Source organism: Ziziphus jujuba, chromosome 5, assembly GCF_031755915.1.
Source record: "Ziziphus jujuba cultivar Dongzao chromosome 5, ASM3175591v1".
Lineage (NCBI taxonomy): Eukaryota > Viridiplantae > Streptophyta > Magnoliopsida > Rosales > Rhamnaceae > Ziziphus > Ziziphus jujuba.
This window is the reverse complement of record NC_083383.1, coordinates 11316220-11378864: the sequence shown is the minus strand read 5'-3', so window position 1 is coordinate 11378864 and position 62645 is coordinate 11316220. Positions and strand designations below refer to the sequence as shown.

Genomic DNA, 62645 nt, shown 5'->3' with positions numbered 1-62645 from the left:
AAGAAACAAAATTGTCCATATATATATATATATATATATTTCTTATGATACATACCTAATTATAAAACCTTCTTTTTTATAGTGACCAAATTATCAAAATGGGTTAGGTTTTAAATCCTCCAATTCAATTATTATTTTTCTGTCAAGATTGTAATAATATTTTAATTTAAAGAAGTGCATATTGTGAGAAGGCCTGAGTGGCATGCCACCCTTACTCGTCTATAATCTGGTTTAAGAATTTGTGTGCTTTTGGAATAGGAGGTTTTTTTCTTTTGGTACTCAAAGTAATGATTAATACATCAACTGGTATGTTTTATTTAGCTTATCAACGTTAAATTTTTAACTATTAATATATTTCTATATCGGTATAATATTGGTCAATAATTATCAGTAATGACTAATAAGGTAGATATACATTGTAATTAATGATTGATTAAAACATTAAATTTCCTTCGCTAAACAATTAGTTCGAAAGGAATTAAAAGTAGAGAAAATGATGATGAATAATATTTATTTTTACGTGTATAATATGAATTGGTAGGAGAGTTAGTAGGCGTCAGCGGTGACATCGAGCGAGAGAGTAAAGGTGTCAACTTGTGCAGAGTGCAGACATGCACGGTCTTCAGTACGACACGCATTCAGCCCGTCATATCTTCGTTTCAAAAACAATCACCATCTCTGGCCGTGCCATCTTTTGTGACAATTTAATAAATTTAAAGAATACATTTTGGCCAATTTAGTAATTTGGAAATTTATATACCACTATTTGTATTTTTTTTTCTTTTTATACCATAGAATTTACAATAATGTACCGTTGAATTTAAAATATTAATATAACAAATAAATATTTAAATAACTTAATTAATTAGAAAATAATTAAATATGGTCATACAGTTTATCATATTATTTAATTAAACAAGTTTTAGAAATAATAAATTTGATAACTCATATTATAAACATATAGATGAAATTACATGTGCCATCTGATTGATCAAAATATATTTTAAAAATATATGTGATATTATTTGATTGATTAATATATTAATACAATATAAAAATTTATTAGTGAATTTTTTTTAAAAAAAATAAATATCATTAAATATAAACTCATATATACATTTAAAAAATATATTTATAGACCGAATAATATTTATAATAATATCTTTTACCATGTAATATCAATGTCAATGTATATGTTGTCTACACACCAGTACTAAAAAACACTTATTTTGAATCCACTTTTACTATACAAAAAACAGATAAATAAATTAAATAAAAATTGAATGTATATGGTTATCCGTAGGAGTTATATTTCAGAATGTTTTTTTTTTTAGGGATTGTTTTTTTGTGGCACGGCATTGAGGAACAAAAATGGCGTAATAGTAAAAACCACGCGAAGACTGAAGAAGCATCCAATACCGAAACTATCAGAATCGAATGTCCAACTGTCATACGTAGTCAAACGACCAATTACTAACTACCAAAGCTGTACGACATCAACTACAATCCCATTCTCCTTTTTAATACCATTTCCACAACAAAACCAACCAGATGATTCCGTCCTCTTCATGAGCATGACTCCTCTGACGTGGACCTTACAGAAACAAAAAAGAAAAAAAGAAAAAAATACTAGTGGCTCAAGATTAAAATCACACTGTTCATAACCTTGAAGTGGGGTCCACGTGGGCCCAGGACACCCAAATAAGAAAACATGTGGCTCGATTAGCTCTGTGTTTTCCCGGAAGCATGCCGCTAAAAATTTGCAATTGCAGGGTGTAAAATAATTCTGATTTTATTTTATTTTTAATTTTTTAATTGTATATGATTTCGATAAATAATAGGGGTGGGTAGGTTGGTCGGACACACCGTGTAAGAAGCGCGTATTTCTTTTTACTTTTTGCTGTATGTATATGTAGTGTACGTTTTATTTCAAATGCAAAGTGTATGTTTTTTTTTTCTTTCTGAAATATCTATTTCTGGTACTTGCCAGTGCCACCGCTTCTTTTCTCACTAAACAAACAAAACTCTCACCCCCTCCGCCTCCCCCACCTATACCACCACCACCATCTTCCTAGTTTTGCCTCTCATTCTTTGGGTTTTCTTTCTTTCTCGCTGATCTGATTTTGATACAGATTTTTGGGTATGCGATCGTTTTCCGTCGGAAACGAGAGCTTTAATATCAGTTTACAGTTTCCATTTGACAATCTGGCGAAGTTCAGCGCCCATAGGTACGGTTTTTCTCACTAAAATTTTGGTGAATTTTTTTTTTGTTTTTTAATATGCAATGGTTAATTTTTGGTATAAATATTCCGAGGCAGAAGATTCGGTTTCTGCCAAATTCTTTTTTACTCTTAAATTGTTGTTTCAGGTTTAATCTTTCTTTGTTTGGAATTACAAGGTTTAGGAAAAAAAACTTGTATTGGGACTTGTGGGTCGGAAATGGGTTCTCTAAATATATATTAATATGGGTTTCCCTTGTTTGGTAGGTAAAGTTTCATGCTTGGCTTTATTGGGAAATTGGGATTTTTTTCTTTTCAACATGATTGTTCAAACTTGATAGAAATCTTGGACTTCTTGAAAAGGCCATGTTTTACTATTAACTTATAATGATCCTTTTATGTTGGTTTTTGATAGGGGAACTTTTCAAGAAACGTATTTCTACCGAGGGAAACTCGTGAAGATACAACTCTGGCCGACAACATAGAGACATCTTCTGAAGCCGGAGAAGGCCTTTGTTTGGTTTTCGGTCCTCGAAAGTGTTTCGATTGTCCTCGTTTACTCATTTGGTGCCTTCCTATTGATTACGGCTAACTTTTGAACCCAAAAATATTTCCAATGTGATCTACTTGCAAAGAATTTCTGTCTTAAAGGCTCAATATTAGACAATTTCAGATGTGAGCATTGATCAAATAATTTATTCAGAGTCTCTCAATTTATGGACCATTAGAGATGTGAGCATCTGTAAAATAATATCTGTACCAAGAGCAAGAAGACAAAGGCAAGACAAACCTTTAGCTGTGTTTTGAATCTCTTAATTTGTATTTGAGGATTTTTTTAATTAAAGATGGCAAGACTCAATTGCTTCTCTGGAATTTTTGGCTCCAAGAAGAAAAATAAGGTGAGAATGAAGTTAGTTTTAGGTTGTAATGGTTTTGCTGATTGGTGTTTATTGTATCATGATATTCTGACTCTTTTGTTTTATTGCTTCATCAGGTAAATGAGGAATGTTCAAAAACTGTAGAAATGAACAAGGCACTAAGCACCTTGCAAATTAGGCTGCAACGACCTGTGAAGCCTTACGAGGAGTTAAAGTCGACAAGTTTTGGTGTTTCAATGCCGTTTGGAGTTGAGAAGAATTCTGCCTGCAACGTCAAGGTGGTAAACCATGATAGCCCTGTGTGTTACGATGCAGTAGAGGTTGCATATGAAGGGGAAGATGAGAACGACGAGAACTCCTTAATCAAGAGGAACTTTTCTGATTTTGATCTCAAAGTCCATGAAGCCAACTCGAGTGGAGAGTTTCCTTCAAAGAAGGTGGAATTCTCCCATTCATTTGATATCGAGGTGACTGAAAAATTTGAAAAAATAGCAGAGGATGATGGTGGAAAGGATGTTGATTTGATGCAAAGTGGGCATGTTAGTGATCCTGGTATTGGAAAGGCTGAATTCTGGGCCTCACCTAATCTTAAGCGTTCATGCTCCAACTTGGAGACAAGTGATGTAATTAAAATGATAGCTGACCAGTTGCCACCTCCGAAGTCTCACTCTTTTGAAGAATTGCAGGAATTAGCTGAGAGAATGAGGAAGGATGTTAATCGTGGCAGCCCTGTGTCTGTCATGACCCATCACAGTGCCGATAAAGTGATACTTAAGAAACGTTCTTCAAGCCAAGTTCTCCCTTCTAGAAGCAAAAGATTATGGTGGAAGTTGTTCCTTTGGAGCCATAGGAATCTGCATAGACAATCGATTCCAAAACAAAGGAAGCTTTCTACGAGTGCTGTTTTGAACCAGCAAGGCGGGTACACATCAGATACTCTTGAACCGGACAGGGCCATGCATTTTAGCAAGATTGAGTCACCTCAATCATTTACTGCAGAATCCTTTAATAAAGATCACAAAGATAATGAAACCGATAATCAGAGCTGGGGTGGTTTTCATAATGGCATGTCTGGATTATGGCCTCAGAACCAGTGGCTTGCTTTCTCAACAGAATCATCACCTTTTTCTAGAGTTGAAGAGTGGGTCAAACACCTTGATACACAGCCTTCACTCCTAATTCAAGATGATGGCAATGATGGGGGAATTGACTTCCCTCCCTCTCATGAGACTGGTAGTTCACCAGCGAGATGCACAACCCCATCAACTCGACGTCCAGATGTCAATCTTTCAGAGGAGATATTATATGCCAATACCATCATACAGTCACTAAATTCTTCCTCAACCATAGCGCACATTTCTGGTATTGGCTTGAAAGCTGTCCCAAGCATGTCTTGCTACTCCAGTCTTCGATCTGTCAACCTGTCAAGCAACTTCATAGGTACTTTTTTTTTTTTTTCCCCAGCAAATAAAGAAAATGCTTAATGAACAGAACATATCAATTGTTACTAACTGAGCTTCTTCCTGGTGGTTTTTTCTTACTGCAGTTCACATAACTCCGGGTTCTCTGCCTAAAGGCCTACACTCACTCAACTTGTCAAGAAACAAGATCAGCAGCATTGAAGGTCTCAGAGATCTGACCCACTTGCGAGTACTTGATCTCAGTTACAACCGGATATCTAGAATTGGACATGGTAAATTCAAATTCTTCTTTATTTTACCATTATCTTTGTTTCTAGGAGAATTACTTTCCCCTAATTTTATGATTACTGTTTCAGGATTGTCTAATTGTCAACTAATTAAGGAGCTCTACCTTGCGGGGAATAAAATTAGTGATGTTGAGGGGCTACATAGGCTATTGAAGCTAACAGTTTTGGACCTAAGCTTCAACAAGATAACGACAACCAAGGCGCTTGGCCAACTGGTTGCCAATTATAACTCTTTGCAGGCTCTGAATCTACTGGGTAATCCAGTTCAGAGCAATGTGAGTGAAGATCAACTACGCAAGGCAGTTTATAGTATCCTTCCAAAGTTAGTCTACTTGAACAAGCAGCCCATCAAACCGCAAAGAGCACGGGAGGTACTCAACGATAGTGTTGCAAGAGCTGCACTAGGGAACAACGGATATAGTTCCCATAGGAGGGCAAAGAAGATTAGTCAGGTAGGTTCATCATCCACGAGTGCACACAGGAGCAGTGCCAGTGTTAGGCGGAAAAGCAGACACAGGTCAAAGAGCTGAGGTCATCACTACGTGCTCAAATAAAAACGTCGTCTACTCTTCCCTTGCCATCCCGCTAGATCCTTCGCTATGTCTTGGGAGTGACATAATAAGTTTACCTTTTGTGTGTTTTTTCAATATACCTTTTAATTGCGTTTGCAGGGTGAAACGATTTATGGTTTCTGTTTATGTAATTGAGTTTTGTTTGTCATTGTGTTGTAGCGCTCCAAAGTTTTCGCGTTGTTTGCTTTATTTTCTGTGAAGCAAGCTTCAAGAAATAACAGTTGGAACAAAATCCAATGCATTACGTTGGACAAATTATATGCCTGTAGAAATTTCGATTTACTATTATCCATGTCATATTTGTATAAGGAAAGTGATGAAGTTGCGCTGCAAGCTTTTGATGCAAGAAAGAGCTTTCAATACATGCCATTTCCTTTTTTCCCCTTTTATAGTTCGGTAGTCGGTAATTTTTGGGAACCTAAAGCCATGGGAAACAGGAAACTAGTTAAAAACAGAGGAAAAAATAAAAATGAACTAACCAAGCCATTCGATAGCATTTACAAAATGATACACAAAAAGTGTGGAGAGTACAGCTAGCTCTTCCATGGATGCACAACGCACGTAGTATTGACCCTGTGGAGCACCATGGAATTCGCGAGGTCTCGCTCCTCTTCGAGAAGCTTCTCCATGAAATCGGTTAAGCGGAACCACATCTCGCCATCTCTGCGGCGGCGATAGGTTTCGAAGATCAAAGGATGGCGTTTGATGGAGTGGGCGACATTGCGGCCTCGGAGGAATCCGAGCTCGTTGTGGAGCTTTGTGGCGTCGTCGAGCCGGAGAGCATGTTGGGGTTGCTTGGAAAGGAATTCTATGGACTTGGTGAGGAATTTGAAGAAAGAATCGCGCTCGACGAGGCGTTCAAGGGTTGGGATTTGAGTGGATTCGGACTGAACGAGCTCTGCTCTAGGTCTGGGGCTCTTCTTCTTCTTGTTGGATCTGTCAGGGTTGGGTTGTTTGGGGAAGTTGGTGGAGAATGGGAAGGTAAGGAAGGGAAGGCAGGGTATGGAGGAGCTAGGGTTTAGGGCTAGAGACGATCTCATGGAGTGGTCCTGGAGAAGACGAAGCTCCAAGCCATGGATTTGTGGGCTTAAACGGTCTACATGGTTGGATTTTGATTTTGGGGGTTTGGGTAACATTGATAATTGGCCGTTGGGCGCCAAAATGTGGAATTTTTATGAGCTTTCTAAAAATTGGTGATTTTCATGTTGTTACATTGAAAAAACAAAATAAAATAAAAAGGATTCAAATATATTTCCTATATGAATAGCTTGGTTAGGGGGAGGGGGTGGGGCTCAAATTCTTATCTTTTTGTTCCCCATTTGAAGGTCTTGTGAGACAACTCTGAAACATAGTACAAACTCTACTGGGCCATTTGAAGGTTTGGAATGGAAAGTTTCTTTTTGTAAGCAAATAAGCTTTGTCAAAGTACGGAGGTATCAAGGGCAATTGGACATTCCATTAATGATAGAATTTGTCACTGTTTTCTTTCTTTTTTTCACTGCAAATTTATTCCACGTTATATGTGCCAGACATATAGCTAATCATTAAGCTACAAAACCCTCAGGCTCCTAGGACCCCAGCCTAAGTTTCAAACCCTGTCTTTTACTCCTTCAATTTCCCAACAAAGTGTTCAATCAAGAATAAAGGACAAGCCAAGAACAATAAAAGAAAACCAAAGACCCAGGCTCTGAGATGAGCTATAAAGCTAATAGTATCATATACATATATGTAGATAAGCAAACTTATCTTTACCCCACCAGATAGAAAACAAAGGCATGCTTTTTTCCGCGACAGAGGTAACATTGTCTAGCTTTCAATAATTTAAATGAATATTACAAATTCTAAATTGAATTAAAACTTTGACAATGTATGCCTCAAAAAGGCTGATTCCAGAAAGGAGAATTAATCTGGCAGAACAAGCAAATTTGGAAAAAAGAAGATATATATATATTTTTTTTACCCTATCACATAAATGCAATTCTAAGGATTTTCATATACTACAGCAAACAGCACTTGCTTATTTTGTAATTATCTTCACAATCTTAATCATGTGGTTGTATAAGTTATAATGAGACACAACATGGAAAATTTAAAAATCTAATCCTATACTTGCTCTTCGCCTCGATTGCATAATTACATGCCCCATGAACGCCTTACGGCTCCATAGGAGTTGAGATCAGTTTTACCAATCTTGACTTTGTTTCTTTGGTTTCTTCGGTTTCTTCATCTGTTCAAAATTTTTGATTCCCCCTTTATATGGCGGAGCTTTATGATGATTAATGGACATCAGTAAATGAATATGAATACTTTGAAAATAACTTCTCAGGCTATTCTTTGGAAGCTCACAATTAGTTTGGCTGTCTTTTAAAGAAAGGCTTCTGGCAGATAAGGAGTCGCTCATCACTGGTACTCTCGATTTCGACAACACGTGCATCCCACTTCAGCCGTGTTGTTAGAGTTCTTGCCGATTCTATTAGAGGAGCTCTGTCATGGATTATAACCCACCCCTGTAACAGTTATCATGTCAGTATATTCCACATAATGGACCAAAAAAACCATCCAACGAAGCAGCTATTTAATGGAAATACATTCTTCAAAGAAGGAAAATCTTTTGATTAGCTCTTTCCATAATTTCCTTTGAGTAACTAGAATTTAGAATTTCATTCCTCTTCCCCTTTTCTTGTCGAGGATTTAATTTTTGTATTTGTACTAATTAGAAGGTTTTTATTATCTACGGCCAAATGCTAGCGGTAACATCAGCTGGAAATAAAATTGCTCCATGAAGGAATTATTGTTTTTCTTTGGGCCTCGAAACTACCATTGAAATTTTCTACCTCTTTGAGCTATCAAAGCTCCGATGCATCAAAAAGCAGGCATATAATTTATATGACACAACTAAGGAGTATATGATGAGATGGTTCTCCAAGAAAAAGCTTTCGATTTTTAATCTTTTAAATCTGAATAAATCTCATTCTCTCTGAAGCATGATTGTAAATATTACTACTCTGATGAATATAAATTTACATTCATTTCAATCTTGTCACACAAAAAGCCATCATGTCCAACAAAGAATCGACTCCATGAACACAAAAATGTTACGTTTCACATTGAAAACCATAGCAAATGACAATATTAGGTCTAAGTTTGCATAGCAACTAAAACATAGCAGTTGATGAATGTTTTAATTGATTAACATGCTCCACCACAAGCCAATGAATCTTAAATTTCAAGATAATTCAATGCATGATAATCATTGATGAAGAAAAGAACTAAAGAATATAATTTAATTCTGTTACCTCAGGACGAAGTAAGCGATCAATCTCAGAGAACAGGTCGAGCATGGTACATCTACGCTGCTGACCATATTCAAGAGAAAGAAGTCCTTCTGCGTGTACCAAATCATATGTTCTGGGATATGTTGGAAAGGCCTCACACCTAAACAAGAAAATGAAATGATACAACTAAATAACATAAAAATCAATAATGGAACTAGCATTTGTCATTTACATTTGTAGAAAGTTCAAGATGGCAAAATTTAGCAGCCAATAACTAGAAACTATGCCCAGATCATAAACTCTTTAGTTTAACTAATAAACAATGCCAGGTTTTCAGCAAACAAAAACCCTTAATATGGTTCTATTATGTTACAGCTAATAATATCAAATGCAAATGAATACCGAGTTTCAATTGTGGAGCCTAAAAATTACATAATGTAGAATTACTATGACTATTTCCTAGTTTAAATCACTCAATTCTTATTTACTAACAATTTCCTAAAATGACTCCAGAGTTCCCAATAATTTCAATCCTGGATAATACCAAGGCCTCCACTTGGGCTGCCCCGTAGTCTTATATGCTGATATATTGGCTGGTCTCATGGAAATCGCTTGGAGATTAACCATGGACAACTTCCTATTCTACTTGGAAACTCAGCTTAATTCAGCAACGAAGAAGCTTATAGTCATTCTGACAGTATAACATTTCCTCTTCTGTTCAATGGAAGGGAGGACAAAACAGAGAGGAGAAAGATGAGGCTTCTACTGATCACATAAAAGTGCATATAGTTTAAGGAAAATAATTTGCTTCCATTACAGCATCATTTTTAAACTAAACTGACTCAGTTTTGATGGCCAACAGCCAGAGTTCACCAGCCAAATTAGTTAAGCTGACAGTCATCACTGATATCTATTTCAGAGAGGGTAATTTTTGGCCCAAGTCAAGCAAGCATACTAGTAACGAAATGGCGTTGCAGAAGAACAAACTGCAAGGGTTAAGTGTGGGAAAAGGTAGCATTACCAATCATGCAAAACACCAACATAGCCTCTGTCAAGGATCATGGAAAGATAGTTGGGCCCACTAGTTGGGACAACATTCATGACCCACACAGACTTCCCTGCTTCCAGTAGAGCAGAATTAAAACCACCAAAACGAGCATTCATGTCCAGCACATTTCTAAGCATGTTATAAGGTGGTGAAGGATCCTCATCACCAGGCCTCTTTGGATGATCTGAGAATATCAAGGGTGATAGAAGAGACCAATAATTACGAACTGTCATCTTCGAAGTTTCAGCATCTTCAGCAAATTCTTCCTGGTGCAAACCTGACAAAACAGTTAACTATTAGCACATACAAGCCAGATGGTTTTCACCAAAATGAATTAATTATTACACAAGAAAGTGAAATTCATCCTCAGTGCTAGTATGACGCAATTGCCTTTCCTTGTCTAATATGGTATTCACAGCACAGTAGATTGTAGAAAGTAAGAATTACCATATACGGCAAGTTCATTCTTGTTCAAGTTTGCTCTAGAAGGCCAGGTTCTCCTCTTTTCAATGGGAATCCATCTGCGGCTCTGTGTTCCTCCAATGCAGGCCTGGAGTGATCTATAGTATGGAGTTTCAACATCATGACCTTTACTACATAAAGAAGGGCCGGTACCAGGCTTCCTAAAAAACAAGCAGGTTTTTCTACAATCAGGACAAGTTATTGTATACATGGGCTTATATTATCCAATAAATTGTATGTTTGTGACACCATGGACACATTGAGTATATTTTTTAAAATAAGTTTGAGAAACACCATGTTAACCACCGTACCGTGAACTGTAACAGCTTTTTTTGCTCGTTTTTTTCCATACAACTGTGTCATCTTGTTGTGACAACATCTCCCAGCAGAGATTTTCTGCAAAATCACGAACAAAGTTCCACCTTTTTTGATTATCTTTGTCACGATGAAATGTCTGTGCATTGGTAACTGGTGATGTCCATACAAAATATCCACCAGGCTTCAAAACTCTATCAGCTTCAATCAGGAGAATACCATCTGCGACACAATACATATATACTGTTATAAACCAGGAATGGCCCAAATTCAACTTATATTCATAAAAACAGTAACAATGCTCTTAAATGCAATTAACACATTCTAAGATAAGTAAAATCAAATGTTTTGGCACTAATAATGCTTCTTATTATATGGTTTGTACCAGAGACTGTACAAGGCTCCTAGCAATTAACCAAAACAGCATTTGATTGGAAGTTGATCTCCATAAATGCAAGAAGTAATGGGATTCAATCTAAGACGCAATGGCAGAGGACAAAATTGAGAAGGAAGACTAATATCAGTGTAGAAACAACAAAAGAAGAAAGAAAAGGAAAAGGAAAGACAACCTTATCAAAGTAAAACTATGAAGGAAGAACATTTGGCATTGCAGATATATATTTGCACATCTATTTATATAGGTTCCTGATGAAAAACTATGTTCAAGATCAACCTTTGACTCAGAAGATAAACTTATACATGTATTTGCGGATGTAAAACAAGAGGAATTGATTTGTCATTATTAACTTTGGCATGTACCTTGTCTGTCCCAATCGATGCCACATCGTGCACAATGCAACATATCAAACGAGAGAGATGGATATGGTAACTGTTTTGAAGGCAGAGAACTGATCATTGCAGGAAGACCCCTTTCAAGCGTTAGCTGAACTTGACTGCCTGAAGCCTCATAATTTGCAATGCATATAGTTAAGATATCTTTGGAAAAGAGATGAGCTCCAAAGCTACCATAACCACAACCTATATCCAAAATGGTTCTTACCTGAAAATTTTGGGCCAACATGTACACGATCATTTCAGAGAAGCCAGAAGCATTAAAGGGGAACAAATTGGCATATCGGAAAGTAAGAAATTGTTCTTTCCCACATAAAATATGTTCTTGTATGCAATATTAAAAAAATGTATTTACTTATGTGTATCTTCACATATTTGCTATTTCTTTTATAGAAATAATAACAATTATAATAAGATGTATTAGTTGTCAACCAGATGCCAACTGCAATATGCTTAATAATAGCAAAGCAACTTGTCAAGCATTCAATGGGGAAACACAATAGCACAACAGAAGTTGCATTCCTTATACTCTACAGCACAATATATCATACGCTTGAAGCAGTTCGAACTTCAGACTTAGTGAAGTCCCAAAATTTTCAGCGAAGATGACTACTGATATATTCTTGAAGAATTGGCTCTAACTACCTAATTTAGATTTATTACATTAAATTGAAACGCTTGTCGTCTTTCTTTTTTTTTGGGGTCCCAAAAAAACACCTGTTGTCTGAAATGGAGGTATGCTGGGACCCCACTTGAACAACATCACAAGTTCACGGAAATAAATGGACCAACCAGGCCCAACACACAAGAAAAATAAGCGAAAAATGCCCAACAGGGAGAGGCAAGCAAAAAATGGGGAAAAAATGTAGATTTTTCAAAAGGAAATATTTTGGTACAAAAGCTTTTGAAATTAACGTTAAATCCACTTACCCCAGATTCGATGAAGTTGGATTCATTTCTTAGACCTATCATTTCTGCAATTTGATGTGAGTAGTCTTCAACACCATCAATCATAAGAGAGGCTGAACGGAAGGAAATTTGCTCTTCATCCAACATCATCATCCTATAAGCACACAAATAAATTAAAGAAAAGATCAAGATTTCTCGATCTAAAAAAGTTGGTTGATAAGAAAACTGCTCACCTCTTAGTCATACTTCCAGAGGAAAGCACCTCTTGTGCTGTAATTTTAACATTTGCCACCCAGATTACATCCTTCCCAGTAGGCCACCTAAGAGGAATTTTGTAATTTACAGGTGGAAGAACTAAACAATTTTGCCTCATACCGTGCATACAATGCCGGTCATACGCATTGCCATCAGAAAAACCTAAGGCCGCATTCTCAGAGAGATTAAAGCAGGGAACATAATTTTCAAACTCTTCAGTACAAAACTCCAAATCTTTAAGCCTTGAAGAACCAAGAGAAATCTCTCCAATATCCCACAGGTCAGAAACAAGTTGCTCTTGGAGTCTCCTATAACCAAGGAATATGTGACCTCTAGAAGACGTTGAAATGGATATTGTCCACCAAAAAGATCCAGTAAGTGCAAGAATTACAATCAAAACTAAACTGAACTTCAGGAGTAGCATTGTCAATTTGTGCCGACCTCTAGGATTACCAGCAATGTATGGATCTGATACAAAGCCATTTCCATTAATCCCATATTTGGAAGGAGGATTATCTGGGAAAGACATGCGAAAAGAAGACCTCATGGCAAAAGAGCTGTCATCAGAGGAACCTCTCCTATCCAAATCTTCTCTTTCTGTTCTATCATTCATGTGAGAATCGCTAAAATCATTGCTACCACCAGAGATCCGTAGCCCAGATATCCCTCGCTGTGAAGGCCGGGACATTCTTTTTAAATTAGATGCCCCACAAGAAGCAACTGTTTTCATAAAGAAACAAAACCCAGAAAGTTTAATCAGACTTGGAATGAAAAACATTGGAATGATTTATTTTCTGCAAAACATACATACCAATCAAAATTTTCACCCATACACAACGAGGAGTACAAAAACAGAAAAACCCATAAATGTTCACTCTTTTTATTTGTTTATTTATTTATTGTTCTGGGTTTGAAGAATGTTCTTCACTTGAATACCAAGAAAGAGGCAATTCATAAGAATACTTCTCCACTCAAGGAAGTTGAAACATAAGATACAGCGAAACGAATATAGTTCTTACCCAGCTAAACTAAAAGAGAAAAAAGAAAAAAGAAAAAAAGGAATTTAAATTAAACGGTACCTCCGGAGCATGATCACTTTGAAACATACGAAACTAGATCCGTGAACAGGGCACGGACGGACCATATGAAGAAGTTATTTTTCAGTCAACAAAGATAGAAAAGAATTAAACTTTCTTACATAATAACTTGGAAAGAGTAAAGACAAAACCCAGAAAAGGAAATTAAAGGGCAATTAAGATTCAGAGAAAATAAAAGGAAAGTAAACCAGAAAGATTTCGAGATACGGAAATCATTTAGATCAGTTCGAATCACTTCTCTACTCTTCAGTAAGAAAAAAGGGAGCTCGTTTCTATTCAAATTGATTTCCATTCGGTTTCTCATACAAGAATCCAAAAAGGGAACCAGAAAATTAACCAGAACGTCCAGAACCCATTTAGATCAATCCAATGGGTTGCAACTAAATGATGCATACCCTATAGAAATCACATAAAACCTAGCCCCTCCCAAAAAAAAAAAAAAAGGTGCAACTAGTTGCAGAGGCAAACATTACCTCTTTAGGGGCACAGAGAAGAAAGATGCAGATAGAGGGCAAAGGAACAGAGCTAAGAATCCCAGAAAACCAGCGTGAATTCAAAGTGGGTTTTGGTCTTGATTACTCCACTAGCTCCTCTATTGTCTTCTTCTAGCTCAGAATCCAATCTCTCCTTTCTTCTCTCTTTTCACCTTGCCATATGTTTAGCTCACGGGGAGAGAGTGAAAAAGAGCGAGAGAGACAGACAGAGAGAGACAGAGAGAAAGAGTGAGAGGGAATAGCTGATTTTGTACTGATCCAATCACGACACGGCTCGTGAAAACTAAGAATTATCTATTTTCATATTTTTTATATTTATCTGTACACCATATTGCTCTTAATTTAATATTTTTAAGATGTGAAAGGGCCCAAAAAAAATTAAATAATAAATAAATTACGATACATATATGTATACACCACCATAGAATATCATAAATATAAACTAAAAAACTAATCTTGCACAATAAATTGCCACTTCCCAGATGCATAATTATTAAATAAAACGCTATTATTCAGAGGTAACACTTGGATACCAAATTGTAACTTTTTGACTTATATATTTTATATCAAATATTTAATCAAACAGCCCCCAACCCCTTTTTTTTTTTTTTTTTTGGTGCGTAGTACCAACCCCATTAGAGATCTATCTTTGAGAAAGAGAGAGAAAACAGAATATTTTCCCATCGAATGAGACCCTCCTCCCCACTATTCAGAATTCAAAGACTCAGACTTTAAACATCCTCAATCATAAAAAATCTCTTTAGAACCACCTTTGAATGTACAAAAAAAAATACAAATATATATACAGTGGCCTTTTTCTGGGATCAGCCCCGCACTGAATCTTAAAAAATTAAAGAAAAAAATAAAAATTTTATTTAATAAATCGATTTAATGAATGGAGTTTCTCCTTGTATGTTTAAAATATCAAATAACGAAAAAGAAAAAATAAAATACTTCGCTGACATGTTGGAAAATGGTGGTAGATCTGAAAGATAACAGACAATGTGACACCGAAATTTATACAATTGTTTTTTATGGATCCGCTTATTTGATTTGTGCCTGATTTGCCGGTTACATTACAATTTACATTCATAAATACACACACATATACATACATTCATATAATAATATATAACTATGTATATTTAATATTATATAGACAGGCTGCCGCAATTGCATGAGCAATAAACCACTTTCTTTTACCATTACGTATAACCCATGCAGTTGTGTGGCACATTGAACTCAGTAAATTAAGCACTTTCATATAAGTTTTCTCATCAAATTTGTTTATTTGTCTATGAACAATCCCTTTAAAAGGACTATATATATATATATATTTACTGTTTTGGTTTTGAATAAAAGGAGTTAAAAAGAAAGAGGTTTGGAGCTAATTATGCAGTAGAATGAATTGCCTTTTGTTGGTTCAAAAGGCCAAAAACCCAGGACAGATTTTCAACTCTAATTACTCTTGCTATTTGCTAATCATTTTTCAACGCCTTACAACCCTCCAAAGTGCTTAAATGACTACTCTCTCTCTCTCTCTCTCTCTCTCTCTCTCTCTCTCTCTCTCTCTCTCTGTTCTTTAAGATTCTGTTTCCACATATATTAATAATTAATTAAACATATAAAGAGAGAGAAAAAATATAAAAAAAAAAAGAAAAGTTAATAGTTAAAAAAAAGAAAAAAAAAAAAAAAGAGGATAAGTTACAAACAGTGTGTCCCTTATTTGACACAGAGCGATTCGTCGCCCACAGAATCGGAAAGTGAATTTCGTTATCAAAGCCACCATAAGCCATTCAATGGCATTATGGTAATTAAGTGCATATGGACTTGCATGTGGTTGAGTTTAGGACCACTCGAGCTGGTGGGTTGTGATTGGTTATGGAGCAACACGATCAACACCGAATAAATACCCCGAATATAAAGTATGGAGCCTGAAAAACAGGAATTTCAAAAAAAAAAAAAAAAAAAGGAGAGAACAAATAAAAAAATTGGTTTTTTTATATTTTTATTATTCTTAGTTGTTTGAGGAGAGAATATATAAATGTTGTGGGAGTGCTCACATGCAAGTTGCATATAGTGAGAATGAGATGAGATGAGATGAGAGTCAATCACGAATTCAAATTTTTTTTTTTTTGAAAAAAAAAGGTTTAGGAGGTGGGACCCATGGTACCGCGTTTATGGTGTCGGTGAAAGAGAGAAGATGACGTGGCCGGAAGGTAGGGAAAGAATAAGGAATGAGCGCGCTGCTTTTAAGTCTCACAGTCACGGTGGGGAAGTAATAGTAGTGCTAGTTTGTCGGTTTCTGGTGGATGGCGGTGGGATTTACGCGGATTTGGATTTTGGAAAAATATATACAAATTCCAAAATAAAAATATATATAATTAGATAATATAAAATAGAAAATAGAGAAATGGAAACAAGAAACTAGAGGTTGGGCACCTTGGGTTTCGAAATTAGGTGCCAGATGGATGCTGAGGTGGACAAATTCTCTCGTCATGAGGTTATTTATTTAATTTATTTATTAGCTTCGGGTCCCACCTGTGACGAATCGATTTGGTTTTTGGTGTTCTGTTTGGTGGTTTTTGTTTTTGGTATTTTTTCATTGCAATATTAAAAAATTAATGTAGTTGTGGCTTATTACATGCTTTTTAATGATATATTATTAAAAAAATGTTAATTGCTTTGGTTTTTTTTTTTTAATGAATTACACTATAATAAAATTTGTAAAGTCATCATTATTAAATAATATAATTTTTAAGTTTTAATTTTTTTATTTATTAAAGTTAAAAGAAATAAGATTCAATTCAATTTAATAATGTGACTGATTAAAAAATATATTTGTTAATATTATTTTTTGCCATATATTATTAGATAGACAATGTTAAAATTTAATATTGATATTTATATTTACCATTAAAAAAGATATGTCCATATTAAAATTTAAAAATGCTATAGCAAAATACATTTTACCATTAAAAATACTTTTATAAAAAACTAGAATTGGATAATGACCAATACTAGATTTTACAATTTATTTTTAAAGAAAATAAATAAGCATATACATATATATATGAAATAATACGGTATGATATTGTATTGGAAGTAGATGATATGTATAAAACTCTACTTTTTTTTCTTTTTTTTTTTAATCTAGTAATTTTTCTTTTCTAATAGAATATTGATGATCAATAGTGCACAACACATCATGCCAAATTATTTCCAATTAGTGGTAATTTATTTATGAGAAAGGAAAAACTAGTGTTTCTATATATATATATATATATATATATATGACTAAAAAGGAAATTTTTCAATAAAAGGCACCTATATATGTATGTGCTTTTGTGTGAAGGGATGGTTTTGAGTGTATATATGGCATTTCCCATGTGTGTTTGGAATTTGAGCTTTACTTGTAAATGTTGAATTGATATTATTTTAGCCGGGAAGAATTAGTGAGTATTTTAGCTTTTGAGTACCCTTATAAACGAAATTATTTTGATTTACGAAAACAAGAAAGAAGTAAAAAACCGAAACATTCTAATATCTAATGTAAAACAATAAATAAAAGACAAGAATTTCAACTTTAATTTTTAGGGATGATTATTGATTCACCAAAAGGAAAAAAATATTATTTTTGATTTTGCTAGTGGCATTGCTCATCCTCCACCAACCCAAATTTGGATTTCTTGTAAACAAGTTTTTTTTTTTTTTTTTCAATTATCGATATTTTGTTTAAAGAAAGAATCTTTTATATATATTTTTTTGTAACTGCTTAATAGTGGGGGACATCTTTAAATAATTAAATTTTTTTATGAATTTAATCCCATAAAAATTAAATTTGTTTATATACCTAATAGCATATGCATATATATGGTCATATAAAAATAAAGAAAATGGACTAAAACAGCCAACATACGCAATTATACACCTTTTTGGTTGACTTCCTAATAGTAGGTTAAAGTAAAGTAGGGGTTTTCCATTGACATATTCCTAACTTGTAATTTGAAAAAGCCATAAAAAAAAAATAAATTGTGAAAATTGAAATCGACACCAAGACTGTGATGGCATATGATGAATGGTGCTCATGTTCTGTCATTGAAATTTTGATTACAAAGTTAGAAAGAGTCGTCAACGTTGAACTTTGTTTTTATGCTAAAGAAATCAATTCCGAAGTTTGTTAGAAAGATATATATGAGAATCATGACGTTCACACCACGTCCTTTATGTTGCAATAACACAGATTATTAGAGTTTAAAATTCATTAGAAAAAAAAAAAAAAAGAAAAAGAAAAAGAAAACGAAAAAAGGAGAGGAAATGGTTGAAAACGTACGTTTTACATACATATATTTTGTTACATTTTACTTTGTCTTTTACAATATTCTTTGATCAAATACTAATTTAAAGATAAAATCAATTTGTTTCCTTTTTCCCCTTATATTAATTTTTCTGATGAAACCCGAATGGTATAACAATGATATATGATTTCTGAGCCTACAAAAATTTCAAAACTAAGGTTTAGTGTTTGACATTTTTAAAAGTTGTTTGGTTAAACCAATTTGTTTTGCTTTTTTAATAAAAAATCATTTTATTTTTCGAATATATATATATTATAATGACCATTATGCCAGAACATTTCTCATACAAAAGTTTGGGGTTTGAATCCATTAACTTGTAAATTCATATAATTTCACAATTTAAATGATTAATCTAAAAATATTTATTTTTTCTAATTAAAATTTTAATATAAAAATTAATATCTAATTAAATATACAATTAAAATTTACTATCTTAACATCGATTTGATTGATGATTATCACCATAAGTGATTGAACAACAAAACTCTAACATGCACCAATCACGTTAAAAAAAATAAAAAATAAAAAGGGTTTTCCATCTAATGGATTGGTGAATTGAAGTTTGTACAATTTCCAAGTTATACATAGAAACAATTTCTGCAAAACAAAAAAACATAGAAAATAAAAACAATAATTGAAATTACAATTTGTTGCAAAAAGAGATAAAGGATTTGGTTTGTGCAGCAGTGGGATAAGCAATAGGAAATGGACCACCTTCCTCATCCCATAACACGATGGGGGACCCCTGAATCTTCCTCTCTACATGTACCACCAAAGTATTGCACCAATACAATTCTTACCCCCGTACCAAAATTTCCACCCAGCATTTCAGGCCACAATGGGTTTGAATATTTCATGAAATTCCATTTTGCTTGATGCCCATAGCAGCCTCTAAAACAGCTGACAAAGTGGGGTTGCTTTTTTGCCACTACTTCAATCTTTTGCTTATTATTGCCATTAATTCTCTCCTCAAATACTCATTTTACCTTTTTTTTTTTTTTTTTTTCCTACTTTGAGGTCTACATTTATCCCTTTAAAAGCACTTATTGTATATCAAATTAATATATATTTAAAAAATATCTTACTTTTTTTTTATAAATATTGGATGAACGGGAATTCAAATTCATAATTGTTATAAATAAAAAAAATTTTGCCATTATAATTTTCTTTGGTGGATAAAATACCATAATTGGTGATTTGAATGGATGCCTTTAACACACTGCAGAATTTTATTTTTTTTTTAAGTAGATTTTTGTAATCCATAACCCAATGGTGAACAATACAATATAAAATTATAAGTTAGGTAAATTAGATTCAAAATGTATTGAGCTAGATGACTGTAAATGCAGATTCAAATGGGAAACTGAGATTCAATAACTCTTGAAAAGGGCCTAACATTTGTGAGTCTGTTTCATTTCCTGTTTCTTATTGTGGAAATCATGGTTCATATGTTTGAAATATGCGGTCCACCCACAAGGAAAATGTTGAACTTGACATATGATAACAATTTGTAAAATTTAATATCATCTTACATCACTTATATCTACTTTCCTAATTGATAAGATGATTGAATGGGACAGAGACACACAACTCTATCACCATATATATTTATTTCATTTAGACATTGACATTATCCCTGAAATGCTACAGTAAAAATAAAAGCTTTTCAATTTTCATGAAAGACTCTTTAATTAAGTTTCCATCCACGTTATGCTATTAATTACTTAACCATATTTTTCAAACCAAATATAATTATAATAAAAAAAATGAGATTTATCATTATTGATGATCACTATTACTAATAGGATCCATATTTATAAGTTATTTATCAAACATGTTAATGCTAAAAGTTAACTTTTTTATTTAGATCTTAATTTTTAAAAATGCATAATTAATTTAAATAAAACAAAATAATAATTAACGTGTAAGCATGGATCTTATTAACAATAATCGCTTATAATCACAAATAGTAATACTTTTATAATAAAAAACGATTTACAGTTGTGCTTGTTCTTATTTCATACTTTTTATAAACCCAATGGGGGCAAAATATTTAAATAAACAAACAACAAAATATATATTACAAAACCAAGTCCAAAGTTCTCAAACTCCAAAGTGGATCTTGATCCCCTAGGCTGTTTGACTCCATAATTGATTCAAATTTTCTTCATTATTTTTTTAATGTTTCATTAAATAGCAAATTCAAACTTAATGAATAATTGAAAATTGAATATTAAGGTAAGGGTCTAAGTCTACAAAACATTTCACGTGAGGTGGGTATCTTTCCATCTTATAAAATTAATTCATCAAAAACTTGACTTCAAGCATTAGGGTAAACCCCCCACTGATTCTTAAAAAATAAAAAATAAAAAGCTATGCCTAATTTGCATAATTATCGCCTAAAATATCAGGTAATGGACAAAAAAATTTTGCTACAACTGTGAGTGGGACCACCAAGACTAGTAGCAATCAACTTCCAAGTTTCCCTGTTTCATGGGTTAACTATGATCTAAGATTTTGCAGTGCTAAATGCTAACCAAAAGTCAATCTGCTTCCTGCCTTTACATTTAAGCAAAATCAAACATTTTTTTTATTAAAAAAAAAAAAAAAAGAAAAGAAAAAAACAACCCACCAAGAAGTGTTTATCAATGAGTGGAAAAAAATAAAAAATAAAACCTTTGAATTAGATGTCAAAATGTTATGATAACATATATAGCGTCGAAAATTTGCTTTGGGCACGTTTTATGACACAGCAAATCATGCTGCTTTTTTGATATATATGTAGAGATATACATATACACATATATTTCCAAAAAAAAAAAAAAAAAGGTTTTAATAATAATAATTTTGTTATACGTATGAATGGCAGCCACTAATTAGATTCTTCTCTCTGATTAATTATATGTCTTTTAAAAGAGCAGACACACTGAAAATTTACCTCTTTGTTAATCTCTACATATATTTCCATGCTTTTGGGATACTTGAATACTATCATTTTCATGGATGGCTTATCAATCTTGCAATTTTAACACGATCACTTTGAAAAGTCATTGATCGATCCATCTCTTTCAGGTAAATAGGGTTAGTGAAATGGATTTATATAAACAAATTAAATAATACATTTACAATATATTATTCTCAATCAATTTGACAAGAAAAACCTTATCGTTGAATTGATAATGGTTGGATTTTCTATTAAAACTGAATTTCTTTCATTTTATTTTATTTTATTTTTTTTGTTTTTTTGCTCTAGTTGTCTTTCCTTTTGCCTAACGAGACAAATGTATACCTTTAAATTTGTCCGCCAGTCCAGCGTTACACCATTTTATAATATATAAAAAGATAAGGAATTCTTTGCTCAATTTTGACCCTTATTACCTCACATTTTTTTTTTTTTTCTTTCGTGTAACTATCAGAATTTTATTGCATAAATTCAAGAATATTCTGAGTGTACAACGTGATATGAGTTGGAAAATACGCGTTTTTGGAGTCAGAAGGTAGCGACTGCATTACGTGAGCCCCCCCCCAGTCGGAGAATGGGGCAAGTATGAACCATCATGCTCCTATTTCAAGTACAAGACAAATCCTGTTTTGAAGAATCAAAATGGTCTAGACTGCTACCACCAGCACTTTTTCCTTCTTCTTTTTTTTTTCCTTTTTTTTTTTTATAATTTTTTTCTCGCAAGTGAAGTTCTTCTAATGCCACGGACATTTAAGGCAAAAAAATTCATTTTAAGAAGATATATCATACACATTTTTAAAAAAATAATGGGAATCTTTGTAGAGAGTGTTTAATAATAAAATCATTATTTTTTCGAATAAATAATTTGTATTCGAATTTATATCCTCAATATAAAAGTAATAATAATAAAAAAAGAATGATATGAGAGATCTGGGGAGATTAATGCGAGCGATTTGTAGTTGGTTAATAACTTTAAAGCTGTACAGCCAAGACCTCTAAGAAGGGAAAAAAATGTACAGAATAAAAAAAGCATTGTGTTGTACCAATTTCAAGAAACACAAAAGCTGTTAAGCTTCGAATCCAAACCCAACCAATTACATGTAATGCATCATTTACTACCATTTCAATGTGTCCATAAATTTGCATTCCTTACTTTGGAAAGTTCTACCAACAGTATCACAACCTTGGATCCGTCTAACGCTTTCAGTTGATCCACCAATGCCCACTTGCATATCCAAGCTTACTCATGCAACATGCATAAATAAATTCTTTGTCAAATTCATCGCCCAAACACTAGGCTTGAACAATGACATGTGGTGTGTTTGATAATGGCACTTCAATAATTTTTAGCCATAGCTAGCAGAAGCGAAATCACAACTAATTTGGATGAGAAGGAAAACATACCATGTGTTTTATTTAGTATAGTATAGCTCACTACCATTTTGGATGATATTGGTATAACATAATCTTTGTTTAACCAATTGGGTGGAACTCAAATTTTAGTTGATAAAAACTTTTGGACCATCTTTGTTCCTTGGCCATTAAAAATCCACTAGGGCATTATCAATCTAATGTGACAGTCTTAATTTTGATGGGAAATATTAATCCAATATACCTACCACTACTCTAAGACTTATCCTTAATGATTGGACAATAGAGGAGACCACCCAAAAACAGATTTAAGTGAAGTGGGAAAAAATTGGTATTATTAGGCTGATGTCCATGACCATGATGTTTTAGGCAGCACTAGGGAATCATTTAGAATGATTAGAAACCTCATGTTCTGTAAAGTAGAAATAACACCAAGTTAAAGTTTATTTTAAAAAAAAAAAAAAAATCCCTTTCAAAATGAAAAATAATTGCCCAACTGAAACATAGCCTGTCGGTTGTATGCCCCACCTTTTGCCCAAAACACAGATATAGATATAAGAACCTCGAAACCCCGCACTGCATGTGATGTGTTTAAATGATAAGCATCCCTTTTTTTTTTTTTTTTTTTTTTCTGGTAATAGAAGCATTTTTTGTTTCTTTCAATCTATCTTTTTTTTTGGATAAATTCTCTTTCAGTCTTTCATTACTTAGCACAATAAACAGTCTCTATTTGCTTATATGAATTTAATCATGCATGTGGCCTCTCCCTATCATAAGGGCTTCAGAGCCTATGCAAGATTAGATTCTTCGTCGGAAAAAAGGAAAAAAAAAAAAGAAAAGAAAAAAATATGGACTTATTGCTAAGAACAACTACCTCTTGGTCATTCAGCCAAAAAAATAAAATACTACCTCTTGGTCAGTCAAATTAATGTGAATAGGAAGTCGGGTAAAATTTAAGATTTAAAAAAAAACATTGATTTTTAAAAGTAATATTTTAGCCAATATGAAAAAGGAAAAATTTATTCCATGTTAGGAGATTGGATTTTCTTTTGAGACGATGGAAAAGGAGATGAAATAATAACCCATTTCATGAGAAAAAAAGAAAAAAAGAAAAAAAGAAAAATTGAAACTTCCATATTCAAACACAGTCTCTGTTAACAAAAAAAAAAAATCCCTCCTTTATAGGGAAAATTTCGACTCATAAGAGGCCCCAATCATTAACTATCAAATCGGCAATATTTGAAGAAATGCATTAACCTTATGTAACAACAATATTGGTGGGATAGAATAGAAACAAAAATATACACCAAATTAGTAATTTGTTTATTTAATATCCACCACCACCATGGTTTGATGACATTTTAGGTCAACGCATTTAATTTGCTGCAATGGCCATCACAAAATACTAAGCTCTCTCTCTCTCTCTCTCTCTCTCTCTATATATATATATATATATATAGATATAGTTATGTATATAATATAAATTTTCGCATATGGATATTCGAATTTTAACCAAAATCCGGATGCTGTGTGTATGATCAATATGAGAAAGAGATTAATTATTTGCACTGCATTTTAATTTTATAAAAATAAAATATTTTGACGAAAACATGATTAGATATATATAAATATATAATTTAGCTGTAGAATATGTATATGTCTTTCACATCACACATATATATTAAGCAGATTAGGTTACATGTAATTAATTTGATATGTTTTAGATATGATGTACATATTTTATAACAAAATTATATAAATATATATATATATATATATAAATGAAATATTCTCCTGAATAATAGAATTCAAATATATATATATATAAATGAAATATTCTCCTGAATAATAGAATTCAAGATATATTATTTAATACAATATCCTATAATATATTATGCGATGTTAAAATTTTAATTTACCTGCTTGCAATATATGTTAAAAAGTTATCGCCGAAATACCTTGGATTCCATCTAGGAGAATGAAACTACATATATGATACTTATATTTATATGCATCCAGCGCCATTTCATGTTTTGCACGACAAGACTCGATCGTTTCAGCACCCGAAAGTGATCAGGGAATGTTCACCATCAGACATATGTAGGGGGCAGGTGGAGAGGACCATATGCCATTGGAGTGGAAGCTATGTATGTATTAATTGAATATATCTTCTTTAATATTAGACATGGAAAGCACGTTGCAAATAACTAACTGCCTAGTACATGACTAGTCTTTAATTTCCGGCAGTTTCTTTCATATACTGTATATACTTTCAATTCCATTTACGAGATATTTATATAAGGGCTAATTATGAGTTTTCGAAATGCATGACCGTAAAAGCCAATTAAGTTCCAAGCATTAGTTACTAATAAGTGTTTTTTTTTCTTTTTTTTTTTATAGCATTAAAGCATGAAATTTCAAATTAAATTAACATGACATTTTTTTTTTCCCAATTTATGCCAACTTTTCGTTTTCATCTAAAGTGAAAAACAACAGGATGAGAAGACATCGATAATTGCTCCCCTAATAAACTACTGAATCCTGTGGACCAAGAAGGTTTTATAATTACGGCAGGGTCACTGTATAACAATCTATTCAGCTATGAAAAAACTAAGCAGTATTACAAACCGTTTGAGGAATATCCATATAATATTCTGACCCAAGAATTATTATTAGTTTTTATTTATTTATTTGAAAATAGTTATAATCCATTACTCAATCCCACTTACCTGTTTGCTTCATTTTTTTAGTAAATTATCTTTTGAAGATGCATTTTATAATATTTACGTCTCATTCTCAGGTGAAAACCCACAACCAAATCGAAGCTGTTCTTGGAACAATAGTGTCTATCTTAATTTTCTAATAAGTATTAAGAGTATTTTCAAGGACTTTTAAAAAATAAGGAGTTATTTTTTATCTTTAAACATAAAAAATATAATTTTAAAATCTCCTCCAATAATATTTTTTATACTATGTATATATATATATATATTTTAATAAAGATTTATTATTATGTTTTTTTTGTTTTTTACCAATAAATAGTAATTAAAATATTTTAATTTAATATAATAATTTTGAAATTTGATAAATATTAAATAATATTAAATATCAAAAGTGTTTTTGACTTTTAGTCAAATTTATTTTATATTTTAAAAAATTAAATTATAAATCGAAACTTATTTTTAAAAATTAACTATTTAAAATAAAGAACCTGGAGCTATAACGGTTAAAATGCTCTAAAGCAAAAAGGTGCACCGGAGAGGAATTTTCAAAAAGACCATGAATTTACTCAAGCTAGCTAGTTACACTCGTACTATTTCAGGTCAACTGATAATGACCTGTTTAGGCGGGTGTACACACAAAGGAAATTTAACACAATTAAGGTAAGAACGTTGAAGAATATTTATGGTGAGTTAAGTCTGTATGATGACAACTGGAGACAACTAAGAAGTTTTGGTTCCATAACACCACCTAGTACAACCTTAAAGTCTCCCACAGCCCATCATATTGTACGACACTTTATTTTTTTGTTTCACTTTTCTTAAATTAGTGACAAAATTTTAGTATATTTTAAAAACATTTTTTTTCTTTTAACACCTAATTTATCTTATTTTTGTAATATTTTTAAATAAGATAACATCAAATCAATGATAAACAGGAAGAGATAACGAAAAGAAAAAAGAAAAGGGATCGAAGATCGATTCCTAAATTTGTAACATGTTAGTTAATTTATTAGATTCATTAAGTTAATTAGTTGTTAACATGTATACAATTTTAGCATGTGGACTTTTTTTACTTCTTCGAAAATTTTGGTTTATAGAACCTTTTCTGTTCAATTTGTATTTTATTTTATTTAGTTTCCATATAATTTCTTAAAATATTTCGAACAAATTTCAAAACTGAGCATCTAAACACATTAGCTTTAGAAATGGGTCATATTAGGATTTTATTTATTTATTTTTTTTTTCAGATCTTCGTTTCAACACTGCACATTGCAATACCAATCCACAACCAAATACCATATGTGAGGAAGAGAATAGTTGAGTATTCCACCAACCTCATGGAAAGGTTATGAATGAGAAGGGTAGAGAAACAGACGATAAATATAGGAACTGAAAGGACCACCTGGGGTTTTATTCTCCGATAATGATCTTCTTTTAATATTTGGATTTGCATGCCCGCCCTCCATTTTTATGGACCAGAGTGACTGCAACTTGTGCTTCCCAATTAATAGCTGATATATGCTTTAATCAATTTGATATTCAAGATCAGACCCGTCAACCAAAAGTTTTTTGTTTCGCTTTCACAATAATTGGGCTAGCAAGGCTATTCAATGGGCTATCTAATGGGCCGTAGAGAGAGGCTTTTAAAAAAATAAAAGACATAAAAAAAAAAAAAAAAATTGGGGTGAGAGAGGCTCGAACTCTCGACCTCAGGATAACTCAGAAGCTATGAGACCTACGCGCTAGCCAACTGCGCCACCACCCCACTGTTGACGTGGAGCCCATTTAAAAATATTAACAAATAAAATCCTTGAAGCCTTTTGCTTTTGGGCTAAAATCCACAACGAAACGAAGGGAGACGAGGGGTCTATACTTGGGTAGCCTGTAGACCACAACAATATTGGACATTAGGCCCGTTAAAATGTTTATACATGTATTTCCATGAGGCTGACATTTATCTTGGGGGCGAATTAGGAATGAGCATTTCTTCAAAATCATAATAATAATAATAATAAATTTAGGAGTCAGCATAACATGAACAAAAAAACAAAATAAAATAAGTTGGGCATTATCGACCGGATGATTAATATTTGACCAAAAAACATTTGAGCTCGACAACTTGGATGGATACTGTTCACGAGCACTTGGGTTCTCAAATCTCAACCAGTCGCATGTGTTTTTTTCTTGGTTTTTTCAGTTTCATCTGAACCACATATGCCTTGGATTTACTTACTTAAATTCATTGCTTTTCCTCTTTATCTTCACCCCCTCAATACTTGGAGATGTGACCCAGCCAACTCAACCACATGTTAAATTATCCCCAAAAAGAAAAATATATATTTTGGTCGCCAAAAAAGTTTGGATGCGCATTTTGTCTCTTTTTCTCTATAGTGAACATAAAGTTATTGATACATACTGAACCCAACAAAGAAAATGAAGAAGTTTCGACTATTATTTGTGTAGACAATTATTAATTCGAATTATTTTTATCGTGTCCAAATTAAAGCTTCGACTACAAACAATATACTAGTATTATAAGCGATACATTGATGATGATCTCTGTTATATATACATATATATATATATATATATATATATCTTCTTTCATCCTCTCATTTGAAAGATATACAGCTTTATGAATTATTTAGACTATGAAATAAATTCGAATGTTTTAAGCTATTTTGAAGGTATACACTTAAAATGATTTCAAACATATTTTCTCTCATCATGCGTCAAAATAAATAAATAAATGATAATTCCTCATCAAATTCATGACAGCTTAATGGATTGGATCTTTGATCTATGATACTTTTTCTTTTTTCTTTTTTTTTTAAAAAAAATCTATCCATATATAGTGTCTGTACATACATGTGTTTTTTTGTTTGTTTTTTTTTTAAAAAAAACCTAATAGATAATCAAAAAGTTCATATGAAATGTTTTCTACAATAATTTTACATGTAATGTTCGTGAGAAAAATAAATAAAATACCATACAAAAGAGGAAGGGCGGCACGAATGGGTTTCGACCACCATATATATATATATATATATAGTTTACAACTTGGCTCAATCTATTTTTCTTCCCCTTGCCATAAACATAATTCAAATAATTTAAACGTCTTTAATTAATGGAAATATAAAATAATAGAGCCGAAATTGTATATACCTAATATTAATTAAAAGAAGTTAAAAGCATTTATATACGAATATTCCTAACAATATGAATTAAATTTCTTAAATCCGCTGCTCCTTTGTCCATAGCTTAGGCATTATAAATGATCTTTCCAACTTTTCTATGCTTTTGTATTTGTAGGTTTATGATAAAAAGATTACATGTTTAGATTCTAAGATTTGACAAGGCTTAATTAGTGTAATTCTCTCTCTTTTTTTTTAGTTTAAAATATATATTGTAATCCTGATTTTTTATTTTTATTTTTTAAAATTCTATGCTCCATGACAACATTGACAAAATGAAGGCTACTTAATTCCTTGTTTATCATAATTACAGCATCCTCGATTGTATTACTTCCTTCCTTTCAAAAACTAATAATTTCGCATTTATCTTACACTACTGAAAAAATAAATGATTTTATTCGTGGTAAGTAGGACACAGTTGAGAGTTAATTTCATCGGGATTAATTAATTAGTGGTTGACCAAACATAATCCTCTGCAATTATGTTGGGTCTGGCAAATGGGCATCAACTTTAATTAATTTAATTAAATTTCCCATTTAACTTTTTCATCCACTTTTTTCTTCTTATTATTTTTTCATATTTGCTTGGATAATCTTTTTCACAGTGCAGAGGATTTCCTATTTTATTGATGGGCCTAAGACCAAACGGTGTAGTTCGACCAAACTTTTTGCTAAAAATTGCATGCGGGACCAAAAAAATATCGGGGAGACAGAGAGAACCCAGATTGAGGCATCAGAAGAACCCATCATTTACAGGTATAGCTGCTGGAGATTGACATTGTATTTCAGAAATTAATTAATTAGTATTCCTTGCTTTTCTTCTGAAATATTCTGATCAAGACACTTTCCTGCCTAAGATGTTTTATACTGCAGATTTGCTTGCACAAAAAGCCTTGCATGACAACGTGCTGTTTGACCTTAATTGTAGTTTTGATTCTCTTCCAAGAGACCTTTTGAACATTTTGGCTGCTGATATGCTTGGAGACGGCCTCTCCTTGTAATTCTTCCTTTTCTGGAGGCTTTTTTGTGCTGGTTGCAATGAATTCTTATTTATCAAAAAAAAATATATATTTTATAGGATATCACATACATCCTATCTCAAAATATCCTATCATCTACCAAATTATTTATGCAGCTTAAATTTAACCCAAACTTATAATACATCTATATATGTATGTTTGATTGAGGAATGGTTACACTTGCTTTTATATATGTATACACATAATCAATCTTCCATCAAGTTCACTCAATAAAACCTGTTAGAAATTTTTGAATTTAATTTTAGAAGATATATAATCAAATCCAACCCTTTTAAACAAATTCATCAAAGGAACAAAAAAAAAAAAAAAAAAAAATCCAACAACTGTTTTAAAATACATTTATTCGTCATTATCTGATACAAGACTAACTGCATATATATTTGCCCATCATGTTTTTTCCATCAAAATCAAATTGATTATAGATATTAATAAGAAAAACTAGTTATTATATTATTGGTTAAAAGGTCATTTTCCTTCCAAAAAATGGTGCATATTAAAGATAATATTACAAGCTGTTTTCAAAGGTGTCCCAAGAAAAAGACAAGACATGAGCTTTTAATCCATACATCATTACAAAAATACAAAAAATAAAAAAACAGAGCGAACAATCTATATCCTAAAATTGGAGTGGTGGAAGAGGTGTGCGTATGTAGATATATATGTAATGGGAAACTTTGAGGAAGAATGTTTAGAAAGCACCTTTTTTTTTACTTTTTATCTATACAATTGTTTGGCTACTTGAAATTAGCAACATGCATTTGTTATATACGTATATATATATATATATATATATAGAAGAGAGAGAGAGAGAGAGAGAGAGAGATGCAAATACAAGGTTTAAATAGGTCATTGATTGGGTTTGGAGGGGAAGAGAGAAGAGAAGAGAAAGAGGTGGGTCATGAATGAAAGAGGGAAAAGGAGAGTAGATGGAAATCCAGCTCATTGTCGTCAAAGGACCCCACGTGGGAGAGGACTGCCAGTTCACGGACCTCTGCAGTTGTGTTCATAAAAACTAGACCTGCTCTTATCATAGCTGTCTCCTCGTCCCTAACGCTGGCAACAATCTTTCTCTCTCTTTTTTCTCTCTGTGTTGGTGTTCGTGTGGTGGTCATGGACCTCAAAACCTAGAAAAATAAAATAAAATAAAATAAAAAAGTCATTGCCAAAAGTTTATATCATTATCATCTTCTACATAATCTAATCCCTACCGTCACAAATCACAATCTCCCTTCAAAAAAGTCATAACCGCTGGATGACTTTGTGGTTCCAATTTCATTAGCTTATGGACAAGATAATGGTCTTCCATTACCATTTAATAATACTCCTTATTCTAATTTCATGGACTCAGAGGAATGATATATATTTGTTTATTTTGAAATATATGCAAGTTTTTTTTTTTTTGGTTTGTTTGTTTCAATCCTAGCCGTCCATTTGCACATGATTTTCTATCTTTAGACAGCCTCTCATTGGTTGGATATACTAGTTATAAAATAGATTTTGGATTCTGTGTGCTAACTGTTCTTTATTTTTTCTTTTATTCAGTTGTTTTTTCTTTGATTGGAAGTTGGTTCCTTTAACAGCTTATGATTAGAGAGTTAGGAACATGGGGTCATGTGGGAATATTTGATCACCATTTGAGCTTAATTAAGTACCCAAGCTATCCTAATTTTATATACCTCTACACGTACCATTAACAGATAGACAAAAAGGAAGAGAAATTTTAACAAATTATATACCAAAAAATTAAAGTATGTTATATGTATATGCTTAATTAAAGTATTTAGCTAATCTAGCTGTTTTTGATGGTAATAGTCCTTCTTCCAGAGCAGCATGTTAATTTAAAAATTTTAATCATAGCATTATTAGTTTTTACACAAACAAATACTTTTTTTGTGTGGTCCAATCCTGCAGGCACATCGATAAAATCGATAAAAAAAAAAAGGACACACAAATTGAAAATTAAAAATTTAAAAGTGTCAATTAACTCATCAACTAATACTAAGAGGCACACTATGGACAAGTTCCTTTCTGATTATCCTAAAGAGTACCACATATCACATCCATTGAATAATTTGTCCGCGCAAAGTGGCAACCCGATGATGATCGGAGGGTCCATTTTAAGTCCCACATATATATATATATAATATAGACTCCCACCATGATTAATAAGTTCAAAATTTGTATTAACAATAAATAAAATTAACTAATTAGTAAAGAATCTATATTTAATCACATTAATATCCAAAAATTGAGATTAAACAACGAAATTTTCTATGGACTGGATGGGTTAATTAAAATTCATTTGCTTAGACCAAAAAACCAAAAATCCAAGAAAACAAGAAATGGAGAAGAACATTGTTATAAAAAATAAAATAAACAATAAAAAAGATGGAGGAGTGGAATAGAATAATTTTTTATTTTATTTTTGGTAAAAGTGGAATAATATAATTTGATTGGATGGGGGTGGGAGGGTATATTAATGCAGAGACAGGAGAGGACACATTTCAAGTGCGTTAGTCACGCAGCTGTCATTCGGTATTGCAAAGCCACAACCCTTCTTCCTCATAGCCAGCAAATCAGCGTTTGCAGCTGTCGGATCTTTCTTTTTTTTTTTTTTTAATTTTTTTTTTCTTTTTAATCAACCAACTTCTCCATATCAAGTCATCCCCAATATTTGATCAAGATAATTATTATTAAACAGGGTGAAAGAAGAAGAAGAAGAAGAAGAAGAAGCACAACAAAAACAAACATCATAAAACTATTATCATATACCACCTAGCTCCTTTTTTTTTTTTTTTGCTCTTCTCTGTCAGTCTTCAATGATCTTTTTCTCTTTGTAAATATTGATGGAAAGGAGAAGAAGAAAACGCGTATTATAGAAGAAGAAAGACCAAGCCCAATAGACAGATAGATAGATAGATAGAAGGCCATCATCAATATGAGGTGGAAGAGAAAATTACAGCTTATTAGAGAAGAAATATTGTCCTGTTTCTTTTCTTTAACTTTATGAGAGAAATATTATTATCCAAAAGTACTAGTGCTAGTAGTTCGTGGAAAAGTAGCAAGAAAACGAATTTCAATAAATTTGATGTTTTTGAGGCTATGGCTTACCCACATTATCGGTCACAGTTTGGAGATACAACGTTTACCAAAGTTTTTGTCGGAGGCTTAGCTTGGGAAACACCCACCGAAGAAATGAGAAGATACTTTGAGCAGTTTGGCGAAATTCTTGAGGCTGTTATTATCACAGATAAGAATACAGGAAAATCTAAAGGATACGGATTTGTAAGTCTCTTTTTTATTTTTATTTTTATTTAGTAATATATATATATATATATTTTAAATATGGTTCAGTTCAATATATTATATATTCAAAATTTTCTGAATATTGATGGGAAAATAGGTTACTTTCCGTGATCCTGAATCGGCAAGAAGGTCATGTGCGAACCCAAATCCTGTTATTGATGGAAGAAGGGCAAATTGTAACATCGCTTCATTGGGAAGACCTCGACCTTCACCACCAAGAGGTCCATAACTTATTTATTTATTTATTTCTTATTATAAAATGATAAATTTGCATTATGATTTTGTTTTCTTTTAAGATACGCAGACGACTTTTTTTGATAAATAAAATTAAAAAAATTATTAAAAATGTGTGTTTATATAAGCAGGAAGAAATCAAGGTGGTAGTCCTTATCAAGGAGGGACACCACATGGTGCACCACCGGCTTATAGTGGAGTTCCAACACCATTGCCACCACCTCCGCCCCCTCCTGTTATCTATCAACCTTATGGGTAAGAGAAATAAAACCCAAAATTATTAAAAAAAAAAGAAAGAATTAAAACTGTGCTTGTCTTTATATTTCTTAATAATATAAAAATGGTCCATGCAGTGAAATAAATAAAAGGGGCAAGGAAAAAAAAAAAAAAAAACCAAAAAAGTCACGGTGTCATTTTCTAAAAGTTTTGAAAATTTTTCTTCGGGTACAGTTGGTATCAACCTGTAAATGGCAATTATATAAAATCATATGTAAGAAATTGACTTGGTAATTAATGGAGGCATGGTGGGGTAGTATATTTTTGCAATGGTCATCTTTCGATGTGCCTATATATATTATTGTACATGTGCATCGATCAGGGTCAGGGAATTATACATGTATACATCTACATATCTATATAGAGTTGTTTATTGTTTGGGGGACCCCATCAAATTCGATGATGCGTGCCTTCTTATTATAATTACATGCACTATGAGAAAATGAGGTTTTGTTTCATAAATTATAAACAGAGAACCATAGCAAAATTATGTTGTGTAAAATTACCATATATGTATATTGTTCTCTTTCTTCTCCACCATTAATTTGCTTCAAGTGCTTTTAAAGTCTCTTTTTTTTCGCTGGAAAGTGCTTTTGAAGTCTCATGCACATTTGAGGTAGCTAGATTGTGAAATATATACATATATAATATGTATGTATGTATCATATATTGATCATAAGCTGACATCAATTGTACAAACATGTATTAAATTAGTGTCCTATTTAGTACTTGGCCAATTTTTCATGTAGATTCTTGTGTGCAATATTGTAATTTTACTGCATTTGTGCTTAGCTTAAACTGCATTGCGATTTATTACTGCTCTGATATGTATAATAAAATCGTCCGTACTCATCAATTTCATTGATGACTGCTATCACAGCTACCCAACCTACACGCCTGATTATGGGTACCACCAAGTAAGTTTCTCTCTCTCTCCCCCCCTCCTTCTTTTTCTTTTTCTCTTTTCTCTCTTTAGACAATGAAAAGAAAAATGTTTTAATTTATTTAATTATTAATAGTATATATTAATTACAATATTATTGAGCAGGCTCTGTATAACCCACAAATGCAACATTCACAGTATTATCATCAACTCTATGGAACATCATCGTCAACCATGCCCACTCCTTACTACTATGGATACTCTGTGCAAGCTCCCAGGGGAACATTTTCTACACCCCAGCAGGCGGCGCATCGTATGCCCGGGCCTTCTTATCTTTACTATCCTACACAGATGGAAGGAACATCCTTCACCACTTATCCTCCACCCCATCCCACCACAAGGCTTCACAGCTTAATTCCCTCTCCCAATACTGGTACAAAATCATTTCTCTCTCTCTCTCTCACCCTATTTATTTATTTATTTATTTTTATATGCATGGTTTATGATATTTCCCACCCTGATAATAAAGATAGATATAGATATAGTGCAATAATTAATAAGGGGATTTTGTAAAAGATGGGGAGATATATATATATATACACACACATAAGGGGCCACATGGGGAACCCCATGCCATGTGAATGAGCTGTCTGGGTTATGCCCATATGACCCATGAAAAGTAGTGACAGAGAAGCATAAGGGTAAACTAATAGTGATTGCATGTGGTTTTCATCGGTACATGTCACATATATATAATTTTTTTTTTATATACATATGGATGGGGGTAGATTCTGAATATGCAAGTCAAGTGGTCGTGTAAAACAGGCCGACTTTGCAGTATTACAAATATTAAGAAAGATAAAGAAGAGGAACATAGATGTAGCCATGCACTCCTAAGTTTGGCTCAAAGATAAAAATCACTAAAAATACACATTTAAAATTTCGGGTTGGAAACAATATTGGATAAAATTTCTCCCCTTTAATTAAGAATATAATCTCTTTCAATAAAAAAAAAGAAAAAAGAAAAAAGAAAAAAGATCATAGATCTAGCCATGGCTATTTTTAACAAATTAAATGTTATGCCTTAACATAAACAAATTTTTTGTTTTAACAATGGGGTGGGATTTCATTTGGATCAAGATTTAAACCCCAAATCTAAAAGTATATTTTCAATAATTTTAACATTTGGCCAAGTCCAAGAATACCCTATTCATAAACATTTGAACATGCAATTTATTAGAAATGTAGCTCGAATATTAATTAAAAAAATTTAAAATGAAAATAAACATAAAAATCATAAATTAATTATTGCAAAACTATCTTAATCAAATGTTTATTTTTGACTTTTTTAGATTTAACTAATACACTGTTATGGTTTCAAGGTTTGTAATTGGGTTAATTGATTATGATAATACTCTCAGATTTTAGGATTTTACAATTTAGGTCCTTAATTTTTTAACTCAGCAATTAGGCTCTTGATTTTCAATTTGTTATATAATTTGAACTCTTTTAACTTTTAATAATAAGGTTTAACAACTCTCATATGATTGATATTAAATCATATCAAAATTCAAAATATAAGATATTAAAGATAAAAAATTTAAAATTAGTTGTAAAAAATTACTTTTCTAGTATCTTTTATAGTTTAAAATTTAGTATATTTTAATACTAATCACAAGAGATGAAGGTTAAACTCAGTAATCACAAAGTTAAAAAAGGCCTAAATTGCAACTAAATTGAAAAATTAAAAATATAAATTGTTAAATTGAAAAGTTAAAGATTTAAATTAGAGAATTAAACTGAAAGTTTCAAAATCTAATTAATCCTTTGTAATTTTAATCTATTATTTTGTTTTTTAGTGAGTTGGAAAATTGCATTCTAGTTAATATATGACCCAGCATACGGCTGTAGTTGAGTTGTCATTTTTTAAAGGACCACTGTAAAACACTTTTATAGCCACAACCCCACGCTTTGAGAAAAGAAAAAGAAAAAAGAAAAAAGGTTGGCCAAAAAATGCAAAATTTTATTGGAGCATGGTCTCTCAGAAGCTATAAATTGATATGCAATTGTGAAAGCGTCGTAAAATAACGGACCCTTCTAACCAACGGATTGACTTATTTGTGCAAACTTAAATACTATAATGCTCTGGTTGTTGAGAAATTCCTCATACTACCATCATTTTTGTTATCGTATTTGGTGGTCTAGTAACTATTTTTTTTCCCCCTAAGCAAAAAGGTTCAGAAAATTTAAATTAAATACTTGAACTTTGATTTATTTACTCTCATCCCGCCTCTAAATTTCTAAGACTCGAGTAACTCATTGCTAGCTCTAGATGGATGGGATATCTATATATATATATATAAATATAGATATATTATATATATAAATTTTCTAGAACTATGTACCACTTTATTTTATCTTATGATGTAGACAGTAAAAATAAAATCCACATTAATTGATCCATTTAGCTGTGTAGGTTTTATAATTAGTACATACATCAACATATCTATAAACATAACTCCTAGTATAAGTTAAGAGTTAAGGGATAGTTTTAACAAAAATAATTCTATATATAATGTTTATTTTATTAAAGAAAAAACTATAAAAAATTGTAAACACAAACATAATTTTCAATCAAATTAAAAGACATTTTCATATATTTTTGAGATGATAAAAAATATTCGCACAAAATTATATGTTAATATTTATTTGCACATATATTTATGTTGTTTAGAGAAAAGCATCCAGTAACCAAAAGACGAAAATATATAGCTTTTGAAGTGGATTGATTATGACATATATCTGTTAAAAGGTCATTCAATATTGAAATGGTGTTGTTCTTGAAACAGTTTAGACTATCATAATTGTACGATAGTATATATATGGCACGTCCCAAGAATGGCCTGTGACCTGAAAAATATCATAATGAGTTTGACCCTACGAAAGATGAAAATATTGATTCTTTTGGGAGTTAGGAACTAACAGGCTAAAGACAAGGAAGGACATACATTCTAAACTTCAAAGACAAGGAAATATGTAGACCTCCACAATTTCAAGCCCTCTCTCAAATTATTGCATATATATATATAAATATAAATATAGAGTTCATAATCCTCTCTCTATATACGTCGAATGCATGTGGCAAAAATATCTTTATAACAATGATTGTTATTGGTTTCAGATTCACAGACTCAACGGCATTCCTCCGCAGAAACAGAAGGTGGAGTTTTCACCTCAGAAAGTCCAAATACCTAAAAGAAGTCATCCATATATACATGGTTTGAAAAGTTTCAGTTGTATAATCTTGAACTTATTCATTCCCATGATCATATCTTTGTTCTATTTTCAGAATTTTATAAGAAAAAAAAAAAAATTGGGTCTAAAGCTGTAAGATTAGGCGAACTGCTTCAAGAGACTACTACTGTTCTACACGCCATGAGCTTTGGCAAGAAAGGACGGGCCCAATCAACATACTTATGCAAATTCTTTCTTGATTAATTTTTTTTTTCCATTCAGAAAAAAAAGGAAAAAAAAAGAAAAAGATTCATTACATTTCAATTTTTATAAAGATAATGATTCTCCTCCATTATAATTTTCTAACGTCGCTGATCACCAAATATTGTACGAATAAGGGAAGTTTTTTATCCCTCAATAAGAAATAAATTTTACTTAAAATCATGTGAAATCATGTGACCGGCAGTTCCCTTTTTTTTTTTTGTTTTTTTTGTTTTTTTTTTTTAATGGAGATCGTACATTTACGTTAATTTCACTGGAGAAATAATAGTTGTTTATTCTGTTTTTAATATCTGAAGTGGACTTAAAATGATAATTTTTTTCAATTACATAGACAATAATCCAGCAAATGGGGATTATTCAGAGCGGGTCAATGGACAATGAGGATGGAATTACTGTTGGGTGGTTAGAACATTCTATTTTTAGAGATAAAGAGGGTTGTGAACTTTTTGTACGTCTATTTTTTTTGAAATATTTCCGATTGTTTTCGTAGATGGAGATGGAATTGTTAGAGTCGTGTTCTTTTTAGAAGAGTAGAATCGAAATACAATGTCGAACAAGTAGGTGTAATATTTTGCAAAAGGATTATTAAATGGAATTTCCCTCAACATAGAAAAAGAGGAATATCCACTGCTCTAATTATTAAGTAGTTTAATTTATTTAACTTTTTGCGTCAATATTATTATGTAGAATTAAGTTAATCTAATTGTAATTAAAGTAATTGTTTTTATAAAAAAAAGGTTAATCTAGTTGCAACTACCGCAATCTTATTGGGAAGCAATTAATCGGCCCTAATTTACTTTCTCATTGTTTCCTCATACAAGGATGATGAGTTTGAATAAAAAACAATAATTAATTTTGTTGAAAAAGAATATAGATGTTTCTAATAAAGTAAAACTGTTTGAGAGAGTGGCATTAACAAAATCAACTTGGCCCTAAATATATAGTTAATATTTTGGAGTTAATTTGTCCTACCACTTATACATTTTTTTATCGAACATTTATTATTTATTGTTTCTAATAATCAGATCCATTTATATGAGAATTCAAATACTTATATTCTGTTGTCCAAGTTAATATAACAGTATTGTTAAACATATTAAAATATTTATCAAATTTATTTATTAAATGATATATATTAATATGTTATTAATTGATATATTTATATAACTAATATAAATGGATGAATCTGTAAGTGAAAAATAAAATAAAAAATCAATTAAACAATTTCATTTCATTAACAAATTTGCTAGGTATTTATGTAAGTTTAGCATTATTTTGTTATTAAAGCAGAATATCTTTCGTTAGATCTCATATAACTACTATTGCAGTGAAAGTGGGGAAAAAAGAAAAAGAAAAAAAAGAGCCGTACGCAAACTTAAAGATAGATTGATGCAATATGAGAAAGCTTACACGGAATAAATTATAAATTATAAGTATACGATCTCTCTTTTCTCTCTGTGGTGGTGATGTTGACTCTAGAGAGTTAATATTATAACAAGACTATAGATAAATACATTGCCATAGATTTTGAACCGTCTGTTATGTAAGTCTTGCTAAATTCAGATAACATGGGCCATAGGTATTAACTTTATTTCCATTCTTTTCCGATAAAAGATACACAGTACAGGCAGGAGAAAATTATGACCCTCTTACTAAGGTTCTTTTCGTTCAACTACAATATTCTCCAGCCACCAGACCCAAACCCTCCTCTCTCTCAACCTAAAATTTTCACTACTCTATGCTCTTCATGCTTGTCAACTACAATCCCATTATAAAAACCTTTGATCCTTCATAAGATTAATCCACCTTAGTTTCCTTCCTACATTTTTTTATTTTTTATTTTTGCTTTTATACTTTGGCTCTAGCCAGCTTTATAGCATGCATGCATGGAGCCCCCTGAAACTTCATCTGCCTCTTCTCCTTTACTTTCCAGTACTAATCTTGATGATGATATTCAACCTCTCAATCTTTTCCCAAACGACAACCAAGTTGCTCATCTTCAACCTCTTCCATTGATTAGCTGCTTGCTACGTTCACCACCTCAACTATCTTCGAATGAAAACCCTAAAGCATGCAGTGGAGAACTCGATGAAAATGTCACTGTAGCCTTGCACATTGGCCTCCCAGAATACTCGTACAGTCCCGGTATGAGTAATCCTAGCGAAAAGGGAGATATAAATATGGCATCCGAGAAATACTGGATTCCAACTCCAGAACAAATACTCATCGGCTTTACTCATTTTTCTTGCCATGTCTGCTTCAAAACTTTCAACCGCTACAATAATCTTCAGGTGCAACTTGTATTTCGAAATCATGCATGCTAATTAATCAGTCTTTTATCCAGGAAATTTTTATTTCGAGCAATAAATTGTTTATCATTGTAATAAAATGACTTACTGCAAAGTATAAATTAATCCTGGATAATAGAATTTTAAATCACTATATATAAGTTTAGAATATATTTTCAATAAATCATTTATCACTGTAATAAAATGATTTATTGCCAGATATAAGTTGATCCTGTATAAGAGAATTTTTGATAAATTATATATGTGTTTAAAACTTTTATAAATAAGTTTATTTGGCAGATGCATATGTGGGGTCATGGCTCACAATATAGAAGAGGAGCAGAGTCGTTGAAGGGAAGCCAACCAAGAGCCATGCTAGGAATACCATGCTATTGCTGCTCAGAAGGATGCAAGAACAACATAAACCACCCGAGAGCTAAGCCTCTGAAAGATTTCCGAACGCTGCAAACTCACTACAAGAGGAAACATGGGATGAAACACTTTACGTGTCGGAAATGCGGAAAGTTGTTGGCGGTGAAAGGAGATTGGAGGACACACGAGAAGAACTGTGGCAAACGATGGCTTTGCATTTGTGGTTCTGATTTCAAGCACAAGAGATCGCTCAAAGACCATGTTAAAGCTTTTGGTTCTGGTCATAGTCCTTTTCCTCCTTCGATTTGATGAGGATGCTGCACCTAATTTACTTCGCTTTTTCCTTATCATATGCTTCTCATTCCTCTCTCAAATCGATAAAATTTTATGTATTTTATGAGTTGTGGTTTTCCATGGATTTCCCAATGATAATTTAGGTAAATTGATTGCATAATTTTGTTTCTTGTGTGTTTTTTGGTGAATTTTCTTTGTTGTGTCTGTTTGGTCCAAATGTGTAAAATGTTAATTTTGCCCCGATTGCAAATCATATGCATATATGGTATGCATTATACAACATTGTTCTTAGCCGCGATGATTAAATTATCATTTTTTTTTCCTTTTATTTTCTTTGAGCTGACTAATTAAACTATATTTGCATCACTTTCTTTTTTTTTGGTAATTATATTTTTATCATTTGTTGATTATACACTAACATAGCTGTAAGCTTTTTAATGATATTTTTATCACTTTTTAATTTTTGTGGTATAACTAAAAAAAAAAAAAAAGAAAAGAAAAAAACAAAATTGTAATCCCCGTATACATAACCAACCCCATGCCAGCGTCGAAGTTTAACCTTTCTTCAAACTTAAATATTGGCACGCTCAAAAACAAAACTACATACAAGTTGTTCAATATTCTCCTTCCATTCCAGTTCTAGTCCATGAATATGGGCCAGTTTATAGTTTTATGGGCTTGGGTTTATTTGGGTTGACTTAGTTTTTTATTTGAAATGTGGGGTGTTAATGCAGCGAAGGGTTCGGTTCTTTCCCAAACTGAATCCTCCTCAGCCCAATAATGATTAACTTGATTTAATTTCTAGCCTATGATTTGTCAATATCTTCACAACCATTAGGAAATTTAAGAATTTGCACGGTTAGACGTGAGTAGAACTTAAGACCCCTACCATCCAAAAATAAAAAATATAAAAAAAAAGAAAAAAAATATAAAATAAAACCTCTACCATCCAAAGGAAGAGCCGATGCTTTTCAAGGAACTAATCTGTTTTTTTTAATTTATTTATTTATTTATCTCATCACCTTCTTAAAGTATCTTTTCCCTCTACCATTGGTAAAAATATGTATTCCTAAATATTTTTCTGGTTCTTCCGCCGTTGTCATATTTGGCATGTTACATAAACATTACTTACTATTTTTTTTTTTTTTCCCCTTTATCTTTACTTTGAGCTACAAGAGTTGGTGTTCTTATTTATTTATTTATTTTTTGGTAAATGGGCTACAAGGGCTAGTTTCTTCATGGTGGGGAAAACAGAGTACATACGAAGTTGATGAGAGTGGGAGAAATGCTAAATTTCACGACCCGCTTTGAAGATTTTTCTTTATTCTGGAACATCACATGTGATTGCACATTATCATGGCCTTTCTTATCAATGCTTTTTTTTTTTTTTTTTTTTTTTTTTTTTTTTTTTTAATAATCAAAATTTCATTTTAGGGCTCTAGATTTGAATTTTTAAAACAAACGACTGTATTAGGAAGTCCATTCATAATTTCGAAACTAAAAAATAATATAGTTAACAGAAATGCACACTATGCGTTCATAAAATGTTGCAGAAGTTCTTATAACAGGAACATAATATATGTGTATAACTGCTCTCTATATATAGTCCAAATCCTTCTTACTAAAAAATATATATATGAAATGGTTAAAAAAAAAAAAAAATTTTGGATTCTAAGCGAGATAAGAGGTTCAAGTCCCACATATCAAACCAAATATATTTTAAGCAGTTTTTATCATTGGATCATGCCCAATACCATAATCATAAAACTGGGTTGATATATTTTCCCCACTCATCTTACGATCATCAACAGCAAAGTGAATGCGTGGAAAGATGAATATCCATAGGCGTTAATTTATAGTGCTATCTTTATATCGTCCTTTCATGCAAGTTTGGATCGATATTTCATTATAGATTTGGTCTCCTACTCCTTGATTTGCTTCTTGTTTCCTGCTGTTTGCTTCCTCGGCAACAATAAAAACAAAATTGGTATATATATATATATATATATATTTACACACACACACACACACATTTATATCTAAATATTTATATATGGTACAAAGTTTGTGGGTTGCAGTTGATAGGTTCGTTGCCAATGTCACGGAATGGTAGAATATGATATTTAGTTTATACAGAATATCTAATCTAATTCTGTATTTCTTTGAATAAGACACCAAATTTGACGAAGTGATTTATAGGGTTGGGGAATTCATGTTTCTCCTTCTTTTTCTGGCCGCGTGCTTTGGAGAGACGACAAATAGGATGATGGAGTTAATGTCGCGATTGTTTTCAATTAAACATAAAAATAATAATAATTAAAACATTTTTTTCTTTGTCAAATTCCGATAACGTCTTCTTCTGTACTTCTTCATTTTTTCAACCTTTCGATAGCGACAGCATTATGTGGCTTTGGCCTAATAGCAAAGTCATATAATACACTTCCAAATTGAGAGTTCAAACTTCTCATCCTCGTTTTGTAATAAAAAAAGAGTACATATGCTGTAGTTTAAAGCACGCATCATCATGTTTTTGTCCTGTTTTATCCTGCAATTTGGGTGAATCTCAAGCAATAATATCTATTTATAGTGAGATTTTTTGTTTATAAACAGCAAATAAACGCCCATTCTGCAATTGCACACCAAGAAGAAAGAAGAGAGCAAGAGAGAGAGAGAGAGAGAGAGAGAGAGAGAGAGAGAGAGAGAGAGAGAGAGAGAGAGGTGGGAAGTGTGGTAGAAGCGAGGAAATGAAACCTCATGCAGTTTGTATACCGTTCCCAGGACAGGGCCATATAAACCCCATGCTCAAATTAGCCAAGCTCCTCCACCAAAAAGGCTTCCACATCACCTTCGTCAACACAGAGTTCAACCATCGCCGTCTCCTTCAATCCCGGGGCTCCGATTCCCTAAACGGGCTGCCCACTTTCCGTTTCGAGACAATCCCGGATGGTCTCCCTCCTTCCGATGCCGATGCCACCCGGGACACCCCTTCCCTCTTCGTCGCCACCACGAATTACTGTTTAGCTCCCTTCCGAGAGCTACTTCATAAACTGAACGACGCCGCTTCGTCCGGAGGCGTTCCTCCGGTGACTTGCATAGTCTCCGATAGCATTATGAGTTTTACTCTTGATGCATCCAAAGAACTGGGGATTCCTAACGCTCTGTTCTGGACTTCCAGTCCTTGTAGCTTTGTAGGCTTTATATATTATCGCTATTTGATGGAAAAGGATATTATCCCTCTCAAAGGTAATTATATATTTTCAATCCCTTTTTCACAATACTAGTCCAGATTATATTAGCCAGCTGCGTCCTATTATCAGTAATAGGACATAGAAATCTGGTCAACTATACCTAATAATAGAATAAAATTATACATGTATGTATTTATTTATTTATTTTTTATATCATTTTCCATCCAATTCTTTGGTTTTTTTCTATATATATATTTTTTTTGTGCTTGACTCTGTCTTTAATTTGCAGATGAGAGTTACTTGACGAATGGATATTTGGATATGGTTCTTGATTGGATACCAGGACTAGAAGGAATACGTTTGAAAAACATGCCAAGCTTTCTTCAAACTACGAACCCAGACGATATCATGTTCAATTTCGCCTTGAGAGAAGTTGACAGAGCTCGAGGAGGTTCTGCAGTGATCCTGAACACGTTCGATGACTTAGAAAAGGAAATTATAAAATCTCTTTCCACCCATCTTCCACCAATCTACACTCTTGGTCCTCTTCACCTTCTCCTCAAAAATCAAATCCAAAACAAAGCTTTAAACGGTATCGCATCCAATCTGTGGAAAGAAGAAACAGAGTGCATAGACTGGCTGAGCTCCAAACAACCCAGCTCAGTTGTCTATGTCAATTTCGGAAGTGTGACCGTGATGACGGCTGAACAACTCAATGAGTTCGCTTGGGGACTCGCAAATAGCAAACAGAGTTTCCTGTGGATCGTGAGGCCTGATCTTGTAATGGGAAACTCTGCTATGCCTCCGGAAGAGTTTCTGATTGAAACCAAGAACAGGGGTTTATTGGCAAATTGGTGTCCACAAGAACAGGTTCTGAGCCACCCTTCCCTTGGAGGATTCTTGACGCATAGTGGTTGGAATTCAACCATTGAAAGCATATCTTATGGAGTTCCAATGTTGACTTGGCCATTCTTCGCTGATCAGACAACAACATCCTGGTTCTGTTCCACAAAGTGGAATGTAGGAATGGAGGTGGGTGGTAATGCAAAGAGAGATGAAATTGAGAGAATTGTTAGGGAATTGATGCTTGGAGAGAAGGGAAAAGAAATGAGGAAGAAAGCCACGGAGTTGAAAAAGATGGCAGAGGAAGCAACTGGGTCTCCTACTGGATCTTCTCGTTTGAATTTTGAGAAAGTGATTAATCAAGTGCTTCTCTCTCAAAATATAAATTAGAGGGCTGAGACTTGATAGTAATAAGTTTGATTATTTTCATTTTTACTTTTTGTAGCGTGTTTGATTGTCTTTTTTATTTTTTTCCGCTCCTATTTTTCTCTCTGATTTGTGTCTTTCTGTTGGTTGTATTTTGTTTTAGTAAAGTTTCTTTCCAATCAACAAAATAGAGTGTGTGTAAAGTTTCAATATGTGAAAAAGACTGGTGTTTTTTTTTTTTTTTTCTTTTTTTTTTTTCATTTTATACCACAAGATTTACTAAAAAGATTCTATGGTAAAGTAAAACCGTCAGTTTCAATAATAAAAGCAATTGCAGTAGAGTAGAGCCCGTTACATTTGCAACTATATATAATGTCTAATTTTACCTGAATTTGTTCATTAATGATTTGGATAGGTTTGATTACATATTATTACGTAATTATTAAATTAGAAATATATGAAAATATGAAAAACAAAATGAAAAAAATATCTTGCAACGACTTACAGTATTGCTTTAAAAACTAATGCAACAACTTGCAGTATCATTGCTTTAAAAAATATCTTTTATTTTACAATGGTGCTCCTAAATTAAATTTCTGGATCTATCACTGTAGATGGTTGATATTTGATAGTAATAAGCTTGCTTATTTTTATTTTTGTTGTAATGTGTTTGATTGTTCATTTTCCTCTTTCATCTTTTTATCTATTATATTTTTTTCTCTGTTTTATTTTACTTTAATAAATTTCTTTTTGAAAATTCAACAAAATGGAGTGTGTTGTTAAAGTTTCAACATATGAAAAAGAGTAAATAAAAAAAATTTCTTTAGTATTTATTTTTAATTCTATTATCCAATTGGACTATAGTGAACATATAAAAATAAAATAAAAATAACCAATACAATCATACAATAAAAGATAAATAAAGGTACTTAGACCGGAATTCAATACTTTATCGAAATGTCAAAAAGAATATCTAGATCAAATTAGGTAAATCCTCACTAATACAATTATTAAGTTAGCTTTTGCAAATCAATTAGAAGTCAATCTCTAGAGCATTTTTTTAGTAAAAAAATAAAATCTGAGAATAGAAGTTTCAAACTCCATTGCTTTGCTGAGTACATATCATCCCCTCAACTTCTTCGTTCATTTGACTTTTTTCCTGTTTTTAATTTTGCTAAAAATAAATTAATTAAAATACAAACAGCAGCCGCAAATGTGTTACCATTTTATTTGACACGGAACATTAATTCAGAGCACCAGAAAATGATACCCTTTAACCTAATGATTGCAAAGCTTTATTACTTTGACTGTTTGACAGGGAACATTACTTCATTTGAAACAAAAACCAATCCTGTCCAAAATTGGTAGAATTTTTCTATATATCATCATCATCACTGATGATAAAAGCATCAATGAAAACCATCAGATATGATAAATATCCGTTCGATGTACTTAATTATGTATTTATTTTTATGCAAAATTCTCGTATCATATATATGAGTCTCTATCACTCAATTACCAAACTTGACAAATAAAATTTTCAACTTTAGATTGATTGTCATTAATTGTCACCTAAATGTTCCATAAATCACATTATTTTTATTTTTTTTCTTCTTTTCTGTAAATATTTAAAGATACATAAATAGTAAAATGCTGGAGCAATAGAAGCCTCTAAATCATAGAACTTATCACTGATACCACCCAATACAATGCTTATGACATATATTTTGCAAAAATAAATAAATAAATAAATAAATAAATATATATATATATATATATGTATAAATACTGATGATACCATAAGTTGAGAAATACATATGAACAAAAATAAATCAACAATGTTGTAAAGACCCAAAACTTTACCAAAATTTTGACCAAATGACATGGATTTAACATGATTATTTATTATTGAATATAAATTAATAATATCTATAATTATGAATGGTAAAAATCAATGAAATAATGTTAACTCATCCATGATCAAAATTTTAATTTACAAATTTGATAACTATAGAATTATATAAATAATAAATAAAATGATGAAAAGTTCTTTTTGGAGTGCAATAATTCCTCCATATATTCCATAAATAATTGAATTATCAAAATACCACATCTATTTTTGGGTTTTTAGTTTTGAATGTATGTCATGTCAGCTCACCAACTCAATTCTTTTTATTTTTATTTTTAAAGAAAATAAATAAAAAATAAACCCCTTTTATAGGAGCCTTTCTTCCTCCATGGCTAAAAGACCCCATTCTTCATCACAAGGGTCTCGATGAACTAATTCAAAGCTGGTGGAACCTTCAACCTCTGCTAGAGGATCCTCCCTTTGCTCAGAATTTGAAACAGTCTTGGGCCACTAGACTATGTATCTCCGATTCCAAACTGCTTCACACTTTTCTCGAAAAGTTGGTTGGCGTTTTTCCCATAAATAGCCACCTTACAACTACATTTTAGAAAAATAGCAAAATTTTTTTTTTTTTAAAAACTAGCCGCCTTGGGACAAAAATACCCTTGATAAAATTGAAAATTACGCAAAAGGTTTTTTTTACACCCTTTTCTTTCTTCCTCTACACAGCCGTTCGTGGGGGTGGGGTTTCTACACAGCCGTTCGTGGGGTTTCTCTAAACTCTTTGCATCTCATCGCCTCTCACTCTCATTTTTTTGTATTTTCTCATATCTCAAACTAAAATCAGGTAAAAATTTTATCTTTTTTCTTATTAGATGAAAGTAAGGAAATATGTGTTTTTTTTGTTTTTTCTCTTTCTCTTTTTTCTTGTAAGTTTTATTAGTTTAGGGTTTTTTAAGCTTTTTATTTGATATGGGTATGTAAGAAATTAATTTATGAGATGTTATATGTGATTTTAAAGATACTTAGGTGGCATATGGTTTGAAAATGGGAGAAATTTTGTGTAAAACTGAAAAATCGGGAAAACAGTAAAAACGGAGGAAATTTGGTGAAAAAGATGAATTTTCGCCAATTTCCTCCAGTTTGGCAGTTTTCGCAAAATTTCCGCCAATTTTCCGCTAGTTTTCCCCCAGTTTTCGGTCAGTTTTCCGCCAATTTTCCGCCAGTTTTCCTCCATTTTTCCGCCAGTTTTCCGCCAATTTTCCGCCAGTAGGAAAAAGCTATATTTGGCCCCAAAAAAAAAAACAGAATCAACTTTTTTAATACAGTTAATATGTTTGTTTAATATTATTCAAAATTTTATATATTTATTGATTTAGTTTAATGTTATTCATTTAATTTTGTAGTAAAATGGAAGATGATGACATTGTAATTGCGGTTTTATACAATGGAATATTGGTACAAAATGATAGTGGTGATTGGGAATATCGAAATGGTAAAAATATAATGGTTTCCGTCGGCAAGAAATGCACAAAATCAGAGTTAGAGGATGAGATTTTCAATTCTATTGAGATAGATCGAAATGAATATTTGCTAAAGCTAAAATGGATATATGGACGATGTGCAGAAAAGTTGGATCTTACAGAAATACGATGTGATAGGGATGTGAAATGCTTTCTTCAAGAAGTGAGAAATGGAGGGATGACAATGATGCGGCCTCCATTGTATGTTGAGGTGATTTCAAAAGTTGAATATGTATGTAGAAATGTTCATCAAACAACATTTGCTTCGGATAGTGGGAGTAATCTTCATTCTTTTTCTTGTCCTCCAATTGGCGCTCGTCTACCACAAGCTTCCGGTACTGAACCTATTCAGGCTACATCTCAGGAAATTATGGTTCAAAAAACTCAGTTTAGAGATCAAGTTGATGTTCGTGGGGCCTGGACATCATTTAACATTCACGAAGGAGTTGATGTTGGAGGTGACTATGCTGAACGGTTTCCTAACAACGAGGAGTATGAGCAGTTGCATCATATTGATCATGATGAGAATTACAATGCAGCAGGGGATGATGTTGGTCATAATGATATAGATTTTGATCATGAGTTGCCGGACAATGATAATGATATGCATCCTGAAATGAACAATGAAGGAGTTGATGATGTTAGGGTTCATCGTGCTACAAGTGACCACATATCATCGAGCAACAGAAGTGGTTCTATGGCCATGTTTTTGTCAAAGTTCACTGGCTGTGAGAGCATAGTAGTTGGACAATTATTTCGCAACAAACGTGACCTACAGAATAAACTGAGTATCTATTGCATGCGAGAAAATAAGGAGTTCAAGGTGACACGGTCAACTACACAACGGTATGAGGTTGTATGCTTGGAAAATACTTGTAAATGGCGACTACGTGCAACCACATTTAAAAATGGAGAAATATTTGTTGTGAGAATTTTTGATAATGTACACAGTTGCTCTTTAGATATCGTGCATCGAGAACACAAGCAAGCCAGTAGCCGGGTTATCGGGCAATGTATCAAATCTAAATATGAAGGTATTGCACGTGTTTACAAACCCAAAGAAATTCAACATGATTTTTTGCAGAAATATGGGGTGAATATAAGATACAACAAAGCATGGAGAGGTAAAGAGTATGCACTTAACAGTGTTAGGGGATCTCCAGAGGAGAATTTTGCTAAGTTACCTGCCTACTGTTATGAGTTAGTGTTGAAGAACCCTGGGACTGTTACACGTATCAAAACAGACGATAATAACAATTTTGTATATTTCTTTATGGCGATTGGAGCAAGCATTAGGGGATTTAAATCCCACATAAGACCCGTATTAGCTGTTGATGCAACTACATTGAAAGGGAAATACAAAGGGTACATGTATATTGCATCGGGCATGGATGGCAATAAGCAAATATATCCTTTGGCTTTCGGCATTAGAGATGGAGAGAACCAGCAAGCATATACATGGTTTTTCCAAAACCTGAAGGATGCCATCGGAGATTTTCCAGATTTGGTGTTTGTGAGTGATAGACACCCCGCTATTGAAAGGGCATTACGCAAAGTTTTTCCCAATGCATACCATGCATTGTGCACGTACCATATAAGCAGAAATATTAAAGCAAATGGACATGCGAAAGATGAATCAATAATACAATGTTTCATGCTCGCAGCTAGTGCATATTTGGTTGAAGATTTTGAGTTTTATATGGGGCAAATTGAGGCAAAAAACAGTAGGGCTGCCCAGTACATTCGATCATGTGACCCTACAAGGTGGGCACGTTCTCTTTGTCCATGTAGAAGGTACACTATCATAACCACCAATATTGCAGAAAGCTTGAATGGCATTCTGCTAGATGCTAGAGAGATGCCAATAGTAGCATTAATAGAGCACATATGGGATTTACTGCAAAGGTGGTTTTATGAGCGACGTACCGCAGGTGCAAAATTGACAAAGCCTGTGACTGACCATATGGAAGAGCAACTCAAACTACGAAATTTGGAGTCCATCGGACTACGTGTGAAAGCCATTAATATGCATGAATTTCTTGTGGAAGGTGGGAGTTTGAGGGGTACAGTTAATCTCCAATCAAAAACATGCTCATGCAAAGTCTTCGATCTTGATCAATATCCTTGTGATCATTGTATTGCCGCTTGCAGAGACCGAAAAATTGCTCCTTATGGCATGTGTTCTCATTACTACACCACGGATGCATATCGTGCAGCTTATGCTGAGTCCATTTATCCTTTGTTAGATGAAAAACAGTGGCATGTCCCGGATGACTTGGCAAGTCGCATTGTTCTTCCACCAAGATGGACACGTAGGCGAGCCGGTAGACCGAGGATGCAACGCATACCATCCGAAGGTGAAGATGTTATTGGACGTAGATGTAGCCGATGCGGTGGTGTTGGACATTATAGGCAGAGATGTACGAATCCATTGTCTTATGCTTCGAATTAGAAAGTTTTAATTTAGTATTATGGTTTAATATGTTTTGATAATTATTTCATATATTGGATATAATATTTTCTACTCCACGGTGGAAGATTTATTAGCAATCTTTTTTTTTTTTTGAATTTAATCCTAAATAAAAAGAGGCTTTCTGGAATTGATTTTCAATCTTTAGTTTACATATCATTTTATGAAATGTCCAAATGATTTTGAAAATAAAAACAAACATATATCAATTTTTTTTTATTTAAAATGGTTATTGATTTTAAATGTCACTACATTTTTTGTTAATTCCATCTTCATCTTATATAATATTTGTCTCCACTCCCAATTTTTTTTACCCTACTATTAACTTATATAATCTATTAGAAATTGAGTTTCCAAGTGGAGGAAATTAGTTTCTAATAGGAGTAAAAATTATTGAACGATTTCCGCTTGGAGGAAATGTTTTCCAACAGGAGGAAAACTATTTCCACTTGGAGGAAAATTTTTCCACCTGGCGGAAATTTATCAAGAGGCTTCAATTTTTCTTCATATGGGATTTCCGACTGGAAGAACGTTTTTCCTCCATTTTTCCTCTAGTAGGAAAAATTTTCCGCCTATAGGAAATATTTCCGACAAGCGGAAAATTTTTTAAAATTTGCAATTGAGCTCTTAAGGCGTTTGTGCATAATGGAATTCTAATAAATAAACATGGCACATTTCCTATAAGGTCAATTACTTATCCTTACATCTATACCACATTGTTATCTTTGTTAAATGAACATTATAAGCCACCATTATAATTTTTCGTTTCAGATACACCCAGTACTATACGACTAAATGTTTTAGATGTATTCGGATGCAAAGTACTAAAAATAGCATGTTCAACAGTCTGTAGGCAAACATCCTTAACTTATTCAGAAATATGACTTCGAACAAGCAAGTTAAGTTATACGGAAATATAACTTCAGACAATTTAAAATTGTTAATGAAAATTGAACAAATATTTGGTTGTGTAAAGAAATATTCTTATTACTGTATAATAAACAACTCTTAAACTAATGCTTGATACTTGATAGAAGGTAATCTATTGCAGTCCACAATTGGCCTAGTATGCCTTTTAACCTTCTAGTTGTAAGGTTTCCTTTGAGGAAGCATTATTTCCAAGAAAGTCATTGTCATGTGAGCATTGCTGTTTGCAAGCTCATAGTATCATATCTTAATGGCTCTGTAAAGCCCTCTGTATGGGATCTTTCAAATAATTAAATGGAGTTAGATCTCAAATCCAGTTAGAACCTAATGGATCAAACACCTGTAAAGCATATGAAAATGATGGCAACAATCCATGAATCCCTGTGATAATATTCCAAGATTGTGAATAAGATGTTCAAAGCATATGCATCGGCTCTCCGGGCTCATTTGGGATATAGAACTGATCAGGAGTTTCTGGTTTAATCCAGCCCACTCCTTAATGCCAAAGCTCTATTATCAAGATCCAAGTACACATTGTTAGATTTTCTGCATACAAATAGGGATGATCTGGCCTTAACAAGCAAGGTCAAAGTACACAAAGATTAGGGCCGTTCATTTCATTCACAAAATCTAAAATTCTCATGAGCAGTTTCATGAAATTCGTTTTTTTATTGATGTTGATGAGATTATGAAAGTTACAATGCTTCAAGAGCAACACAAATTTCCACCATGGTAATTATAAATCAGGTATAGACAAAAGATACATTCCGCACTTCAATGTTACACAAATAACCATCTAACTCACAACTTCACAAAAACATTGCTTTCTAATATACAGTGGGTGCTTCCTCGAAGTTCTCTTTGTTAGTGATAATTAGGCCAGAGGCGCCGCAATCTCAATCTGTTAAAGAGGCCACATGCAAACGCACTGCCCAACTTCTCCCATAACGTTATGGTAGGCTTGATCTCTGACTTATGACCGTACTTTGGCCAGTCGAGCTCTTATTTCTTCCAATTCTTCCTCATCATCAACACCCTCGGGTATTGCTTCCTCCTATATAAATATAAAATTAAACATGTTACGCTTCTTCAATGCCAGAAAGTAAAAGCTTTTCATATTACACGACAGTCAGGTCAACATACCTCCTGTCCATTTTCTGATGTCTGAGCAGGTTGTTTTATTATCTCCTTCCTGATAGCTTCAGGAAGCTCTGCGGCAGTCTCACCAGCAATGGCAGTCAAAACCTTATCAACCTTTTCTTCTATCTCCTCTTCCATATCCTCAGAGTCTAGTGCTGAGTCAACAGCATCATTTACAATCTCCTCAATCACCCCTGCCTACAAAATCAGTTTCTTCAGCGGACAACTCAATTGGATTAATAGAATATGAGAACACAAAAATGAGAGGCTGAATAAACCTAAGAATAGGAAATTGAAAGTAAAAACTTCGGTTGGATATTAATCTTAGCTAATTCTTTTTTAATCAAAGAAAACACTGCTAAAAAAAACCCTCAACAAAAGGCAGTTATAACCTGAAAAACTACACTTTATCCATCGAAAAAGGTATATTTTTACACTCTATAAAGTAAAAGTTAGCAACAGGCATACCTTGGTCATTTCTCTGTTGAACTCTTGCATTGTAGTAGCCACCTCTGGAGCTTTCACGAGATTATTGACAAGCTTCATAACATCTGCACTCTTAGATAAATGCCCCACAGTACGGGCAATAGCTGCAGATTCACCAATTTTTTTTTTAAAAGAAAGGAAATTTAAAAGAGGTAAAACAAGCAGACAATAAGCATTACCAGCAGTTCATAAAATGGATTACTAACCACTGTTATAAAGATAATTTATCCCTAATGCAAGAAACATCATTACACTGGTTCCTTTTGCACCCTACATTGCAATAGCCTAGACTTGAAAGTAAAAGAACAAATTTTCATAATGGGTCAACATAAAAATATCATAGTCAGTACTGTCTGATTCAATTCCCCAGTTCATTTGTTATGAAAATTCAACATGTGATAAAATTAACCATCTTATCTTCTCAACCATCTATCTCATGTCTATGTCGGAAATATGGTAATTCTATGGAATGGATTAGATTATAAAGGAAAGTTAATCTTATATTTTCAAAATGAAGACTGTCATCTTTGTACAGGAACATGTGACTAGTCTCGAGATTGTCTTAAAAGATTATTCTTTGCATGAGGAATCTAAGTTGTTGTTCAACTCACCGACTCACTTCATCTATCATGCACTCTCTATCCAAGTAATACGACAAAAATATTTTCTTTTAAAATCAAACTAAGGCTATAGAAATTCTTAACCTTGGATATGATCCTATCATTAGTCTCTTGGTTATCAAAACAAATTTCTATCAAATTAAAATAGAATTCTGAACATAATCCATTCAGGCAGAGATGCAACTACACTGCTTAAATTCATAGACAAGCAATAACAGAAATCAGAGATGAGTGGATAATAATTTATAAATAGAAGTTCCATTGGTGATAAAATAATTAAGAACTTCGTACCAACACTTTCCCCAAGGTGCATTGATATTGAATTGAGTTGTGCCTTATTTTCATAAAGACGGGTCACTGTTTTTCTTGATCTGACAATTTCTTTTGCAAGTGCCTGAAAATAGATACGCAACGAAGACAATTCATAACAAAGAAGGGAGGGAGGAAAACTACGGTGCAACCAGCAAAAATTTTTTAAGTATAACAGCCAGTAGGCCAAACCACAGCACAGCTAAATTAAAACCAATGAAACTAGGATAATCGTCCTCTAATGTAGGTAGAAGCATAGATATAAAACCTCATTTTCCATGTTTAAACCAAGTTGCAAAAACCCATGATTTGCTATAAAATGTACATATTTGTAGCGAGTGTTGATAGCTCTTCCATGCATGAATTAGGTACAAATTTAATTTCTATAGAGTAATCAAAAACAAAAATAGCCAAAAATTCTACTGTCCACCATCAGCTCAATTGAATTTAAGCAAAAGATATATTTTTATGGAACTATAGGTGGAAAGCAAGCATGGGAATTCGATAAAGTGATCAGAACAATTATTGGAATTCAATAGATATTATTCAGTAAAAAAAAAAAAAATGGTGTAAAACCAGGTTCATAAGCAAGTACCTTAGCAGAGACCATGTCATTCCTCTTGGCAGCTTCTCTAATGGCTTTCTGCACACTTTTCTCTTCTCTTTGTATATCTGAAAGAACCCATTACAAAAGAACCCGAATTTAACAATACCCAGAAGCCCATAGAGCTAAATTTATGCCTTTGTGAATCTAATAATCAAATTATCCTAAAAAGAAAATAAATAAAAAATAAAAAATAAAAATTTGACGCCAAAAAAACACCCAAAAAAAAAAAAAAAGGGAATTGGGTGTTAGTCGAAAAAAAAATATAACCTCGAATCTGACGTTCAATATTGCGGCACTCTTGGCGGAGTCTACGCTGCCAATCTCTCAATTGTTGCTGTGGGTTTGGCTTTGGCTTCAAAATGTTCATCACCTTCTCCATATCTTTTTCAAATTTATTCCCTGTTAGGGAGAGACAAGGGCCAAAAAAGGATTGCTCTCAGATCGTGAGCGATCCAAGCCTTTGCTCTCTTCCCCTACAAAGGATAAAAGATTTAACCCAAAAAAAAAAAAAAAGGTTCACTCCTAAGAAATTTGATAAATTCGTCAAAAAGTAGTCAACTTTTTCTTATAGCTTTCCATTGGAGGCTTTCGTTTTGAAGCAACAACAAGGACACATAGTTTTTCTCTTCGGTTTTTCCCATAAATAGCCACCTTAAGGGTACTTTAGTCCAAACGGGTAAAATATTGGTTAGTTTTTAAAAAAATAAAAAAATTTGCTATTTTTCTATAATGGAATTGTAAGGTGGCTATTTATCGAAAAAACCCAAGTTGGTTCACCACCTTCTCCAGATTAAGGGAAAAAAGTACCCAAATCAAAAACCATTACGAATAAAATAAAAATAATAAGTAACCTTTTTTCACAAACTAGTTATCGGCTTCTTCGCCACTGCATCTGGAGCTTTTACACCTGTTTTAGGGTTTTTGGTTTTGTTATGTTGTTTTAATTATCATTATCATTACTTTCTTAACCATGGTTGTAATCACAAATTGGCGGAGGAAAATGGAGCATGAAAGGACGCAGTCACGGAAGAAGAAGGCTCTGCAAAAAGGGTCCTATTTTGCTTTTGCAAAAAAATAAATAATGAACGGTATTGGCATGACTTGATAATTATTTTACAGTATTATGGAAATTTAAAATTTATGGAACCGAATAAAGTTTACTTTACAGTAGTATTTTTCTTATTTAATTACAAGTTTATTTATTACTTGTTTTTTTGGAGATAAAATTGATAAATATACAAGAAGGAAAGAAAATGATACTGTCGCTTAGATACTGTTAGGCAGCCCTCATGGTGAGCAGCCATTTGAAAAATACATAAGCAGCAGTGCTAGTTGCATATATTTAATTACAAGTAATTAACACTACATAAACATTTTAAATAAATAAATTATACATAATTAGAAAAATAAAAATCAAAAACAAAAACCAGTTTATTTATATATTTAGTTTTTGATCCCCATGCATATCCATAAATATAATGTCAAATTTTACCTGAAGTTATATCAATAAAACATTTGCAACTGGTAAAACTCGTTACTATACCTCACTCACACACCACACTAATTTTCTTTATCATTAATGATTTAGTCTATGTTTAGGCCTCAATTTTTAGTTACGAGAGAATTTTTTCTTAAATATAGTGTTTGGTAAATATATAGATTTTAAATTATATATTTAATAATCTATTATTTAATAATCTATCCTTTTTAAAAATTAAAAATTTAAAAAGTAGTTAGAGATAGTAACTTTTAACAATCATAAAATAAAAATATATCACACAGTAATCAAATTATCAAAAAAAAGAAAAAAAAAAAAGAAAGCTGATCGTTGCTTTAGCCAAGTTTTTGTTGGTTCTTTTATAATCTGCAGTAACTTCAAACATAGCCTTAAGATAAAATGATTAGAGTACTATCCAATCTGTGCAGTGACAAGCCTGACTTATCGTCAAATTTTGCATATAAAACTCTTAAGATGTTTTCTCTTCTAGTTTTTTTTTTTTCTTTTTTTTTTCTTTTTTTTTTCTTTTTTTTCCCTCAACATATGCGGAGCTTCAACATCGGCAGAGCGTCTAGAATGCTAAATATAGTTGTATATTTGTCCCATTTTACAATTTTAACTAACTATAGGAATTTCAATTTCTTTGTCCATCCAATAATATAGTTAGGATATATTTTTTAAGCAAGATTGTATGAGCCTGTATTGTATTAGTTTGTACTGTACTGTGTTGTATTTTATTAATATTATAAAATGTTTGATGCAGGACTGTATGTCATTACAAATTTTTCTTACAAAAATTATTTTAACAAAAAAATATTGACAGAATTGATTTGTTATTATTATTTATAGATTTTTTTAGAAATAACTACATTATTTAAAATATATTAAATTTATTTTTTATTATGATTAATATAATTATATTAAATAATTAATATATCCATAATATATTAAATAAAATTCTTATTATTTTTATGATAATATTTACATTATTTAAGTTATATAATATTAAAGGAAGTTATAAAAAGTTTGTCCTTAAAAAGCATTACATTATCCAGAATATATTTACATTGAGCTTTTATTATTATTTATGATAATGTAACATTACTAAAGTTATATAATATTAAAAAATTAAGAAAAAAATTACATTGAAAAATAAAAATTAATCTCTACTTTACAACTTACATTGGCGCCCAAAAAAAAAAAAAACAAAAAAAAACAAAAAAAAAAGAAGACGAAAAAAAAAACAACGTTGTATGGGGGAAAAAAATAGAAGCATTGGATGTAAACTTTCAAAACTAACATGGGAAACCAAAAAAGTGAAAAACAACGTTTAGGAAAAAAAATGCATAAATTATTACAACTTAGTGAAATAGATTCTAAGTTCCCACTCACCATGTTTGTTAGTGTCGGTGACCCGAATTCTTGTTGACCCGATCCGAAAAGCTCGCAGTGCGACCCATTTGATGAAATCTATTTTGAGAGAAAAAATGGGCTCTATGGTGGTACAATATATATATATATATATATATATATATTTTTTTTTTTTTTTGGGTTTTTTTTTTTTTAGGTTGTATTTTTTAGGGTTTTAATCACTCTATTTTGCTCATCTTTTGTACCAATCTTCATTAATAAAAAGTTTGCCTCTCTTTGCCTGTGGTTTTTCTCCGTCAAGGTTTTTCTACGTAAATCTGTGTGTTCTATTTTATTCTTCTATTGCTATTGTTTGATTTTATTTTTCGTAGCAATCTTAAAAAAACAAAAAGTAGAAAAAGGTAAAATCAACATGTTTTAGAAAAATAATAATAATAAATAAATAAAAAAGTATAAGCTATATATAATGCACTATCTGTAAACTTTAAGAGTATGTTTGCTATACCAAAGCAAAAAAACAAAAAAAAAAAAAAGAAAGAGTACGTTTGGTATAATTACCAAAGAAAAAAATAATTTATGTTTGGTACCATATATAAGCTTTCTATACAGTATTAAAGTTATACAATACTATCTTTGGAAAATCCCTAACTCTGTACTATGAACCCCACTAAAGCACGAGGATCGAACGGAACGCCCGTTGTTTTCTACCAATGGTATTGGAATGTCGTCGGGAGCGATGTTGTTCAGACTACTCAAAATGTCTTCCTATCTGGTCGTATCCCAGCTGCTGTTAATAGAACGATGATTGTGTTGATTCTAGAATCTAAGAGGATGGTGGAGTTTAATCGTATTCGGCCTATTAGTTTGTGCAACACTGTGAATAAGCTGATTTCTAAAATATCGGCCAATCAGATACGTCCCCTGCTGTCCCATCTCATATCTCCCAACCAAGTAGCGTTTGTTCCTGGTCGATGGATCAGTGAGAATATGATTTTGGTTAATGATATTATCCACACCATGAGGAGGAAAAGAGGAGCCATTGGCCTTGTAGGTTTTAAATTTGATATGAACAAAGCTTATGACCGGATAAATTGGGAAATTCTTAATGAGAGTTTTATACAGTTTGGCTTTTCGGGGAAGAGTGGTTTCCCTTCTCGAATGAGAGAGCAACTATTCTTCTCAATGGTAGTATCTACGGAGAAGTTAAAGTGGAGAGAGGGCTTCATCAAGGAGACACTCTTTTCCTTTATCTGTATATCTCTTCCGGTGAAATCCTCTCAAGAATGCTTCACAAGTTAGAGATTGAAGGAAAGATCCATGGAGTTTCTTTAGGAAGAACCGGTCCTTCATTCTCCCATCTCTTTTTCGCAGATGACATTTTAATTTTTTGCAGAGCAACGAGGGAGGAAGTCCAAGAAGTGGCTAGGTGTATTCAAAACTTCTATGAATGGATAGGGCAGATAGTAAATAAGGCTAAATCTGGTTGTTTTTTTTCTAGAAATGTTCAAGGTAGTATGAAGGCGAATATAAAGGATCTTCTTAATATTAAAGAATTACTCAAAGAAGCCAAATATCTAGGGAATCCCTTGTTCTTGGGTAAGAACAAGTCAAGGGACTTTGAAGAGCTAAAGAACCATTTGGAGGCCAAATTGCAGGACTGGAAAGCAAAACTTCTTTCACAAGCAGGCAAATTAGTTTTGGTCAAGTCAGTAGTCACAGAAATGCCCATTTATACAATGTCAACTCACAAACTTCCTCTTAAATGGTGTAGGCATATTGATAGCTTAACTAGTAGGTTCCTATGGAAAGGAGATGTGTCTAAAAAATTATCTTTCATTCCTGTTTCCTGGAGTAATGTGTGTCGGCCCAAAAGTGTTGGGGGCTTGGGCATTCGGAAGCTAGCAGATATTAACTTAGCTTTGCATTGTAAGTTTGGTTGGTGTTTGGAAACAAAGTTGGAGCTGCCTTGGGTCAAGACTTTTAAAGCCAAATATTTCCCCCACACATCTTTTATGCGTTGTGGTTATAGGGCTGATTCTTCATGGCAGTGGAAAGGAATTTTGAGTACTCGACAGAATCTTTCCAAAGGCTTATGTTTTAGAGTTAGGAAAGGTAATAACATAGATATATAGGAGGACCCGTGGGTACCTTACTCCCCTAATTTTAGGCCAGTTCCAAATCCAAATTTGCAAGTTGTTCCATGTCTTATGGTAGAGTCCCTGCTCTCCCCAAATGGTGGGTGGAATACTTCTCTTTTGAACCAACTATTTGATCAAGATTCTATGCACAACATTTCTAAAATCTGTTGGGCGAGCGATTCGATGGAAGACAAATTGGTTTGGACAGGGAGCTCTACGGGTAGTTTTCAAGTCAAGTCGGTTTATAAGTTTCTTTGTCCTTTGGAGTGGGTTAATAAAAGGTGGTGGACTTTTGTTTGGAGGTCAAATATCCACGAAAGGCTGAAGTGGTTTCTGTGGAGGCTCTCTTCGCATTGTCTTCTGCTGAGATCTACTTAATACGTCGCAACTGAAGGATTGAGAGCGCGATGTGCCTGCATGGCTATGAAAATGTAGAGGATGAAGTTCATTTGTTTTTCAAATGCATTGTTGCTCGGGCTTTTTGGTTAGCATTTCCCTGGAGTGTTAAATGGGACCTTACTCTTTTCACCAGCTTAGAAGATTATCTAGAGTGCATAGACAATCCAATTGGTAAGCTTCCTATTCATTAAAGTGACAGTGCTACTTTTCTTCTTTTTGCAGTGAGTCTGTTGGAGACTACTTGGAAGGTTAGGAACAAACTCCTTTTAAAAGGAAAAAGAAGTTTTCTTGAAGAAGATGTGAAACTCCTCTACAGGAAAGTCGACGAGTTCTCTACCAGCAGGCCTTTAACCTCTATCTCATACCCGTCCGTTGAGCCTCATGTTGATGTATGGTCCCCCCCACCGTTTATGTGACAGCCCAGATCACTCGCATGCGATATTGTCCTCTTTAGGCTTGAAGAATCCTCTTACAACCCAGTTCTCAAGGTTTTAAAAGGTCTTGCAATGGAAAGGTATCCACACCACTTTATAAGGTGTGCTTCGTTCCCCTTTCCAACCGATGTGGGACTTCATAATCCTTCTCCCTTGGGGCCCAGCGTCCTTATTGGCACATCGATCCGGGTCCGGCTTTGATACCATCTGTGACAGTCCAGACCACCCGCATGTGATATTGTCCTCTTTAGGCCTGGAGAATCCTCTTACAACCCAGCCCTCAAGGTTTTAAAAGGTCTTGCAAGGGAAAGGTATCCACACCACCTTATAAGGCGTGCTTCGTTTTCCTTTCCAACCGATGTGGAACTTCATAGTTTGGGTGCTATAAAATTAATTCCGATGCAGCTTTGGGAAAGGATTTTGCGAGTTTCGATCTTGTTTTGTGGAATCATGAAGGAAGAGTTCTCAAGGTCCAAGTGCTTAAGGAAAAGTTAGATATTCTAGAAGATGCAGAAGCTGCGGCAGTTCTCAAGGCTTTACATCTGGCTTATTCAGCTGGTTTCTGCAATATCTAGTGTGAGAGCGATGCCAAAACCATCATCCTTTGCCTCAACAACCCAGGATCCAATACTGTCCATTGGTCGGCACAAGTCTTCATCAAGCAAATTCTAGACATGCACCCTTTGTTCAACTCCGTCACTTTTGTTTGGACCCCAAAATATAACAACAGGTTGGCTCATTTAACAGCCAGATGGGGCATCCTTAATGATTATTGTTGTTCGATTTCTCCTTTGTTAATTTCTAGAGATTTTGTAGAGGTGATGCTTCAGGAAAGTAGGTTGTATACCACTTCCTAAAGCTATGCTTTTGTCTTGCATGTACTTTGCCTCTCTTTTGGTTTATAAAACTCCCCCTTTTTAGCAAAAAAAACTCTGTACTTGCTTGCACACCTACATAAAAGGGCACTCTTAATCCATTAATTACCGCACTATCATACCTAAGAATAAGTTGAGCTAAAGTCGCATAAACAAGATGATGCATTTGCACCTGAAAAAAAAATTGGGTCTTTTTCTTTCCACCCTTTGTGCATTGCAACGATGATAATTTTATAATTAAAAAAGAAAAAAAAGAAAAAAATAATATGCAACTATCCAAAATGTTAAACAAATTATAAATATTTGCAAACATAGTAATATGCAATTTGCATTTATTTAATTTAAAATTCTACAATAAATCATTTTTATTATCTATATAATATGCATTTTTTTTTATAAAAAGATATCATGTAATTTAAACTATTTATTTTTGTCCAAATAAAAAATTTAAACTGTTGATTATATACTACTACTATCTTCAATCTTTAAAATATTTTATATTTTTTTCCGTTGAAAAACAATATTAATTTATATAGTTCACTATTTATTTTTGTCCAAATAAAAAATTTAAACTATTGATTATATACTACTACTATCTTTAATCTTTAAAATATTATATATTTTTTCCATTGAAAAACAATATTAATTTATATAGTTCTTAGATAAGATAATTATTTTGATAAATAATAATAAAACTACATGTATAAGGTATGCATTTTTTTTCCCCTTATTTTGAGGTGGGGTAATTCAAACTTTTGATCT

General features: G+C 32.6%; 6 protein-coding genes and 1 non-coding gene across 9 annotated transcripts; 4 read left to right on the top strand and 3 right to left on the bottom strand.

Annotated features, from left to right (window-relative positions):
• The first annotated feature begins 1930 nt into the window (after positions 1-1930).
• Positions 1931-5766, top strand: LOC107407811 (uncharacterized). Its single transcript, XM_048475947.2, has 5 exons — positions 1931-2228; positions 2635-3118; positions 3214-4537; positions 4644-4790; positions 4875-5766. The coding sequence occupies exons 2-5, from the start codon at positions 3065-3067 to the stop codon at positions 5333-5335; spliced, it is 1986 nt and encodes a 661-aa protein (XP_048331904.2). The 5' UTR covers positions 1931-2228; positions 2635-3064; the 3' UTR covers positions 5336-5766.
• Positions 5767-7197: 1431 nt separating this feature from the next.
• LOC107418080 (probable pectin methyltransferase QUA2) lies at positions 7198-14269 on the bottom strand. 2 transcript variants are annotated; one of them, XM_016026751.4, is made up of 9 exons: positions 14004-14269; positions 12412-13153; positions 12200-12332; positions 11237-11477; positions 10474-10699; positions 10148-10323; positions 9674-9977; positions 8674-8812; positions 7198-7884 (listed from the first exon to the last, which is right to left on the bottom strand). In XM_016026751.4, exons 2-9 carry the CDS (start codon positions 13119-13121, stop codon positions 7726-7728), a joined length of 2088 nt encoding a protein of 695 aa, XP_015882237.3. In that variant the 5' UTR covers positions 13122-13153; positions 14004-14269; the 3' UTR covers positions 7198-7725. The 2 variants fall into 2 exon arrangements, with proteins under 2 accessions (XP_015882237.3, XP_024929378.3); XM_025073610.3 differs by lacking the exon at positions 14004-14269 and adding an exon at positions 13513-13925.
• Positions 14270-27118: 12849 nt separating this feature from the next.
• TRNAM-CAU (transfer RNA methionine (anticodon CAU)) lies at positions 27119-27203 on the bottom strand. Its single transcript is given in 2 exon segments — positions 27119-27154; positions 27166-27203. It is a non-coding gene; the product is annotated as a tRNA-Met (tRNA).
• A 4895-nt stretch (positions 27204-32098) lies between these two features.
• LOC107418044 (uncharacterized) lies at positions 32099-38045 on the top strand. Of its 2 annotated transcripts, none has more exons than XM_048475280.2 (6): positions 32099-32956; positions 33075-33198; positions 33343-33466; positions 34368-34404; positions 34569-34803; positions 37552-38045. In XM_048475280.2, exons 1-6 carry the CDS (start codon positions 32678-32680, stop codon positions 37623-37625), a joined length of 873 nt encoding a protein of 290 aa, XP_048331237.1. In that variant the 5' UTR covers positions 32099-32677; the 3' UTR covers positions 37626-38045. The 2 variants fall into 2 exon arrangements, with proteins under 2 accessions (XP_048331237.1, XP_048331236.1); XM_048475279.2 differs by having other exon boundaries at positions 32107-32956; positions 34536-34803.
• Positions 38046-39757: 1712 nt separating this feature from the next.
• On the top strand, positions 39758-40988 carry LOC107418045 (protein TRANSPARENT TESTA 1). The gene is made up of 2 exons (XM_060816964.1): positions 39758-40177; positions 40475-40988. The coding sequence occupies exons 1-2, from the start codon at positions 39773-39775 to the stop codon at positions 40853-40855; spliced, it is 786 nt and encodes a 261-aa protein (XP_060672947.1). The 5' UTR covers positions 39758-39772; the 3' UTR covers positions 40856-40988.
• A 2382-nt stretch (positions 40989-43370) lies between these two features.
• LOC125423122 (7-deoxyloganetin glucosyltransferase-like) lies at positions 43371-45468 on the top strand. Its single transcript, XM_048476589.2, has 2 exons — positions 43371-44083; positions 44318-45468. Exons 1-2 carry the CDS (start codon positions 43585-43587, stop codon positions 45259-45261), a joined length of 1443 nt encoding a protein of 480 aa, XP_048332546.2. The 5' UTR covers positions 43371-43584; the 3' UTR covers positions 45262-45468.
• A 7187-nt stretch (positions 45469-52655) lies between these two features.
• On the bottom strand, positions 52656-55752 carry LOC132799102 (vacuolar protein sorting-associated protein 24 homolog 1-like). The gene is made up of 6 exons (XM_048471211.2): positions 55436-55752; positions 55157-55233; positions 54544-54646; positions 53615-53736; positions 53150-53344; positions 52656-53060 (listed from the first exon to the last, which is right to left on the bottom strand). The coding sequence occupies exons 1-6, from the start codon at positions 55545-55547 to the stop codon at positions 52980-52982; spliced, it is 690 nt and encodes a 229-aa protein (XP_048327168.2). The 5' UTR covers positions 55548-55752; the 3' UTR covers positions 52656-52979.
• Between the last annotated feature and the right edge of the window lie 6893 nt (positions 55753-62645).

Excerpts from the sequence above, each read along its gene's own strand:
- LOC107418044 (XM_048475279.2), top strand. The coding sequence starts at position 32,678 with ATGAGAGAAATATTATTATCCAAAAGTACTAGTGCTAGTAGTTCGTGG. Across the intron at positions 33,467-34,367 it reads GTTATCTATCAACCTTATGG|CTACCCAACCTACACGCCTG; the intron begins GTAAGAGAAATA and ends CTGCTATCACAG. Across the intron at positions 34,804-37,551 it reads AATTCCCTCTCCCAATACTG|ATTCACAGACTCAACGGCAT; the intron begins GTACAAAATCAT and ends TATTGGTTTCAG.
- LOC125423122 (XM_048476589.2), top strand. The coding sequence starts at position 43,585 with ATGAAACCTCATGCAGTTTGTATACCGTTCCCAGGACAGGGCCATATA. Across the intron at positions 44,084-44,317 it reads GGATATTATCCCTCTCAAAG|ATGAGAGTTACTTGACGAAT; the intron begins GTAATTATATAT and ends TTTAATTTGCAG.
- LOC132799102 (XM_048471211.2), bottom strand. The coding sequence starts at position 55,547 with ATGGAGAAGGTGATGAACATTTTGAAGCCAAAGCCAAACCCACAGCAA. Across the intron at positions 53,737-54,543 it reads GCACCTTGGGGAAAGTGTTG|CTATTGCCCGTACTGTGGGG; the intron begins GTACGAAGTTCT and ends GTGAATCTGCAG. Across the intron at positions 53,345-53,614 it reads TCAACAGAGAAATGACCAAG|GCAGGGGTGATTGAGGAGAT; the intron begins GTATGCCTGTTG and ends CTGATTTTGTAG.
- LOC107418080 (XM_016026751.4), bottom strand. The coding sequence starts at position 13,121 with ATGTCCCGGCCTTCACAGCGAGGGATATCTGGGCTACGGATCTCTGGT. Across the intron at positions 10,700-11,236 it reads CATCGATTGGGACAGACAAG|ATGGTATTCTCCTGATTGAA; the intron begins GTACATGCCAAA and ends ATTGTGTCGCAG. Across the intron at positions 10,324-10,473 it reads AAAAGCTGTTACAGTTCACG|GAAGCCTGGTACCGGCCCTT; the intron begins GTACGGTGGTTA and ends CTTGTTTTTTAG.
- LOC107407811 (XM_048475947.2), top strand. The coding sequence starts at position 3,065 with ATGGCAAGACTCAATTGCTTCTCTGGAATTTTTGGCTCCAAGAAGAAA. Across the intron at positions 3,119-3,213 it reads GCTCCAAGAAGAAAAATAAG|GTAAATGAGGAATGTTCAAA; the intron begins GTGAGAATGAAG and ends TTGCTTCATCAG. Across the intron at positions 4,791-4,874 it reads GATATCTAGAATTGGACATG|GATTGTCTAATTGTCAACTA; the intron begins GTAAATTCAAAT and ends TTACTGTTTCAG.
- LOC107418045 (XM_060816964.1), top strand. The coding sequence starts at position 39,773 with ATGGAGCCCCCTGAAACTTCATCTGCCTCTTCTCCTTTACTTTCCAGT. Across the intron at positions 40,178-40,474 it reads ACCGCTACAATAATCTTCAG|ATGCATATGTGGGGTCATGG; the intron begins GTGCAACTTGTA and ends TTTATTTGGCAG.